Consider the following 72,089-nt stretch of genomic DNA (forward strand, 5'->3'; position numbering starts at 1 on the left):
CATTAATTACATGTAGTAAAAGAGAAATATTTTGAGGGGGAAGGAAAGGGAGGGCTGTTCGCTTATGAAAAGGGTCAAAATGTGGGTTCTTTAAAAAGCAGGAAGGAAGCCATTTTCTCAGTCCTAGGGATTTGAAATAAATTTGTGACAGATCATTCCATGAGGGACAAAAGTTCACAAGAAAAATATTGGTAAATGTTAATGTTTTTTAAAGAATAGGGAAAAACAAAGAGACGTGGAAAAAATTGGAAAAAAAAATTAAGCTTGCTGAAAGTAATGTGGAAATTTTCTCAGATTTGATTCATACCAATCCATGCATGTATGTTTAGTAGCAATTTTCATGAAGGATTGTTTTCCTCCTCTTTTTCCTAAAAGAGAAACATTTAAGCAACTATATAGTTTACAAAACATTGATGATGAATGCTATTTAGTTACATGATAGTAGTTTTTAAATTAAAATGACTATTTAGTTCAATCTTTCATTTGCTGAAGGAAATTGGTCGCTTTATCCATATAAAGACCCTTTATAAAACCTTTTCAACATATATTCGATAAATATAAAACTTTCTATTCGACCTCTTCTTTACTTGCCTAATATATAGGTAGGTAACTGTTGATACCTAAAAGCCTTATTTATTTTTCTTTAAATAGAGTGTTCCATAAAGGTTTTTTTTTCAAAGTTGTCTTTTTCAAAAGCCATCACATTTTTCACAGCCTGTTCTCACCATTTGTTTTGTGGTAGCAGCTTGGTAATTCTACCACCTTCTTCCAAGGCAGTATCTACAGCAGCGGTTCTCAACCTATGGGTTGCGACCCCATTTGGGGTCGATCGACCATTTCATGGGGGTCGCCAAGCAAGGCTGTCCACCATTTTTTCCCCTTTTCCGGGGGGTGTCTTACCTCCCTTGGGCTGGGCCAGCTGGTGGTCGGCCTGCTCCATCTCTGCCGCTTGCCAGCTACGCTTCGGCCGGTGCAGGGGGCGGAACCACGCATGCGCGGCGCTCCCGGGCAGGGAAAGTCCTCGACTTACAACCGGTTGGGTAGTCCTCAACTTACAACCGGTTTAGTCCTCAACTTACGACCGGTTTAGTCCTCGACTTACGACCGGTTGGGGGTCGCGGCATTAAAAAGGTTGAGAACCACTGATCTACAGGATATAGTCCCTCCCTTTGGGGGGAAGAAAGAGAGCAAGATGAATAAATGATAAAATGTAAAATGCAAACATGTGTTGTACATTACAGAACTTATCATATCATGGGCTACAATGATTACAAGTGAATTAAACAAGGATTATTATTGCTAATTATAAGAAAATTCTATCAAAAATTGTAAGCTAGAAAAGGGTGTTAATATTTTAGTGAATGGAGAAAAGATTTAAAAAAATTCTAAGCTTGAATAGTGGGGCTGAAATGACACCAATGGCAATTAAGAAGAAATACAAGGTGAATGTTTCTTCCTATATTTATCCAAACCTTAATCAGAGACTATGGGGAATTATGATAGCCCTATGCTTCTCCAGCCTCAATTCATGGACTTCAACAGAGTTGTGGCTCTATTTTATAATTACCAAAACTTTTTGATAATCAACGAAGGAAAAATGTGGGGTATCTTTATGTGATCCAGAGGATGTTTCCCTTATGGGGATAAATGTCTGTCATGAGAAGCTATCAGGTATAAAAGAGTATTGAGCTAACCTTAAAGAAGGAAGATGATATTTGTTTCATGAGCACCACTTTCATCCAGAAAAAAGGAAGCAGTGAGAAAGAAACACAAAACTGTTCCATCTTAATATTGGAGGGAGGGAAGGAAGGAAGGAAGAAAGGAAAGAAAGAAACAAAGAAAGAAGAAAGAAAGAAAGAGAGAGAGAGAGAGACACACAGAGAGAGAGACAGAGAAAGACAGAAAGACAGAAAGACAGAAAGAAAGAAAGAAAGAAAAAAAGAAAGAAAGAAAGAAAGAAAGAAAGAAAGAAAGAAAGAAAGAAAGAAAGAAAGAAAGAAAGAAAGATCCTTTGTCAGGTTTTCAAGAAGTCTGTTTCCTGACATGGCCTTATCTTCAAAAGCTGCATTCATAACAGGATGATTCATTTAGTTTCCTATCCCTTAGTACTGTAGTTCTACATGCCCCACATTTTTCAAAAAAAGTATTTCAAACCTCTATGTAGGTTTTTGAGAGGAGGTGCAGGAAATTGACAAAGAAAAGAAAAGGATGTGAACACTTTTCTGCTTGACCTCCATTAGATATAACCCCATATTTTCAGCCAAACCAGCCAAACCAACATGTCATTTTTGCATCCTCAATCTGCCAACCCATTTTGATTCTTTTCCCAATTATAATGAATGTGTTGCTGTGCAGTAGATTTGTGCTTGAAGTATATGTCTGAACTCTATAAGTTATCTATTAGATCAAAATACACTAGCTTTGTTTAAGCTAAATCAAGTGGATAAAGCTATTAGCAGAAATGTAGGTTATAAATAACACATTAAACAAATACACAAGTGAAATTATGGGAAGTCTGGCAGGGAAAGTCTGTGTAATAATGCCATGTCATACAGATTATATGTGGCTTATGGTGATTTTTTAGACAGTCTAAATGCACTTCTAGGGAAGTGCATTTTTATGAGTTTTATAGCAGAAAGAATTACTTGATAGTTTTCTGAAATACCTTTGCTTTTGGTTGGTTTGTTAATTAGCAGCACATTGTATATGTGCTAGTTGGCTTTCTGATTGAAACCATCTCATATGCATCAACTTTTTTTCCATATGTTTTATGTGAACACATATACAGGTCCTGTTTGTGTCATAAGCCTAGTCAGGAGAAATAAGATCCAGCTTAATTCACAGTTGGGAAAGTTTGCGAGCATATTTGTTTTTGCGGTTTTTTAGTCATAGGACTGCTGATTATATTTATTAGTTCTAAATATTAAACAGCCAGCAGAATTCCATTGTATATAAATAAGACATTTGAGACCTGGAAGTGAGCCATTTCTGATATAACCAGCTGGTGCTTTTTAACAGTTTTATTTTAGCACAGCATTAAGAAATCTGTGTACATTTGAAGCCTTTAAAATGATGATAGAAATTCTTCTATCTTCTATGTACTTTTTAAAGATCTGGGAGTATATAGTTACAGTATGTATATTGAAAGTAATGTAACTATAGAAATAATATATTGTGCAACCGGTAGATGTAACTTTTTTTTTTTTTGCTTGCTTCTTTCAGAAAAAAAGAATGTCAGAAGCAAATATTTTGGAAAGTGAACATTTTAATTACACTGAACTGTAATTAGGTCTTTTCATATTTTGATATTAATATATTTCTCACTTATATATTGTATAGATCAGTGGATTATTTTAGACGGATGGCATCTTTCTGAAAGGAAGAAAATATTAAAGCTCTATTGCTCTGCCTTTTATGGCTTCAGTTGTTATTAAATTAATTTCATTATATAAAGCCAAAGAAATTACAATATAATTATTTCTCCCATTTTTAACATTTATACACTGTAAATTGATTGCTGTTATCTGAGTTGTACCCCAGCCTATGTATGTGAGCGTGCTTAGGACGTCTTGTGTACAAGAAAATACAGCTTCTGAAAAATCATGTTATGTCACTTATGGATTCATGGGTAGTGAATTAACTGTCTAAAAGCTAGAGAAATCCACTTTCTGACAAAGTCTAAAAATTGCTCATATAGAAGCACAATGCCGAATGTTTGATATAGGAATTATAGATTTTTGTGCTGTTAGCTCATGGAAGGCCATATAAAATTGGAATTTTGAAAGTTTGGCAAAAACATTTTGTCAGATAAAACGATATTTCTGTACTGGTGGGACAAACCCATCTGTTCTTGATCCTGGCTTGCAGGGCCCACCTGTTGCCTTCACCTCTAACCCTGACATCATGCATTCATTAAATCCTAATGCTCTGTTGTCTCTTCTGTTCACTGCAGGGTGTCTGACAATTCATCCATGAGGATTTTTTTCCTTCAGGCAGGTCATGACACAGCTTGTGGGGACACTGGGTTAAAAAATTCCATGTTTTTATTTACTGTTTCTTACACCAATTGCTAGGCAATTAAAAATACTATTATCAGTTCCTTTCTATTAGTAGAAAAAAAGTGTAGTGGAGGGCATTTGCAAAATGAATACCTTGTACTGTAGTTATGCTATTTTCTATAGACCTATTGCCTGAATATGTTTCAAAAGGCAGAAACATCAATGTGTGTACATTTATCTTCCGTATCATCTAATTTACAGACCTCTATCAAATGGACTTATTAAATGAGATCCAGGTTTCGGGCCATACATTTTTAACACAGTGTTGGTTACAGGATTATTTTGTGGGGAAATTGGAGGGAAGCATTATGTGACTAATTTAAGTATTCCACTTGAATGGAACATGGCATATAGCAATAGCAATAACACTTAGACCAGTGGTTCTCAACCTGTGGGTCGGGACTCCATTTGGGGTCGATCGACCATTTCACGGGGGTCGCCAAGCAAGGCTGTCCGCCATTTTTTTTGCCCGCCTTTTTTTTGTCCGCCATTTTTTCCCCTTTTCCGGTGGGTGCCTTACCTCCCTTGGGCTGGGCCAGCTGGTGGTCGGCCTGCTCCGTCTCTGCCGCTTGCCAGCTACACCTCGGCCGGCGCAGGGGGCGGAACCATGCATGCGTGGCACTCCTGGGCAGGGAAAGTCCTCGACTTACGACCAGTTGGGTAGTACTCGACTTACGACCGGTTTAGTCCTCGATTTATGACCGGTTTAGCCCTCGACTTACGACCGGTTGGGGTCGCGGCATTAAAAAGGTTGAGAACCACTGACTTAGACATTTATACCACTTCACAGTGCTTTACAGCCCTCTCTAAGCAGTTTACAGAGTTACCATATTGCCCCCAACAATCCTCATTTTTTCAATTTTGGAAGGATAGAAAGCTGAGTCAATCTTGAGCTGGTGAGAAATGCTGGCAGTCGGCAGAGTTAGCCTGGAATACTGCATTCTAATCACTGTGTCATCAGAGCTCAATATAAATTAACAAATATATAAATAATAATCTGTCTGTTAGCAAATCTTGTCCACTGTTGTAGGAAGCCATGAAGATGACCTTGAAGAAACTATTAATGATGGTTACAATGTCATGTACAAAACGTGCCTTGAAACTATGAAAAAGGAAAAGCACTTAAAAGAGACTCAAGTGGGCTCGTCCCTGATTCCCTGGGGTATAAGACAGCATGAAGGGAAAATGTAGCTAAGCTTTTACAAGATTTTGCACCATAGCCAAACTCAATGAAGTATAGTTTTAGTAATCTTGTAGAGTCTGTTTCCTGATCTGGTGAATCTCAAAGAGCTGACAGTTATGATAGTTCTGTTGCATGAATGAGTTCAGAAGGTGATGTTAAGTAATTCCAGTGACAGTAATCATGCTATGCAATTTTGCCTATTTGGAATAAAAAAAATGATACATTTATTTCCAGCAGAATATCTGGAACTTGTTAGCACATATAGCAATCTTCATATTTTATTAGTATCTTAGTATCTCATTGTTATTTACTTTTCTTAGTTATTCCCAAGTCCATACAATATTGCTATTAATTTTTTAGGAATGCAATAGTTGTTGCAAAGTTCAGCCTGATTTGTTGCCCACTACTTTCCAAATATAATAACTGATATAATATAAAATTGGAGCAGTCATAATGCCAAATAGCAACAAATATGCAGTCAATTTGTTTATATAGTGTAGCTGTTAAATAGACTAAGTCTTGTGGATTATATTTTCCAGTTTTATGTTGCATGATTGTAATAGTAATGAAATCCCTGATTCAAATTATGCTATACAACTGGGCCATATTTTCTGATGAATAAATTTATGTAGAACTTCAGAATAATATTTATGATGCAGAGTTCTATAGCACTATATTAATTAATACCTTTCATATTTTCTGAATGTCTGTATATCTTTGTGACTGAATATTACTAAAGCTTTGTGGGGATCTTACTAATATATAAAGGGAATCTGAGTGAACAGAACCATTGAAGTTATGTATTTCATATACAAACTCATCCAAAATGCAGGATGCTAGAAAAAAAAACATATATCATTCAATTTCAAGTAATTCAGTACAATGAATAAGTAATTGCAAGCCAGTTGAGTGATTATGTAATCAGACCTGAATAGGGCTCAACATAGCCCTGTATAAATCTAAAAAAACCTAAACAAAACTTTACTTTCATCACAGTGAAATTATCGTGTACAGTATGCCTTGGTCAAAAGAAATTTCTGAAGATCTCAGTTAAAAAGTGACTAATGCTGCTCGGTCTAGGAAAGGTTACAAAAACAGCAAAGCTCTGTCAATAAATATATAGCCTTGAAAAGGGCAAGATCTAAGACAGTAGCAAATTTCCCCAAAACTGGTAGTGCATTGCTGTTTGAAAAATTTGAAAAGAGAAAATCATACAGGTACATTCTAGTGTTTACATCCTTGGCATCAGAACCAAACTGAACATTTCCCATGTTCCTCTACTTGAATTTTCATGTCATCTCCTGTCCCAAGAAAGAGATCAAAAAGACTGGTCTGTGGCAGCAAAAACCTATTTTCTCACTTTTACTAAATATTGCATCTTCCAGATTCCTCTGCTAAAAATGATGTTTTACAAAGACCTAAAAATTGTCTTTTTTCTATGGTTAGGCAAAGCAGTGGGTGAAATGAAGCAGTGAAATCCAGCTGAGTCCAATCCTTTATTTTCTCACAGAATCTAGCTAAAGCTACAGTTTTGTAAGCTAGTTATATCCTAAGCCAGTGATGGCGAACCTTTTAGAGACTGAGTGCCCAAACTGCAACCCAAAACCCACTTATGCATCGTCGAGTGCCGGGTGGGTGTGGCCCATTGGCTGGGTGTGGCCAATTGTGTGGGCATGGCCCATTGGGTGGGCGTGGCTGCGGTGGTAACGGCAGACTGGGTGGGACTAAAAAGTTCAATCAATCAATTCCAACTTTGCAAGATCTTTTTTTCCCGTGAGAAGTTGAAATTGACTGATTGAACCTTTTTTTTTTTTTTGCACATGGTGGCGGAGGCCTAAAGCGAAAAGGTTTTATAAAACCCAGCTGAAGGCCTAGGACTGGGGTGATGGTGCATGTGCCCACAGAGAGGGCTCTGAGTGCCACCTCTGGCACCCGTGCCATAGGTTCACCACCACTGTCCTAAGAGTTTCTAGGATGTGGTTACCATAAACCTCATACCCCCATCCTTAGGACTGCACAGACTCCTGATCCTGGTTTCTTCCTGGGAAACCTCTGAGTTGAAATAAATCCTCCCACAATGCTTCTGCAATGCACATTCCATCACAAACTTATATTCAGGCCACTGCAATACATCTCTTTCTAGAAGATCATTCTGGAGCCATCATGAGAAGTCAAGGACTAGGCTCAGATAAATAAATGATGTTTATATACTGAGTAACAAGAAAAGATCAGGTTCTGTAGAGTAGGATAAGCTCTTCATACGGATAAGTATTTGCATGAAGGTTAAAATCTTAAGTTCATTTGTCTCACTTCTTCATTCTAATGGACTGCTTGTCAGTCTTTTCTCGGGCTGGTGCTAAGTGCACTACTTTTACATAATTGTCTTGCCTCTTTTGGGCTATTTACTTTCCACCTTGCTGGTTCCAGCTCTCTCCCCTATGACATGATTTGATACAAGGGTTTGATGGAAGAATGATAAGGATTCCAATAACTGTAACCTATATAAATCCACAGCTATAGATTCCATGGTATTGAAAAAAGACAAGCCTTTATGCCATTACATCAGTAATAAGGGGAGAAGAATCCAAAGTAACTGTTTTGATGTACAGATACATTTTGCTTCTAAGGGAAAAAGTTCACCTGCTGTCACATTCTTACTTTAATCTTAATAAGCTTGCTAATGACGACTCTGAGATTCTTCCTTGAAAAAAGTTTTACTTTTGGTTCATGCAGCTGCCAGCAGCCTAACATTTTCCTTTCAACATATTCTTTTCGCTTTGTTTATTTTTACCACTAACTGCTTCAGTTTTGTGCCCTGGATTCCATAGAATTGCTTTTGAAGAAATTATTTGTAAAGAGCAATAGAAAATATCTTCTTGCCGCTTCTCCCCAAATAATGGCCAATTTTAGAATCATCTCTTTGCGAGATATATCCTTGTAGCAAATGTTCTCGTTTCTTTATATACTATTTGTAGAAAAGAAGCATTTGGCTGACTTTGTCTGAGTTTGGAGTGAGTAATGTGCCTGATTAGAACTTGGAGGGCAAACTGAGAGAATACCAGGCATCTAAAGTGCTATGAGAAATTAAGGAAACATTCCAGAAGGAAGCAATAGCAGAGGACAAATGCACTATTACCATGAAAATTATATAGCTGTAGCTCTAGAATCATTATGAGCTGAGTTCAGTTTGAAGGATACTTTATTTATTTAACATGACTCTTGATGGCTTACATCGAAATATACAGCATTAAAAAGGCCCTTATAAAATTAAACAGGAGATATTTCATGTAACAGAATTTTGATGATAAAATGTGGTAGGACCTAACAAATTAAAACTGTGTGAAAATCTCTTTTGATACACAAATAACAACTACCAATAAAAGAGAATGTGTGTGTGTGTGTGTGTGTGTGTGTATTCAAAAACTAAAACACAGATCTGTGTTTGTCTTTGTGATGCCAAGCATTTGGCTAAAGACCGTGTTACCAGTCTATAAGAACGTGATTTTCAATCCTGGCTAAAACTCTGACGATGTCAGCAGACGCTGACAAAAGCTAAGTTTTTAAACAAATTTTTAGTCTCAGTGATCTGTGTTTTAATTTTTGAATATGAATATACCTGAGACTCGTATCTTCAAAACCATACAAGGTTTTAAAACTGCTATTATGTTTATTTATTTATTTATTTATGATTGTCAAGTTTGAACTGTTAGGTCCTTGGTGTTCTCTGAGTTTGGTTGTTTTTTTGCAGATGTTTCTTATGCAGTTAGGTAACATAATCAGTGCTAGAAACAAATGAGGATTGCTTTCTATTTATATTCAAGTGGCTTGCCCTGTCAGTGTTGTTAGAATTATTCTTAGTAGTTCCTTGATTAGATTGTTGCTTACTGTTTATTTGTCTGAGTTGGTAGTTCCTTGTTTGGATATTGTTTGCTACTTGATTGTTGGTCTAATATAAATTTTGGTTTTAATATCTGCTTATCTGGATATTGATTGCTGGCAAGAAATTGCTTTAGTCTAGGGTGTGAACAACTAATTCACATACTTACAAGGTTGAAAAATGCTGATTGCAATTATTATACAATCTTTGTGATTATCCTTCCTTTAACAATATCTAAGTTGCTCAGGATTTATTTGCTTATTTAAGGAACTTATATAGCCACCAAATTCATATAGCAATCTATTCTGCACAAGATATAAAACTGCTAATATAAGATAACAATAATGAGAAACAGCTTTTTGTTTTAACTACTTTATGCTCCAATTACCTTTTTGGAAAGCTTACATTGTGGGCAAAAATTGTTCTCAGGAAGTAGCACCAAATTTTGCTACTTTTTTTTCTCCTTTTGAGTATGTATAAATTGCCTGTGACAATTTAGCATGTGATATGATCACATGCTAAATACATTACCAGGTATTCTAGTAGAAAAAAAATACTCTGTCATTTTTACTTATTCAGGCTTATCACTACTTTACCTCCTGGGAATCCATTTCCTCATTATGTTATTAGGTAAAAGTTTAGTGATTCCATTCATTTTAGTCATGGCTATACAAAAGAATTTCTTGTTAGACTGCCTCTTCCAACACACTGACACATTCAATTATCTTTTCTCCATACTTCAATCAAATGTGTCTTTCTTTTACTAAAGCAACTGTATGCCCTTGGTTAAAAAGCTATTTCTGTCTTCATATGTATAACATTACTTCCAATCAGTTGAATGCTGAGCTAACCACTTATACTTCCTTGCTCTTTAAATATAAACATACTGGAGGATGAATAAAGTTGTGGCATATATACGCATATATATATTCCATTAAATGTAAAGTATCAGTTATGAGTAGCATAAGAACCTGTAACTCAAAGCAAAGTGATGATCAACATCATATAACAACATCAAACAAAGCTTAAAATTATTTTCATTAGTTTTATCCCATATATTAAATTTAGCTTTCATTTTTATAGATAAGCTGTTTTTGAGTCTTCTTTCATCATATATAAATTGAGCAGTTGTACACAAAATAGCTGTTGATAAAATAGCTGATCTTTATTCCCCTTCCCCCTTATTCAGATAATTTTATAATTTTATGTAATTTCTATAATTTATAAAATAGATTTTGAAGTGATAAATGGACATTGCTACCATTTTAGATTTGTTTAGTTTATTTCTACAGTTTTATGCCCATTAAAATGTGCAAATATAAAATTCTGCAGAAAAGCAAAAAGAGAAATATTGACAAGTTGCAGGTAAAAACACCATATAAAAGAACATTGGATTCAGCAAGAAGTATGTAGATTAATTTGCAATATGGCATCTTATCAATAAATATAAATACATATCAGAAAAAACACTTCATAAAAATAATAATTTAATCTAGAACTAAGGAGAAACTTCCTGACAGTGAGAACAATTAACCAGTGGAACAACCTGCCTCCAGAAGCGGTGAATGCTCCAACACTGGAAGTTTTTAAGAAGAGACTGGACAGCCATTTGTCCGAAATAGTATAGGGTTTCCTGCCTGAGCAGGGGGTTGGACTAGATGACCTTCAAGGTCCCTTCCAACTTTACTATTATTATTATTATTACTATTATTATTATTATTATTATTATTATTATTATTATTATTATTATTATTATTAATCAAATAAGATTGTTGTGTGGTTTATTTTATCAAAGAACATTGTGCACTAGTCTTAGGAAGTGGGTAATAGTTATGAGTTAATAAAAAGTTCTGATAAAGAATTCCTACATAAGAAGCTATGATAATGGAATACAATCCACTTTCTTGTAAACTTTCAGAGCAGAGAAATATACAAATGATGTCATGTAACATTTTGTCATGCCATCTCCACTGTTGAAGTGGTGGGGGCTGTAAAATTTTTAGTTAGTATATGTGAGATTTTTTTTCACTTAATGCATTACCAGGGAGTTACCACATGATTGATTTTATCCTTGTTAGAGTCATCAGACATAGATAGCCAGATAATATTCTATGTAGTTTAAATTTTCTACTGGAAGTTCCACAAACATGTTTCTATATATCCAGGTATTGGCACTCAATGGTTTTCAGGAAGGGAAATATAGAAACTATTAGAACAGTATATACAGTCTATCATCCTTTAAGCTCTCAAACCAAGAGGTAGAGAGACATGACTGACATCTGAAAACACAATACCCAAACATTGACTATGCCTTACATAACATAGAATCTCAAAATTAGTTCCAAATTTTAGAGCTCACTTTTAATCATTTGAAATCCATTTATCCAGGAATACTTGAGGAATAGTTTGAAATTCTTTAAGATATCTCTAGGAAATCAAGTGTCCCTAGTCAAGCAATGATTAAAAAATAGTTGAATAGAGAGACATTTAAACATTATTTTATTTCAAGTACATCAGCCCAATTGATAAAATATTATTCATTTTGTACCAGGAGGCAATGGGATTGAAAATGCCACTGGGATATGAAGTTTCATAAAAAGCCTATTATTAATGAATCAACGTTTCCATATAACAAGAAGCTGTAATGTAGAAGGTTGTAAGTCACACTGCTAGAGAGAAGTTCCCTGAGGGTGGCTCCAGCACGGGTCCGAAAGCTTGGAGGGCTAAGTCTCTGGTCCTGGTGACTCACCCAGATTGGATCTTAAGTCAACGTTAGCCTTAGAATTACAAGCTCATTAATAGTTATAAAACTGAGTAAAGATTGCTTAAATTTTGCAAATATTTGTAAACTGTGTCAACTTATGAAACCAATATAAATCTCAATCTTGCATCACAGACAAAATCAATATTGGGAGATTTATTAGGAAAAGAATACTATTGATCGTTACATTGTTTATTTTGCTACTTTTTCAAAGGTTAAAATAAAAAAACTTGAACAGTGTATAATGAATAAATAAATCAGAAATTTTAATTTGATTAGTCCAATTATGAATTGTGGTATAACATATATACATTGTACAATGTCCAAATGATTTTTAGATCAATAGATACTAACCAAGAATAATTAAACTAAAAAAATATTAAACCTTTCAAGAAAGATGAAAATGGTTAGTAAATAGTTACCACTTGCCTGAGAATGTTTTAATTTTTTCTCAGTAAATCATTTTCACAATAGGAACGTATGGATAGATTTATCTTGTAGCTTTTATGCTAAAAATCCTGTAGTATGTCTTATGCAATTTAAAATGGATACAACTCTATGCTAAATCAATATTAGTCAAAAGCATAAATTGGCTTCGGAAATAAAATGCAAGATGCTGTCAGTCAAACTTGTTGCAGCATATAAAATCATTTTTCTGACTTTAGACCTATTGGACAAGCAACAAGTCAAAATTGCCTGTCCATGCATCTTAAACAAAATCTTCCTGGTTATTTTGCCTTTCTTTAGCTGCACTTTGTAAACTTAAAAAAAAAAAAAAAAACAGGGACATTGTGAGGTCCAAAAGAATTGGCATTTACTTGATGACGCCTAATTAAAGAATCAAATGTTTGTGTTTTTTTACCCACCTTTCTGAAAGTAAAACTAGAAATCAAGAGAGCTAACGTTGGATTAGATAAAACTGGCATTCTTTTCTAAGATTATTGTGAAAGTCACAATCTATAATTGGACTAATCAAATTAAAATTTCTGAGATCAATTTATTCAGTATACACTGGTAAAGTTTTTCATAAGTTTAAAGTTTTATAAATAGATAATTATGTTATATCATTTTGCTAATCACTTATGTGTCTCCCAAGATATCTATATGCAGGGCTTTTTTTGTCATAGAACGCCCAGAACGGAGTTCCGACACCTTTTTTGGATGGAACCTTGTAGGGTAGGCAAGGCGGATTGTATGACATGTGTGAGTTCCGGCACCTTTTTTTTTTTTTTTTACAAAAAAAAGCACTGTCTATATGATAAGATAGTTGACTATTTCATTCTGTAATTGTTTATATAATATGTTTTCTGTAAGTGTTTAGAATATACTTTAATTTTTTATTTGAATAGCAGGCAGCATATTATTTTACTAAATGTTGGAAACTGAACATTACGTACATTATGATCAAAAGTGCAATTCACTTGTGAGTAAACTTACTAGGAATAATGGATATTTTTGATTATGATTAAAGTTTAAGAATGTTTGAGGAATGCTGAATTATATTCTTTTAATTACAATAGTAAAAATAATAATCCTTCACATGTCGAAGCTTTCCAAATTTAAAAATGGAAATTTGCATTATAAACATATTTTAGAATTAATTGGCATGGTTCAGAATTACCAAAGGAGCCACAAGTAAAGATTAAGTGTTTTTTGTTTCTTTTTCCTGCCTAATAAAACCAACTTTCAAGGTTAATCATTTCTTGGGTCCCAGAAAATGGCAAAGTCCTAGAAAATGGTGCTCTAAAGGTGGGGCTTTGTTTTTCCTCCATGCCAACAAGGAGCTGTTTTTGCTGCCAAAGCTGGTTCTTTGGCAGCTTGCTCCCCAGATTTGAACTAGAGTAACTAGGAATGACCCATGATAACCTTTGGAGAACCACAGACTTGACTGGGGAGATAAATCTGGATGGTTCCAATTCTTGGTAAGAACAGCTGGAGTGGCTGGGTCACCATCTTTTTTCACAGCTGCTTGTATTTTTAGGTGGTGCCTTCTGTTTTTAACATCACTTTTAAAAGTCTAATTGTTAATAGCCTGGCTGAATGCTGACTTGCTTTATGCCCCTTTGCTTGCTTACAATCGTAAACTTTTATTTGTTTTATTTCAGTGGTTTAAAATATTTTCTCTTTCGTCACAAGAAAGCCAGAGATGTGAGGCTTCTTTTTCTTTTCTTTTTTCTTTTTTGCAGTCAAAGTGACTCAATCTGATCTATGGTGGATTGTTATTTTTAAGATTTTGCATTTTATTAGTTTTCCTAAAAGAACTCTGTTTTTTTGCTTTGTTTTTTTTTCTTTTCCATCCACTCTGTTGTGAAAATTTTTAGTTCAGCTTTATTATGCCTCCTTTGTTGTGGTATATCCATTTTCTTTGACATTGGAAGGGAGGTGTTTACACTTTTCTGTAAAAACTGGACAAGAGCAAAGCAACAATAAATTAAGGACTTTGAATATTGTATACTTTATATATATTACAATGCCCTCAAAATAGAGACATAAAAGAGAGTTGGGCCTCCGATGATTTTAATATTAAAGTCTTCTTGGAAAATTTGATTATTTTTTTTGCCAATGGGTAAAAGGTTTATGAATTTGTAACAAATACATTGTTACACAATGTCATTGTGCTTCTGAAATTATAAGATTTTTCTTTGGTGATAAACTTTCAAGAAATGACCATTTTGTGATTTGTCTGATTATTAGTGACTACATACACTTTTTTGTTTAGCTAATTTATTTTTATGCTTCTTTTCAGTGGGAAGAAATAAGTGGTGTTGATGAGAACTATACTCCAATCAGAACTTACCAAGTCTGCAACGTCATGGACCACAGTCAAAACAATTGGTTAAGGACAAATTGGATACCACGAAATTCAGCTCAGAAAATTTATGTGGAACTCAAATTTACTCTGAGGGATTGTAACAGTATCCCTTTGGTTCTGGGCACCTGTAAGGAAACTTTTAATTTGTATTATATGGAATCTGATGATGACCATTCTGTCAAGTTCAGAGAACATCAGTTTACAAAGATTGATACCATTGCTGCCGATGAGAGTTTCACTCAGATGGATCTTGGGGATCGGATTCTTAAGCTCAATACAGAAGTTCGTGAAGTAGGACCTGTGAGCAGGAAAGGATTTTATTTGGCTTTTCAAGATGTGGGTGCATGTGTGGCCTTAGTATCAGTGCGAGTGTACTTCAAAAAATGCCCTTTTACTATAAAGAACCTGGCCATGTTTCCAGATACAGTACCTATGGATTCCCAGTCACTGGTGGAAGTGCGAGGCTCTTGTGTTAATCATTCCAAAGAGGAAGACCCACCCAAGATGTACTGCAGTACCGAAGGAGAATGGCTAGTACCCATAGGGAAGTGCTTGTGTAATGCCGGCTATGAAGAAAGAGGCTACGCCTGCCAAGGTAATGGTAACATGATGATTTAAACTTTTTTTCAACAGGAACACTACCACTTCAGGCGGTAAGGGAAGCAATGATCCAGAAATAGGCTGGGCCATCATGAGCAAAATATTTCTCTCTAGTATGCCTTTAAAAAGAGAGCAAAAGCATTGCTTGTTATATTTGCTATACTTGAGAAGTAGTATAGTGGGGATTGAGTTTCAGATAACCATTGAATGAAGAGAGATTTGGACCGGTCTATGCTTTGGGACCTTTAATTTCAACCCTGAAATTAAGGCACTAAAATTTTTCAGTGAGTGTTACTTGAGCTCCTTGGTTTTAAAAGCAGGTGAAAAGACCTTCCGCCGCGCCCTCAAGACATGGCTTTTTCAACAAGCGGGCCTGACCTAGGGTGAGTTTTAAATAGGGATAATTTTTAATGATTTTAAAGTTTCAGGGGATTTTTAAGGGTAATTTTAATTGATCGGCCTGTTTAAATATTTCTTTTTAATTCGGCTTTTAATTATGGTATTTGTATTGTAGTTTTTATGAGGCTGTTAGCCGCCCTGAGTCCCATGAGGAGAAGGGCGGGGTATAAATTAAATTATAAATAAATTATAAATAAATAAACTTTTGCTGTAGTATTTAGGCACCAGGCTAGAAACCAGTAAACCAGGCATTCTAATCCCACCTAATACACAAAGCCACTTAGTAACCTTTGGTCAGTCTCTCTTTCTCACAGCCGGAGGAATGAGGCAATAGTAAATCACTTCTGAAAAACTGTGCCAAGAAAACTACAAGCACTTATCCAGTTAGTTGCCAGGAGTCAAAAATGTATTCAAAATCATGTATAAATAAACAAACAAATAAATAAATATTATCCTATCCTAGAATAAAATTCCTACCTCTGTTTCTGGAACATACTTTCCCCATTTTATGTACTTTTCTTTTAGACCTATTTAGAAAGTATTTTTTTTCTTTTCTACTTTTTTCTTTAAAGTATTTATCTGTTTCCTGTTTGAGGCATTAAATCCAACTACATCAGTCATTTCCCCTTTTCTTAAGGATGCTCATCTCCAAAAAATATTTCCTGGGACTCTAATTCCCTGTGGTGCAGATCATTTTCTGCTAATGGACCAATTTATAGATACTGAACAATGCAGCTTATTTAATATTGTGATTATGCTTGTCTTTGTTCTGTTTCTGCAAAAACATAGATGAAGAAGCTTATTATTTTGTTAATCTTCAGTGAAACGCAGTAAAAATTTTAAATAGAATCATTTAAACCTTAAAATTAATGTAAAAAGAAACAATTTATATTTGATATATAGATATGCAGTATATTTATTTATATATAAACTTATATTTTAGCACAGATCTTATATTTTATATAAAATATATTGCTGTTTGTGTCTGTGTTCTTAAAATGAAGTTGGGTGATTTCAGTTTGCTTTTAATCTAGATTATGTATGGATAGGCATGAAAGGAGTTTTTAACTAGTGCTAAGGACACTAGAAATTCTCCAACATTTTTGGTGTCAATTCTCATTTGTAAAATAAAAATATTTCAAAAATTATTTGAAAGGATAATAGAGTTTGTGGGAAGTTTTTAAGAGAAGACCTGAGTTTTCTTGCACTTGTTTATATTATTTTTTTCCATAAAATTTTTTATTGATTTTTCAATTGAAAACAATAACATAAATATGATGCCTTTAAATACAATATCAACCAAAAAATTAACACATTCAATACATTCACGGAAGTGTCCGGTGTCCCCCCCTGCACCCTCCTCCTTCACTTACCACACCTTCCTCCTCCCAGTCCTACAACCTCTCCTCCTTCCTCCCTCTCTCCTACCTCCCTTCCTCTCTCAACCATCCCGTCTGGTGCAGTTGGGGTACCCACCGGACATCTTCTTATAAAAACACATATAAATCTACAATACATCATTTTATATACCTATCTATTCCCTTTCCCCCCTCCCCCCCCAGGACTTCCCAGAGCTGATCCAGGAAATAAACAAACACAATAATCCAATTCTATCCAAAACTACTCATTATTACTACACACTAGTATAAACTTACTTTGACTCTAAAATAACATTAAGATACATACAAATTTTATAAATATATCAACATTTGTTGTATATATTTGTATATATATAAAATTTTTAATCAAAAGCTACATGATAATTATTCAGTTCATATTTTCTCTGAATGTAATCTATCCATCTTCTCCACATTGAAATAAAGTTCTCCTGAGAGTGATCCTTCAGGTACGCGAATATTTTTGCCATCTCTGCAAAATACGATACCTTCTGTCTCCAATCATCCATAGTTGGTAACGTCTTTTTTTTCCAGTTTTGAGCAACTAATGTCCTTGCTGCTGTTATACAGTACAACATCAATTTCATTTCTTTTTGATCCAAATTATCCATAATACCCAATAAAAATAACTGCGGTGTAAATTTTATCTTTTTCTTAAAAATCTGTTGAATATTCCACCAAATCTTAATCCAAAAGGCTTTAACATCCCTACAAGTCCACCAGATATGATAATAAGTTGTGTCCATATTATCACATCTCCAGCATTTTGGTTGCAAGTTCGGATACATGCAAGACAATTTTTTGGGATCCAAATGCCATCTATAAAACATTTTATAAAAATTTTTCCTTAGATTCTGTGCTTGGGTGAACTTGACATTTCTTACCCAAATTACTTCCCAAGTTTCTAACATTATTGGTTCTTGAATATTTTGAGCCCATTTGATCATACAATCTTTAACTAATTCTGTTTCCGAATCAGATTCTATCAAAATACTATATATTCTCCTAATATGGGCTCTACTTTGATCTTTAATCTGTTTTATCAAGTTCACATCTTCTAGAGTTAAACCCAATTTTTGGTCTATATGCCATCTCTCAACCAACTGACAATATAAGAACCAGGACTGGAGTACATTATCCTGTCTTAACTCATCCAATTATTTAATTTGCCAGTCCTGTCCTCTTAACATAAGTAGATCTTTATAGACAATTCCTTCTAATTTTACACCTCTTATAATTCCTTGTATTGCATGTTCCAGAATAGCCCACATTGGGATTTTTAAAGTTACCTTATAAGAATACTTTTTCCAAACTCTCTTAAAATATGAGATTTAAAAACACGATCAATTTTGTTATCAAAAAATAGGTAAGCATGCCATCCATAATATAAATCCCAGCCTTCAAGTACCAAAATATCTGTTAGTTAAATTAATCCAATCACTAATCCAAGTTAGAACCACTGCATCATAATATAATTTTAAATTAGGGGCTTTAAGTCCCCCTCTTTCCCGTGCATCACACTTGTTTATATTATTAAAGAGTAGATATCTTTTCTTTAAATCAAATCTCCAGCAGGCTGAAGCTTCCCACATTTCCCAAGAGAAAAGATCATAAAAATATCTTCCATTGGTTTTTTTCTCTAGTGGAATCGTGCTTTTAAGTCATTACTGAAGAAAGAAAGTAATTATATCAAAATTTAAAGAATGCTTTTATCCAGTGCATATATTCAAATGCTCAACTTCTAGCCATTTGCTATTTGTCCATCCAAGAATGAGACTCTTTCAAAAGAAAAACTGATAAAATTCGTACTTCCATATGAGCAGTCCAATACGCATCAGATTCCCATGCCTTAAATTTACATTTAAGAAATTATTCTATTTATACAAATGGTAGTTCATTCCAGTTAGATTTTAAAATGAAATCTGAAGATTAGGAATAAGAAAAGCTGCAGAACTTGCTTGAATAAGTATTACATATATTTTTAAATTTTTCAGTTTCAGGATCCAAAGGTAGATGAAGACACATGATTTCAAACCTTTTGAATTTTTTTCTCACTGGGATTTATATTAAAATCTCTTGCCATCAAAAAAGACTAATTGTAAGGAAAAAGTAAAGTTTTGATAAGGCAGTCCCACTGAAAGTAACTACTTTGTTCAAGCATTAATTTATTTAAAATGTCAGCACAAATTAAGACAGATAGATATTGTCTTATATGTTTATATTACTGGAAGAATCCTATTTTCAGACACTGTATGTACGTGTCATGTTTGCAGATGTGAGTCAGGAAGATTATGCATTTTTTAAAATTGATTTTTATTAAGAAAATGTATATGGCCATCATCTCAATCTTGGTGATTCCAAGCAGCTTGCAAGAAAAAAAAACCCAGTACAGAAACAAATAACCCTGACTCCATTAAAGATAAAGACAAAACCAGATTCTGATCCTGCGGTCATTTTTTGCATCTAGTTACATTCTCTTGTTTGCTTTGATTACCATCCCATTTTTTCATCAAGGAGAGTAATGTAGTAGTATAATAGTAGCAAAAGTGACAAGATATTCAATATGCTTTTATTTATGCTTTTATTTATACTACTACTACTACTACTACTACTACTACTACTACTGCTACTGCTACTGCTACTGCTACTGCTACCGCTACCACTACCACTACCACCACTACTACTACTACTACTACTACTACTACTACTACTACTAATAATAATAATAATAATAATAATAATAATAATAATAATAAAGTTGGAAGGGACCTTGAAGGTCATCTCCCTGTTCAGGCAGGAAACCCTATACCATTTCAGACAAATGGCTGTCCAGTCTCTTCTTTAAAACGTCCAGTGTTGGAGCATTCACAACTTCTGGAGGCAGGTTGTTCCACTGGTTAATTGTTCTAACTGTCAGGAAGTTTCTCCTTAGTTCTAGGTTGCTTCTCTCCTTTATTAGTTTCCATCCATTGTTTCTTGGCCTGCCTTCAGGAAGCAATGGATGGAAACTAATCAAAGAGAGAAGCAACTAGAATTTTATCTACAATATCCTGCTGTCCTGACAGCTTTTGTCAAAGCCCAAATTTGTCAAATATTTCCACCAAAGTGTAATTTAAGTGTCTCTTTAAAAGCTATTAGTAATCCAATACCCACACTGTTATTGATATCAGTAATCCAGCAGGAAATGAAAGTTTAAAAATCTGTTCACATTTTCTTTCTTTCTTTCTTTCTTTCTTTCTTTCTTTCTTTCGTTCTCTCTCTCCCTCCCTCCCTCCCTCCCTCCCTCCCGTCTTTCTTTCTTTCTTTCTTTCTTTCTTTCTTTCTTTCTTTCTTTCTTTCTTTCTTTCTTTCTTTCTTTCTTTCTTTCTTTCTTTCTTTCTTTTTCCTTCCTTCCTTTCTTCCTTCCTTCCTTTCTTTCTTTAGAATTTTGTGAATTAAATTTGAATTTCTGGATGCAGATCAGGAATCGGTGGATACACAATCATCTCACTAATGTATGAAAATTATCACAAGACAGTACTATTATGTATTTAGGAAAAATGAAAAAAAAACTGAAAAAATTGACATTAAATCTTACATACACTGTTCATGTTTCCTTGATAGAGAACAGAATTTGTAAAATTTGAATTTCTATTAATAGTTTTAATAATGTTTATGTAATTTCAAATGAGTTACTAAAAAGTCTGAACACTATGAAAAAATGTGGAAAAAAAGAAATATAAGATTCAAATTACACTATAACGTCTTTGTGGCTTAATGAAACCAGCGTTTCAGATCCCTTTTGAGAATTGTGTTTAATCCAAATTGAAGACCTAGGGTAAACATAAAACTTATTCTGAAATTTGTGTAACACAAATTTAGAATATTACATTTTTTATATCCTGCTTATTTTTCAAGACCATTTAATTTGGATTTATAACAGTCTGCTCAATCAACATCATTGGCATGTTATGTTTAAAAATAAACTCTGGGGATTTGTTCCTGGTTTTACAGATGACAACCTAATTTGTACAGATATCAAAGATCTGAGATAAATATATGCCTTTTGGGACAAGCTATTATTAATTGGTTCAGTCTTCATTCAGTTCCAACCCAGTCTGGAAATGTAATATACAGTATCTGTATTATAAAATGTTTTTTTTTATAATATGTAGCCTGTGTATTCGCTTTTTAGAATAAAGAGAACTGCTAGATTCATTTTGCTTGTAAAAATCTTCCAAGAATTTGGAGTTTGTTAGCAGTTCACAGAGAAACAGCTTTGCTATAGACGATTTAAAACATATACGATTACAACATTGAAGTAACATATTGAATGATGGTTTCCAGAACAACTATTTAAAAGTCTATCTAGCTGTCTGATGTTAAAGACAAAGCAAGTAATGGGAATTTATCTATATTACTGAATCAACGGAGATAGTTTTATAATTGTTTATTTTAGGGGAAATGGAAAATTATATAAGACATTCCTGTAGATTCAAGATAGCATCATTTCCAAAAGAAGGCATATGTTTTCTGAAAGACACATATTTTGAATAAACATGTCAAAAGAATTTAAAGAAATACGTGGATTATCTTAAAAATCAGTTTAATCAATCATGGTATTCAACTATACAATGTAGTTTAAGAAAATAGCAATAGCACTTAGATTTTACATCACTCTAAGCCAGGGGTGTCAAACTGCCGGCCCACAGGCCGGACGCATCACCAGGAAACCACGCCCACCCTACTGCCGGCAATGGAGAAAAAGCTCTGATACGTTGCCTGTCATCACGTGATGTCGCGAGTTTGACATGTCTGCTCTAAGCGGTTTACAGAGTTAGCATATTGCCCCCAACAATCTGGATTCTCATTTTACCATCCTTGAAAGGATGGAAGGCTGAGTCAACCTTGAGCCGGTTTAGTTAATATTCCTACTGGACAATTAGCAAAATTCTCTTCAGAGTGCTAAATGATCATTTGTTTATTATTTATTTATTTGTATCCCACTTTTATCTTTTTACAAATAACTCAAGGTGGAGAACATATTCAACATACCTTCCTCCTCCTATTTTGCTCACAACAACCCTGTGAAGTGGGTTGTCCTGAGAGAGAGAGTGACTGACCTAAGTCACCTAGCGGGCTTTCATGGCCACGTCTGTACTTGAACTATACATTTAATTAATATATTACATTATATTATATCACATTATATGCAATGGTGTTTTCAAAGCTAAATAAGCTGAAACATTGGTAAAGATAAAATAAAAGTTTTGAAATAATCTTACCTTATTAGGATTTTGATTATTATTTCTATATCTGGTTTCTACTTATATTTGATAATAAGGAAAATTAACTCTTTATAAAAATATCTCTATTGCAGCTAGGAATAAAAAGAAATTGTGTTACTAATTTTAATAGTGTTAGTTTTTATCATGCTTATTTTAATGTGTATATATCCCCAAACAATACATGAATGAGTAGTAGGTATGAATTGTAATATTGTTTTTCAAGGGAAGACATTTATCTAGATTTATGATTGGCTTTCATAGATGGTTTGATCTCATTGTGAATTATTGGAATACTTTTTACAAAACCAGATGCAGTATCAGTAAATGCCTTCTCATTTATACAGCAGAAACATCCATAAAGGCATGAAAACCAAGTGAATTTTTATTCCTATCCCCCATTTAAATTGTTCATTTATAGAAACTATTCTCATTTGTTTATTTAAAATATATACATTATGCCTGTGATATAGTACCTGCATAACTATAGTTTGATTCTATGACTGGTTGTTTCTTCTATTATATTTATGCTTAGAGCTAATAGGTGGCTTATTAGTTGAAGGATGAAATATATACAGTAATAGCTGTTAACAGATTTTGATAAAGAACTATTTTATAAATGGGTATGTTCTGATGATCAATGAATATGCAGTAAAATTATGAGTTATTTCATTTTGAAGTGAAGTGCTTTATATGCTCATTTACGTAGCTATAGCCTGAAACAGCTTTTAAAGATACTGTGTCAATTGCAGAAAAATGTGGTTTCTTTATTAATTGGAAGAGCATGTGTTGCTCATGTTCTCATGCATTGGAAAACACAACTTTTTAAAGTGCTTTCCATACTCCTCATCATTATTATATCTATGTTTTAATAATAATTGGGGCCTAAGAATATAGAGATGATTTTTTTTGCATTTGTGGAGCCCTTCTTCAGTTATGATTGCAACAAATCGGTAATACTGTTTTATAACCGTTTTGAGATTTTAAAATAATTCAGAGTGAGTTTCAAAAATAAAGAATAATAATGATGGTTGTGGTGATGATGATGATGGTTATAATGCTCACCTAAAATTCTCAATGTTAGCATCATGGTCCTATGCATTTTGCATCATCACCTTCCTTTTTCCATAGGTTTGTGTGCTTCCCAATAAAAATATTGTCTATTGCAGAGGTCTCCAACATTTCCAGGCTTGTGGACTGGAGGGAAGGAGAACAGCTTCAAAATTGGTGTGTGTGTACATGCGTGCACACACAGGGCCACGCACGCTGGCGTCGCACTAGCAGTCCTATTCACATGTGCGGCATGCGCTGGTGCCGTGTGTATGCCTGAATGGCCGTACCCCACCCACAGCGACTAGCGACCCTGTTCATGCATGCGCAAATGGATTGTGGACACCCACCCTGCACTAGTAGCCCTGTTTGCGTCCATGCACATGCACAAATGGGGGCGCGAGCGCTAGCGCGAGTGGGGGAAATGCACACCCACATGTGCTCACACTGGCCAACCATTTCCATGGCCTGCTGGCCAAGAGCCCGGGGCCTGCTCTCGGGCCGCAGCCCATAGGTTGGGGACCCCTGGTCTATTCTGTTATAAATAAAACACTTTGTCATTAATGAAATGAACTTAAATGAATCTGTCTGATAATTCATTTATCAGATTTTTTGATAAAAGAATTTATAGTCAGTATACCCATAAATATCTCAAACATCTGATGTTTTGCAAAGCTGTCAATTTGAACATGATACTGTTACCAATTATTGCCAAGTAGTTTTTGAAACATTTCTTCAAAACTTTTTCTTTTTCTTTGTTTTATATATTGTTTACCTTGTAGTTCTATATTTGTCTACAAGTAGAAATTACAAGTTTAAAAAGAAAAGACTGATATGAATACAGAGCTAGTACCTATGAAAGCTATGAGTTATGAGCCATGGAAGTAAGATCATAAAACCATGTTGTTTCTGGTTGATTAGAAACAAGTCAACATGTATACAAACAGATTTAAGAAGAGGGGGGTCATATTAGTTTTTCAGACTTGGCATAAGGAATAATCACAATCTTTCATTTGAAAATTAAATATAAATTTGTGGAATTGTTGGTGCTCCCTGAGTTTGATTGCTTGCAGATGTTTCATTACCCAACAAGATATTATTGCTGGAGACTGGGACTATGGTTGCTCTATGGTTATATATAGTAGCTTGCACTGCCAGTGTTGGTGAGGGTGTACGTGGTACTTCCTTTAGGTTTTTTTAAAAAATTGTTAATTCCAACTTAGCTGAGTGTTGGCTGATGAAAAGACACAATATAAACCTGTCCACAGGGTTCTCTTTGTATTTTGGAATTCAATTTGTACTGTAAATTTTTTAAACTAGCATGGAATTGTATTTTCCTGATTATTTATTGTATATTCTTTCACATATATTTTCAAAAGTTTTTTTTTCATATTTTTATATATGATACAGATCAAAAAACCCATTTATAAAATGAAAGTTTTCAAAATACATTTCTTGGAGGGATGTCAATGTTTTTTTTTTAAAAAAAATCTCACAAAAGTAAATATAATTAATGCTAGTGAGAGAAAATAAGTGTTTTTCTTACACTAGATCTCATCAACATTAATATTCTAACTTAATTTCAATACAATTTAGATTGATTTAAATTAGAAAGTTTTAAAACTTGGCAACTGTAGTAATCAAAGTTACCAAAAGTCAGCTGGACCTAAGACTAGCTGAAGCTTGGATGTGATAAATCAGTGGGGTGGGACTCAGAATGTATTTTTTGGAGATCTCATTGCCATCAGCATATTAGAAATTAAAGTAGAGCAAGATTCAATTAAGATGCACCTTTGCCTGGACTAAATTTGAGTATAGCCAGATGTAGTTCTTGTGTGCCTATCATTTCAGTAGTTCTTTTCCAAGTCTGCCTGTTTGTTTTGGCTAGCAAAGAAAATTGTCAACACATTTTTGTGTTTGGTTGAACAATGCCTTTTAGTTCAAGAAATATTTTTTGACTAAAAAGATTGCCTCTTTTATTTTTCCTAGTAAGTGCCTTTTGAGTTAGCCTGCAATACTGAACATAGACGTTCCACATAGAACTTACCTGGAAATTACTTCGGGGTATTCAGTTCAGAGATACACTGTTTATGAGCCTCAAGTTCATCAAAACAGAATTAGAATTGAGGGTGGAAATGTATTAAGTGTGGAAAAAGTAGAATTGCTGTATTCAAAAACAAACTGAAACTATATTCATCACTTCTTTGTAATGAGATGTAACATCGATTTATACAATAATCATTTCTAAAAGGTCAGTACAACTGTTTGGCTTGCTGTCTTAATACCAGACATGTCTATTCTCCAAATTCTTTCATAATTAGGGATTACTGTGTAGCATATCAGTTATTTAACACCCAGGAAGCGTACCATCAGATTTAAGACATCACTGCAAGAAAGACATTATTACATCCTGATAGTAAGAGATTTAATAAAAATAGATTGAAATAAAATAATTTATCTTTGACAAGATATTACATGCTGTAAGACAATAATATATGGTACAATCCAAATTAAAATTATGCTAAAATTCCTTAAAGGCATTTCCTCTCCTAATTGATGAAAGAAATACATTTTACTTTTAATCTAGCTACTATCTGTGGATTCATGAATGAGAAGACTTTTCCCATGGCATCCAAGCATGTAAATATGTATTACCTCAAACTATTTGTAAAATACTATTTGTCAGATAACTGGAATATATTGATGTGAAACAATGAGAAACATTGCTTAGTTTCTTCTTAATTTAAAGCTGCTTCCTAATTGAATTAATTGAAAAGAGAGTTCTTTCTCCCACTTCTTGTTATTTATACCAATTGCATCAAGGGTGAATGACCAACTTATGGAAGACAATGTCCATTACTATACTTAAACACCTGCATTGATACACATAGTGTGATACATGTATTGTTGATATTTACTGGATAAAAGTTTTGTTGAAATTTATCAGTGGTATTGCTAATATACCGTAAGCAGGCATACAATGTAGCCTTCATTAGAAGTTGAAGGATTGATATACTGTATAATGTTGTTCAAGTTGAGAAAATGTTCATAGCGCCAATATACCTGACAAAAGCCTGCTTATCTCTTTGTCACATTTATAATTTTTAAAATTCCTTTTATTTGAGAAATTCAATAACTGACATATAACAATATAAAGTACATCATGTAACGCTTTCATGTACAAGAATATCTCAGTTGCTTTGATTGGATCTGATTCCAGCTGCTCATACAAAAGATAAAGATAAGTTAGTGTAGTAAGGAATAGCCTAAAATATTTCACTTATGTACTATAGATACTTCCTATTAGGAGATTTCCTATAAAAGCAATTTGGCCAATGCCAAATTAATGTCGATTTATGACCACAACTGAACCCCAAATTTCTAAGTGAGAGAGTTAAGTGAATTTTGCACATTTTACGACCTTTCTTGTCACAGTTGTTAAGTGAATCACTGCAGTTATTAAGTTAGTAACACAATTGTTAAGTGAACCTAGTTTTCCCATTGATGTTACTTGTCAGAAGTTTGCAAAAGGTGATCACATTGCAACCATCATAAATTTGAGTCAGTTGCCAAGTGTCTGAATTTTGATCACGTGACCATGGGGATGCTGCAACAGTTGTAAGTCGGAAAAACAATCAGAAGTCACTTTTTTCAATGCTGTTGTAACTTCAAATGTCCTAAATGAACTTTTGTAAGTTGAAGACTACCTGTACTTATATTCATTTAAAGTCATTGTTACTGTGTTGGCACAAATCTTGAATTCTGTATGAAATGACGTATGTATGTTTGAATATTAAAGATAAATTATTTTAAAAGGAAAAGAAAAATAATCCAAATGGATTGTCTATAATCTTGCTGAAATTTTGTTGATTTGAATGGTTACTAAAGGCCCATTTTGGATTATGTGTTTGTGTTTTTGTTTAATGGCAGAGGGATGCTGTACTGTAGGCAGAATGATTTGTCTTGGGGGATACACATAAGATCAAAGCATTCCTTGTGTGCTTTCTTTTTGTTGACATGACTTCTCATTTCATCTTCGCCTGCTGTTCTGGACCTTTGGGCCCTATACAAACTGCTATTTTTTTTGTCAGTCACATATGACATTAAGAAAGGACACATGATGCTGATGGTGGGGAGCTTATTCTTTTATTTTTCCTCCAATAGTTGTTGCTTGCAAGGAATTTGACTTGGGATTGATATTCAAATGTTTAGGTTGGATGTTTAGTTTGGCGTAGCAGCTAGAGGCCACCACATGAATAAGATAAATGACTGTAGGTTAAAGTCCATCAGTAGGAAAAGAGCATGAACAAGGTATAGTATTCTCCTATGTATGCCTGACTTCCACTTTTCTTCTCTAAAGTGAAAGGAACTTAATTTGATTTCCAAACCTCCATCCTCATTCTCCACCCTCATTTACCCTTCCAAGGCTTCACTATTGATGCAGCCATTTGAATTAAAATGTTTCGATACATGTACATTACTCTAGCTCATGTTTTAATAATTAAATTTACTAATTAAAATAAAATCTGACAACCAGATTTTTGCACAATAAACTGTACTGCATTACTGATTTAGAAAAATGTTATTAACCCTCATGTAAGCCACAACTAATTTGGGGTGAATAATGTTGTAGATTTGGAAAGTTCTGATATATTAAATGCTTGAAATAGAATAGCAGCTGCCGGTATGTAACACAAAGGAGAAAATTGCTGTATGTAAAATATAATTTTTGCTTCTTCACTTTTTAAATAAAAATTTATCGATTGACTTCGTTTGGAGAGGGTAGAACAATGGAGTTTATCATATTAGTCAGGTTTTTATTTATACTCCAAGAAGGAAATTAACGAAACAGAGAGCAATGTGTATTTCAAAACAGCATTCATACCTTGTATTCCAAAGTATTAGTGGTCACATTTATATATATACTATGTAAAATTAAAGGACAAAGATAGCAAAAATATGGAGAATCAATTTTAAAATGAAGTATTTTTTGTATTTATGACACCAGTCAATCTTATGTTTATTTTAATAAAATTGTAAATACAATCCTTTTACTATAATATAGTAATAAATATTGCAGAGAAATCAATAAGTTTATAATTTATACTTTATAATTTAAATTGCTACAATATTGATTATTTTTATTGATGTTTAGACTTTGTATAGTTTTGCTTTTCCTCATGAATGTCTTCTTCTTAGAACAGAAAAAAAATCAATTTATATCATCTCTTAATCTCAAGAGAATTATTTTCTTCATTTTCTGTTTAGTTATAGATCTGGTTAAAATCTTGGGAGATATCGTGAATGTTCTAAGATGGCAACACTGTTGTGTAGAATAAGAATGCTAGTGGGCAACCTTGTCTCTATGGAGCAGTTGGCCATGCCTCCTGCCATTTTATAAACTCTCAAGAGTCCTCCTATATTTTTCCCTTCATAGCAAGGCTGAATTAGGAATATATTATTCCAGTATTGCTATTAGCAGTTTAAAAGGCTAACCTTGATTAAAATAATTTTAAAAACTTACTCTCCCTCAACAATTCCAATCAAGGGCATTTAGAAGAAAGATGAAATTCATCCGTCATCCCAGTATTAGAATATAGGTGGAAAGTTTCTAGTAAATTAAACAGGGCTCTATCATTTAATACCAAATTTCCACAAAAATTACAGCCTAAGAAGATTTTATACTGTTCCATAATTAATACAATTTAAGTACCCAGGGAAAATAACACACATTATTTTCTAACTGAAATTTTGGTCCTGAGCCCACCTACTACATAATAAACAAATTATGAATAGGTTTACCGAGCAATTCTGGTAGCAGATTTAGAAGTATTTGTAGCTTTCCAGTTACCTTTGACACAATAATGCCATTTGTGGTCTTAAAGAGATAGCCATTAACTATGATATATCCTACACAAAAACATGTAAAAAACACACAAAAAGTTAAAGAAATCATTGGTCCATTAGTGGGGAAAAGTGGCAAGAAGATGACAAGCAACAGGGAGAAAGCAGAACTACTTAACTCGTTTTTTGCATCTGTCCTTTACACAAAGGAAAAAAACAGTTCAACCTATCAAAAACAGTACCATAAAAAACAGATTAGAAACACAAGTTAAGATAGGCAGGAAAATGGTAAGTGAGCACCTGTCAGCCTAGACAAGTTCAAATCACCAGGACCAGATGGAGTACACCACAAGGTTCTCAAGGAACTGGCAGATGTGATCTCAGAACCACTGAACTATATTTTTCAAAGATCCTGGAGCACTGGGGAACTACCAGAGGACTGGAAAACAGCTGATGTAGTACCCATCTTCAAAAAAGGAAAAAAATAGATCCAGGAAACTACAGACCTATCAGCCTGACCTCAATACCTGGGAATATTCTGGAAAAGATAATCAAACAACGAATCAGCGAACACTTAGAGGCAAACAAAGTCATTACTAAAAGCCAACATGGGTTTGGAACACTGCTATCATGTCCCCTCTCGTCCTTCTCTTCGTTAAACTAGACATACCCAATTCCAGCAACATGATATTCATCATGATATTTATTCTTCATTGTTGGTACTGTAGTAATAGCAATTTGTAATTAGTTATTATAAATGTATGTAATAGTCATAACCCATTTTCTATTAAAAACATAGAGCACATTATAATCCTTAAATGCTGCTCTCCTAGATGTTCAGATATAAACAAAAATAATCCATTAAACCATTAAAATTCACAGTGAATTACTCTGAATAGTTTGATGGCCCTGCTGATTCACACAGCAACAAAATATGAAGAGTTCAATTAATCCATGTTTGAAAAACATCGAATTATAAATTGTGAGGATGTACAGAGATCAGATGGCAGTGAAAATACTTTCTGGCATAAATTTAAAATATATGATAAAATATTTTCTTTTATATTCTCCAGATCCTTTCTATTTTTGTTTCCAGCAGTTTTGCATCTGCTGGATATGCTTTAATGATGTGGCATTCTCACTGAATGCCAGAATAACCCACTGCATTAACCTGCACATTACAAACTCTACATATCTTATATTTTATATCATATATGAAACAAGTCAATTATACATAAAATTGAACATAGGGAATGGTAAATTCTAAAGCCAAAGTCCTATTTCATATCAAATTTATGTTGATATACGAATATTTAAACCAGGTGTCAGTTGGAATGCGAAGTTTAGCCACAATTAATAGTAATCTTCAGTTTTGACATGTTATCAATGTGTAAGAATGATTTCACTTGCAACTAAGAATAATGCTAAAATATTCTAATATGTACATAATTTAAGGAATAATTAAATTCTCATAGTTTGATTACATCTGGTTGATATGAACTCAGAAACTAGTAACAATAAGACTTGCACGTTGCACCTTATTTATGCCTTATTTCATTGAAGACTGGCACAATATTTTATTGGCACAATAAAATGTGTTCATATGTCAAATATGTTTTGAAGTCAAAAGAACTAAGCTTCCAGGGAAATTTAATTTTGGGTACTCTCTTTTCATATGCTCAAGTTATTTCATTTTTCTTCTACGTTTTCCTTTGTATGTATTTTCACCTTGTCTGAAATATTTTAATGCAAGGGTAGAAGGAAATAAATAATCTAAAGACATAGAAGAAAACTGATAGGTGTAAAACGGTATATCATTTTTAAAAAAACCAACAACAACAGTTTGACTGCTGGGATTCAGTCAAATTGGCCAGAACCTAATTTAATTTATACTGACTGAAATATAGCAAAGTTAAGTGATCATTGGTTACATAAATATATTATCATGTGGATGGCCTAAGAGCATAGAGATATTAATAGTTCTATTCCTTAATTTGTCTGAATGTACTGATCCTGTAAATATATAACAACTATTTTAAGCAAAGTTGACAATTTTTCCTTATAATGACAGGAGAGCCAAAAAAGAGACCTGTCCCAGGTTGATGTTAAAATTAATGAAAGGAAGACCTTCCGGATTATCCAAATAATATGAAGTTCAATATCTTGTCCTTTGTCTGCTTTTATCTGCTATAAAATCAGTGTTGGATTTTTGTTTCTAGAATCAGCTGTGGTTAAATAATTCTTTCCCAATAAACAACATTATTGTTAATTTTGTAAGATATTGAACTGTGTAACTATATTCTCATTAAAAAAAACCACACCATTGAACCAAAATATGTAAGTGGCTCGGAATATTTCAGATTTCCTTTTGTGTATATTTTATGGGCAAGTAATAAGTGCATATAGGGAATTGTGCATATCTTGTTGAGGCCCTAACCTGAAATGGGAAGGCAGAAGTGATTTTAAAAATTGTCAAACTTGCTCCAGAAGTTTAACTCAGTTTAAAAGGAATATAACATTGTTTTTATTAAACAGGGCATTCTTGTTACAGTACCAATGTGTTATTCCATGTCTATGCAGTAGAAACAGTAGATTGAAGAGTGTAATTGCTATATTTCCTTATCACTCTCCTCCTGTGATCAAGTACAGGGTCAGCTTGTTAAATTAGAAGTTACAGCCTCTTGTAAATTAAAGAACGTGTCTTTAATATTTTATACCATGAATGTTACCCATTTATAGTTATTGTTATGTCATGGGCTGTGATTGACACAGCAGGTGCAGGAAGCTGCAGAGAGTCCCGGGCAGACCACGAGGCTGCCCGGGCCAGACAGGCTATCTCCAGCCTATTGCGCATGCGCAAGGCGGGAAAGATACGTTGCATTGATTGGTTGATGCTGTTCCCTGCAAAGGGGTATAAAAGGGATCCGTGCCATTTTGTGTTGTTCTGTTGAAGATTAAATAAAGAAGCAACTGTTGTTACTCCTGCCTCGTCTCAATGCCTTACCAACGCACAGAACAGAACATTGGTGATGAAGGTGAGATTGTGCTGCAAGAAAACAATGGAAGAAAATAGTCTGACTCACCATGGAAGGCCCAAAGTGCTTGGAAGTTCGGTGTTCCGATTCGTGCGACTCTGCCTGCCAGTACGAAGAGGCTGGAGGAGAGCTCGGCAAGATTCGTCCTGGAACCCCTTCGTAAGCCGGAGCAGCACGAGCCGTTGATGAGGCTGCCAAGAAGTAATGATGTCAAAGATAGGCTTTCTGTCTGAGTTCGATACATCATGCCCTGAATGTTGGAGCTCATACGTGGCCTGGGTAGAAAACTACTTTTGGGTAAACCAAGTTTGGGAGGATGGGCTCAAAGCTGCAAGGTTACTGTGTGTCTGTGGCAAGAGACATTTGATATTGCCAAAAATCTGGTTGCCCCAGCACCTCTGGAATCCATCGCGTACACGGAGCTAAAGAAAATGTTAAGGGAACATTTTGAACCAAAACTATCACTGATTGCCTGGCATCACACATTCGAACAGTGAGACCAATGGCCAGGAGAGTCTGCTACAGACTTTATTTCTGCGCTGCAACAAGCTGCTAGGCCCTGTGAGTTTAAAAACCTGGAGGAAAGACTTTGAGATCATCTAGTTTGTGGCTTGAGGAGCCATGAGCTGCAGCAAAAGATCTTTGCAAAGGAAGACATTTTCTTCCAGGATGCACTAAGGGAGATCACGGCTGACGAAGCAGCGGGAGGTGCAGTCAAGGCCTTGCGGCTTTCCAAACATCCTACGAGTTCAGGCTTTGTCCATCAAGAGGTTGCTCGAGAGGTAGCTGATCCTGATTCCGAAAACGAGGTTGACTGTCTACAGCAACCGGCTGAGAGAATGCCCCAAAAGCGAGCTGACAAGGCAGTTCAATTCCCTTGGTGTTTCGGATGTGGAGGCTGCCACAAACGCTCCGATTGCCGATTCCACTCTGCCATTTGCTGGGCATGTGGCCGGCAAGGCCACATAGCTGCCGTATGTTTGGGTCGCACAAAAGACCGTCCTTCAGAAGAATTGCCTCGGAAAGGTATCAGGGTCCCCAGCCAGAATATGGTGGGTTTCTGCGCATCCCATAGGAGTGTTTTGAGAACTGGGGCCCAGTGACTATTGAAGAAAAAGCTGTGCATTGATGTCAAATTGCGGGGGGGGGGCCTTAACGATGGAGCTGGACACGGGTTCAGCTCTGTCAATCATATCCCAGGACACCCTTAAGCAAATCTGCTACAGAAGCGACCAGCAAGTTAAACTCAGGCCGTCGAATCTGGTCTTAACAGATTTTCAAAATTGCCGAGTCAGGGTAAAAGGGGAGACCACGCTCAACATGCAGCATAGGAAATTCAAAGGGTTCCTGGACATTGTTGTGATAGAGGGTGACCGCATGAGTCTAATTGGACTTGATTGGTTCGAGGCACTTGGGATTCAAGTGACTGGGCTACACAGCTTGCAAATGGCAGGCCTTGCAGAAGTTTGCAAGGAGTTTGCTGATGTGTTTAGCCCAGAACTAGGGTCGTACAAGGAGCCTCTGATTGCTTTGCAGTTAGACCCATCCATTGCCCTGATTAGAATTAAGCCTCGTCGGGTGCCTTTTGCATTGAACCAAAAGATTAATGCCGAGCTGGACAAACTGCTCCAGCAAGGTATTTTGGAACCTGTGGATAGCATTCCATGGGAAACACCCATAGTTACACCACTGAAGTCCAATGGGGAAGTCCGCATTTGTGCTGACTATAAATGCATGCTAAACAAAGCATTATAGCAGCTTGCTTATCCGGTGCCTCTAGTAAGCCAAATTTTGGCCGCGCTTAAGGAAGGCCGAGTTTTCGCCAAACTTGATTTGGCTCAGGCCTATCAACAGCTACTGGTTGATGAGGCAACGGCTGAGGCCCAGATGATCGTAACGCACCAGGAAGCTTTCAAAGTCAGAAGACTGCAGTTTGGGGTTAACGTAGCCCTTGGCATTTTCCAAAGCGTTATGGAGCAAATGCTCCGTAACATTCTGGGAGTTTGCCCATATTTCGACGATATCCTCATCGCAGGGGAATCACCTGAAAACTTGGCTGAGAGGCTTCGGTCCATTTTGCTGTGGTTCTGCGAAGCGGGACTGAAGCTTAGCAAGACAAATGCAAAATTAGAGTCACTTCCACTGAATTCCTGGGGTTTTGTATAGATGCAGAATGCATCCATCCTGCTGAATCTAAGCTCAAAGCAATTCAGCAGGCCCTAAGCCCCAAGAGCGAGCTTCAAGCCTTCCTTGGGCTTCTAAACTTCTATTACTCCTCCCTACCTCACAAGACTGCAGTGGCAGAGCTGTTACACTGGCAGAGCTGTTACACTGGCAGAGCTGTTACACTGGCTCTGCCAGGCTCCATGGAAGTGGACACAAGTCCACAAAAAGAGTTTTGCAGAGGTCAAGGCATTGTTATCTTAAAATGCTGTTCTCGCTCATTTCAATGAGCAGCTGCCAGTGTGTATAGCCTGCGATGCATTCCCTTATGGGATTGGGGCTGTCTTAAGTTACCTGAAGGCTGATGGGACACAAGTCCCTGTAGCCTACTATTCTAGGACTCTGTCATCTGCTGAGCATAATTACACACAGATAGACAGAGAAGCCTTGGCCATAGTGGCTGATATAAAAAAGTTCCATAACTTTTTGTATGGCCGCCACTTCACGGTCACTGGTGGGGTTGTTTACAACAAACAAGCAAACACATAAATTTTCCTAGAATGTTGAGGTGGTCAATTTTCCTTTCTGCATATGACTACTCATTGGTTCACAAACCTGGCAAAGAAATGGGCCATGCAGATGGCCTTAGCAGGTTGCTTCTACAGCTTGTAGAATCAGATCCTTCTCCACCTAACCACATACTAGCTATTCAGAATTTGCCTGAGTCTCCCCTCAATGCAAGGGATGTGGCTGCAGAAGCAGCCAATGATCACACACTAAGACGTGTGTTGATATGGGTGCTATCAGGATGGCCTGACACGTGTCCTGGCACTAACTTCCAGAGTTTCTGGAAAAGGAAGCATGAGCTATCCACCTTTAAGAGTTGTGTCCTATGGGGAAGTAGGGTAGTGATCCCAACCTCATTGAGGACTAGAGTCTTGCAATCTCTGCATGAGGGACATCCGGGCATAGTCCGGATGAAGGCTCTGGCGCACAGCTATCTCTGGTGGCCGGAGCTTGATAATGAGATTGAGACCCAGGTCCAGGGTTGCCCGGTTTGCCAACAGTCCAGGGCTGAAATACCACAGGCTCCTGTACACAGGTGGGAGGAAACACATGCTCCTTGGTCGAGGGTTCATATAGACTACGCTGGCCCCTTTCAGGGGCAATTCATCCTCATTGTTGTGGACAGTCACTCTAAATGGCTAGAGGCCATTCCAGTGTCCACTACGATGATTGCCAGGACCATCCAGGTTGTGAGGGGCATCTTCACCTCCCACGGGCTTCCAGATGTTCTTGTCTCCGACAACAGACCTCAATTCACTTCTTCTGAGTTTCAGGCTTTCCTACAGGGCAACATAATTTGCCATGCTACTTCGGCACCCTTCCATCCAGCTTCCAATGGCCAAGCTGAGCTCATGGTGTGCACAACCAAAGACGCCTTGAAGAGGCTCACTCACGGAAGCTGGCATCACAGGTTAGCTGACTTTCTTCTTTGCCAACGCACCACACCTTGCACAGCCACTGGGAAAAGCCCAGCTGAACTCCGCTGGAGTCATTACCAAACTGGACAGATTGCACCCAGACTGGGTGGCTTCACAGGTGTCACAGCCACGGGCACCTAGGAGACTACAGGTGGGCAATCCAGTTTGGGCAAGGAACTATGGTCCCTGACATCTCTGGGTAACAGCAGTGGTCTGCAAAGTCACTGGGCCACTGTCATACGAAGTGGCCCTGAAAGATGGTTGTGTGTTGCGTCGGCACATTGACCAGCCATGCTGGAGGCTACCCAGTCACCCTTCTGCTCCTGACTCTGCTCTTGGGGGGGAGGAGGACCACAATGACGATCGTGGATCTCAGTCTTCCTGCAGAAGCGGGGGTTTGCACTCTGCACATAGGGGTTTTGCCAACAAGGCAGCTCCTGACTCTGGCACTGGGTCCATGGAAAATTGCACACAACTGGCTGTTCAGGCCACTCCATCTGCTGGTCTTAGGCCTACGGGACATTGCTCCCAAGAGGGGTCTGTTGTGGACCTGGGGAATTCCACCCCACCAAGGAACTCTGGTCTGGGTTTACAGGACTTGGCCAGTCAGCATGATGTGGGCTTGCCTGTACCTAGTGGGCATCAAAGTCCCGGTCTGCTGAGCCTGGCAGGTGAGCTTGTAGACTGGGCACTTATAACTGCTCCAAAAAGATCAGAGCGGGCCAGAGGCCCACCAAAGTATTTGCAAGACTATGTGAAGTTCCTGTTAGTAGGTGGGCAGGGTTAAGTGTCCTTAGAAATATGAACATGCTCAAAATAATGAACATGTGTTAGATTTGTAGTATTGCAAAATAGTAAGTTCTATGTGTTTGAAATAAGAGGGGAGGGGTGTTATGTCCTGGGCTGTGATTGACACAGCAGGTGCAGGAAGCTGCAGAGAGTCCCGGGCAGACCACGAGGATGCCAGGGCCAGACAGGCTGTTTCCAGCCTATTGCCCATGCGCAAGGCGGGAAAGATATGTTGCATTGATTGGTTGATTCTGTTCCCTGCAAGGGGGTATAAAAGGGATCCACGCTATTTTGTGTTGTTCTGTTGAAGATTAAATAAAGCAACTGTTGTTACTCCTGCCTCGTCTCAATGCCTTACCAACGCATAGAACAGAACAGTTATCATGCTCTATTATTCGTTTAAAAGCAATTGTCTCTGTCAGAGCCCCAATGTTTGTTTTTACCTGATCAACATTCTACATAACACTTATATAACTTTAGGGCTTTTGCTCTTGGATTGTCTGGATACAAGAGATCAGTGACTCGTCATACTTGCTAGCTTTGGAAAATAAAACGGATGTTGGATTCTTTCTGATTGCTGGTCTTTATTGTGTGGGTTTTCCACCAGGAGATAAAGGTGTAAGGGTCGATGTTATTTGAGGCAATTTCTTATAAGCAATAAATTTAATGGAATATATTTCTGTTTGTTAAGTGGTCATTGCATCTAACTGAATGTTCAGATATAAAAAAATACTTGATTTATATGATTCACACATAGTATAGGGTTTCCTGCCTTGAGCAGGAGGTTGGACTAGAAGACCTCCAAGGTCCCTTCCAACTCTGTAATTCTGTATTCTAAGTAGAAGAGGGTTCTCTAGCACATTTGTACTATACAGCTGTATTTAAGAAAAAATTGTTAATCCTAGATTAGCATAAGAATTTTGTAAATGAAATGGAAAAAGGGAAAATGTTATTTTTGGTAATCAAAATGATATGGAACTTTTGTAAGGTATTGTAATCATATTGTTTCATTGTATGGATATAAATGTTTGTGTTTTGGTGTGTGTATTCTTCATTGATTCTGTAACCATTTCAAACAAAGGCATTGTTGATTTTAAAGATATAACGTTATCTTAAAAATAATTTGTGATTTAGTAATATGGATTGTCACCTGGAGAGGTTACATGTGTCACAGGAAATTGAGAATCAAGTAGCTGGATTTGGCTTGGTAAGTTAAATAATGTACGTATCTGAATGATGCTATTAGTTGGGTTACAAGCAGAGAGATATGTCTTTATTACTATGTAATTTGGGTTTGTAAGTAGGCCAGTCAGATTGACAAATCAAAATTCTAAGTTTATCCTTCATCTAAATGTTCATGTTTAGTGAGAAATAAGTGGGTAAATGAAGCACACCATGGGAAATGGAGAAATTCCTACAAAATATATATTCCTTTCATTTTTGATAAAGAGCTGTGATTTAGAGAAACTTTTGTAAACAGCAGAGATGGAAAAGATTTTACTGAATACTTTTTCTTCTTTGTGGAATACAATACCTCAGAAAATGGGGATCTGTTAACAAAAAACCTGCAACAGAATTGCTGTAACTATTCTTACAGATGTTATTGATGTAACCCAATAGATGTTTTCATTAAAATGTTAGCATTGCAAACATGAGGGCGACAAAGTGTCAGAACTGACACAACTATGAAATATGAATTGTTAGTAATCCTGTGGGTTTAGGGCTATCAATATTTATTGCATTTTACAATTTTCTGTATGAGACTTCACTACATCTAAAGGGATATTTCTGTATCCTGCAACTGTTAGTAATAGAAAACATAATATATTGTCTCAGAAATCTCTATTGGCATGGAGTGTTTACAAAGGATTCCACTCTTACATACATTTACAATTACACTTTCAGTGTTGCAGTACAATTGCAAGAAGATAGATTTTGTATTACAACATCACAATATATATTTCATTACTTTGGCATCATCATGCTTAGGTGGCTGATGTCAGACTAACAAGACCTGATCAAGAAACAGATGTTGCCTAGGCTAAAAACTACTTGTATTAGTTTCACTATAGTAATAGAAACCCTCTGAATGTGCTTTCCCTCCCCTCTCTTTTATCTTTTAACTTTATGAAAATACCTAGGGCATCCTCGTCATCAACTCCCAATTCACACAGGTGAATTGGGAATTGAGGAGGAAGATGCCCTATGTATTTTCATAAATCTCTATCTTGGTATGGATTTAAAACATATTTATGTGTTCATTGCTTTGGTAAAAGATTGTCCCTCTCTGTGTCAAGGCCATCCTCTTTATTTTCTGTATCTATTGATATCTTCATCAACATTTCAGCTGTAATTTAGAAGACTTTCACAGGTTATTTCACAGGCTATGTCTGCAAAACTGTCCCACATGATATGGGTCACCGGAATGGCAAAACAGTTATTCTTGCCAGGAATCCATTATCTCTTACATCTTCAAAATGTATTCAAGGCTTGGTTAATAAATGTGTGTGTGTGTGTGTGTATATATATATATATATATGTTTTCTGAGGTTTTCGCGGGTGTTTGTATGTAGGTCTTTAGTTATTCGGGTTTTCTCCCGCGTAGAATTAAAAGTACCTTGGCGACGTTTCGACGAAGTCACATTCGTCATCTTCAGGCTGGTGTCTTCAGCTTCGTGCTTCTAAGAGTGGTGTGTGATCGNGTGGAGGTGTGTTCTGATTGGTTAAGGAGCCTGGCTGTGCTCTGATTGGATGGGGGGGTTCGCTGTGCTCTGATTGGCTGGGGGAGTGTTCTGTTTGGGTGGGGGCTTTGTTGTGCTCAGGTTAGTTTGAGTAGCAGGGGGATTTGAGGTGGTGAGCTTCATTGCTGTTGTTTGGCTTCGTGTTCGTGGTCGTGCCACATCTTTATGGTGGGTGTCAGTTTGCTTCATGTATGGATTGGAGGGGTTTAAAGTGGCTGATGATGCAGCTGTGGACTGGCTTCTAGTTTGTGGTCGTGCCTCAATTAATTCTACGTGGGAGAAAACCCGAATAACTAAAGACCTACATATATATATATATATATATGTAGGTCTTTAGTTATTCGGGTTTTCTCCCGCGTAGAATTAAAAGTACCTTGGTACTTTTAATTCTACGCGGGAGAAAACCCATATATATATATATATATATATATATATATATATATATATATAAAATTCCAAATTAGAAACAAAAAAAGGATACATTAATCCTTTTGCAGAAGAGGGTATTTCAATATTTGTAACTTGTTCTGGAAAATCCTTTAAACTTATTGTAGAGGTAGGAACCTGATCCTATTGTGGAATAGGCTTTCAGTTTTATCCCAACTTTCTTTTTCAATATGCAAGGATATGTTAAACACTAAATTCCATGATTAGCTTTTCACAAATTTAAGTTTGTAAAAGGAAAAAAATGCCACTATTATATTATTTTAATTAAGTGATTGGCTTGAAATAAACTCTTATAGTATTGCTACTTTATTTTAATTGAATGAATGACATTCAGATCTAGTACTGACATTCTATTGCTAACAGTTGCAGGATGCAGAAATATCCCTCTAAGCAATATTTTTATATTTTTTTCTAAGTTCAACAGTAGTTTAAGTTCAATACAATTAGTGTAATAATTTAAAACATTCTAAACTCAACATAATTTTATGCCTGGTTTAATTATGTAATTAAGTAAGCATATTTAAAATTGAAATCTTAGAAGATGTAATTTATTGTTTATAAGCAGGACACATCCATACAGTATATTTCGGAGAAGTCCCAAGTTTGCCTTTATTATTTGGAGCTAGGTTTTAAAAATCAAAATTGTGATTCCTTTTTCTTTTTTAACGGAGACACTCCTCCTTCAGAACCAAAAGCATTTCCTACCCTTATTACTTATTATTTTGAAGAGTGTTTATATATGCCCTTAACCCATTGAAAATGTTCTTGTTTTCTTAAACACAATACACAATTCAATTATTATATTTGCTTAGTCTTTTCCAAGACAGTGTTTTAGATATGAAGCCTGGAGTTATGTATGCCTGAAGTTATGTATGCCTTGAGTTAGTTAATTCAGTTTTCAAATAGCCTTTCTGCACTATCTCTTATTTTTTGCCCTATATTCATGTTTTCCCCAGGTGTCATTGAGTTACTCCTAGTGATAAGATTTATATGTTGACAAGTGGTGAAGCAAAGCACTGGTTAAAGCAGGGATGAAATGATATTCCTGATACCAGCAGGAGTTACTGGCAATCTTGATTTTTTCCCTGCTAACTTTCCCCTTGTGAATAACTATAAATTACTTTGTGGTAAACATTTAATGGAGAATAATATTTCTGCCATTTAGACCTGCAGATTTCTGAGGTGCACAATAAAAGCTAATCAGAGAATATAGATATTTGTAGAGTCTGTGATTTGCTGAAGTCCAAGCTTATAAAAGTCTGAACTTAACAGTGTGCTATTGTGCCAAAAATTCATCATTATGGGTCATTCCTTCATTTTTTAATAGATAGGTTTATTGACCAACTTGTTATTGATCATAAATTAGTTGTTATCTAATTAAACAGCAGTGAAAACTCATATAGTGGACTAATTAAGGGGAAGTAAGAACAATCACAATTCATGTTTTATTAACATGAATTCCATATCAAAAGAAAGGAGGAAGATTTATGGAAATTATAGAATAAATATTTGCCTAAAGTGTAAGCCAGGTCTCAAAAGTGCTGAAGTTTTGAGCTGTTTTCTGTGATTTGCTAGTAATAAGAAAGAACTTTGAGGAATGAAAAACAAATTAAGCTGGAAGATAGCTAAACAATACATTTTTGTTTTTTGTTTTTACTTCATATTGATCTTGTGAAAATCCTGCAATTATTTTTTTATAATTTTACTAGCAGCTATTAAATTATATACTACAAAATATAAATGGTGTAGGGTAAATGTCCATACAATCAGCATCTAGCTATGTGTTCCAAATACACTGATAGCTTTCCAATATAAATTACAAATCTTGAATCACATCAAATTTTTCATTAGTTATTAAAAGTGTGAGAAATGTCTTTCTTTTGATTTCTCAATTTTGCTTTACAAATGAAGTTTTTTTAAGTAAATGTTTTCCTTGCTACATAGGTACGATCAGCCATGTTTTCTCTTACTTTCACAGATATCTATATATTGGTTTAGGTAATTGTTCTGACATTGAAAGTATAATATTTTAAATTGCAATTTAAACAAAATGACAAATGTTTACAAATGTATAATACATTGAATTAAGATCTTCATCTGTATTTTAGAAATCATGAGACATGGCAAATCAGATTCAAATATAAAGTGAGAACTCCATAACTACTCCAGAAAGCTCTATAACCTAACAATATGTATAGCTATTGGTATATATTTAAGTGATAACTTACTGTTTCAGGAACAGACTGTTCTCAAGGAAAAGTGTTCTAGTGAGTACTGGAATTTAATTCTCCCAATTGGAAGTGGTTGCTTGGGCAAAGCACATTTTTGGAGATGGGACTGTTTCCAGAATAGTACACACCCAACTTGAAAACTTAATTTTAAGAAAGTCACTAGCCTGGGGCCAGATGCTAACTTTTTACCCTTACGTATTGATTGAGCATAATGAAACATGCCAATGAGTTGCAGCTTCTATGAGTATGTGGTAAATTATGCCACAGTTATGCAATAACTTCAATTATGTGCGAAGAAATTACTGTTACAGTTGTTGCAGTCATATAAATGTCCGTTTCATTTGCTGAAATACACACAGACTTCATACATGCAGCCATTTAATCCTAATGTACATCTTCCTTCAGAGAACCATTACAACAAGCTAACATGCTTTTTCATTGTACTTAAATGGGTACTTTAGTTCCCAAAGGCACTAGGATATAGATTTAGGTCATGCATAAATTTGCTGGCTAGATTCCCGTGTTTTCCAGTTCAGAGGAATGGAAAGCAGTGGTACATCATATCTTATTTTATATTATCATCATTCACACAAAAGGGGAATGAGTTGGCTGCTATTCAGCACCAGAGTGCAATTGTTTGTATCTCAGATTATTTAACCAATATTTAATTGTAGGAATTGAATCACTGAGATGTGAAATTTGATTTTTTTTCCTAATGCAAACTAAGTGTTAGCTAATTTCCTTCACCTAAATCTAGAAGAAGATAAGGAATCAGCACTGATATACATTGTGAAAAGGGTGAAGAGGTACAATTAAGCAGGAAAAAATAGTTTTATTACAGTAATAGATGCCAAACATTAAAACAGTAGATGAGTTTGTAAATATGTCAAAATGTTAACAGTGTTTCTTTTAATAAATATTATACTATTTCACTATGTGAAATATAATATTTTATATACCCCTTTACTCTGTTTTTAAGTAGCTAATTTATATATAACATACTATGTGTACTTTACAAGAATTTTTAAGCAAAATTAATTCCTGTTTGTGTTCCTTTAATTTTGTCTATCATTTGGATATATTTATGCCATGTGACCTGTTCCCCATCACCAGCCAAAAGAAAAAAATGTAACTGGGTTTTAAATCAAATCAAATCTAGCATAAAATGAGTAAAGGCCAAGCTGAATCAGGAAGAAATGTAACCTAATAACTTGCAGGTTCAGGTAAATGCTATAACAAATATTACAAGTAACTTAACCAACTGCTAACTAGTCCCTGTTAGCGTCTAACTAAATTTGAAAGATATAGGCTGAGCTATCTTCTGATATACCATCTAAAAGTTTTAATAGACATTAAACATGCATATTTGTTTTTTAGTAACATGAGAATTCACAAGCATCTCTTGTAGCTTTATTAAAAAATGCCATTGATAGACCAGTGTAAAGAAATGTTTACAAGAGATTACAATAAACATTATAGTTGCTATTATTCATTTCCTCAACATTTGTTAATAACTGAAGTTGTGATGTTTTGTATGAAAATTAATGTCTGCTACTGTATTATAACTCTTCCCTGGACTATTATATCATAGGAACAATTTTTGTACATTTGTTGTCCGATATATCCTCAATTAACAAATCACATGTCTGGTGAGACCTCATTCTCAGATACACTTGGAACTATTTGTAGTAAAAAAAAAAAAAAAGTACGGTGTAAATCACCCACTGACAAATTGAAGTTGATGCATTCATTCGTTTTCCTAAGTTTAATCTTAAAGTATTAGTGTGCATATAAATTCAAACATACAGGAGCCAAAGCAGTACAAGAGTTGTATAGCATCACTTTTAGCTCTTGGATGTTGTTTGAAAAAAGACATAATGAAAATGTTTGATTAAGTGAGAGAGAGAGTCTAAGTTTTACAAAGCTTTCTACATTGCACATCAGGATTTACGACACTATGTTGAATGGCTCTCTCAGGAAGCCAAGTTTCCCACCGAATTCAGGAAATGATGCATTTTTCTTTCACACTAAAAAGCATATTATGTATTTAAGGAGGGTATCAAAAGTCCTGGCTTTTTTTGAGATAATGCAGCTGCAGTGTTAAATAAAATAGATGTCAATGACTCTGGAATGAGATGGGATCTTGTTCAAGAGATGCTGAAAATAGGAGTTTAAAATAAAATATATTCAGTTTAGGTAAACTGATTGCTTTGATTTCTTTCTTTCTTTCTTTCTTTCTTTCTTTCTTTCTTTCTTTCTTTCTTTCTTTCTTTCTTTCTTTCTTTCTTAACTATAAAATTCAAAATGCATAGTAATATTTGTTAGTATCTTGCAACATGCTGTTACAATCCATGAACAATATCTGAAAAATGTTAAATTACATGCTTGTTTTTAGCATGCTTTGTGCTTTATTCTTTCCATTTTGAGAGTTTGAAATGAACATGTACTCTACAATTGAGGGTTAAGTATGCCTTACTTCTTAAAAAAACAATAATTTACACACTTGGAAGAATTTTTACTTCTTTAAAAAATCTTAATTTTATAATTAAAACTCTTACTTGTAATCACAATCAAAACCTGTCCTTTTGTCTTTGTGTGTGATGTAATGACTGGCTGACCAGTCTCTTCTTAAAAACTTCCAGTGTTGGAGCATTCACCACTTCTGGAGGCAGGTTGTTCCACTGGTGAATTGTTCTAACTGTCAGGAAGTTTCTCCTTAATTGTTCTAACTGTCAGGAAGTTTCTCCTTATTGCAAGTCCATGTTTTATATGCTATATGCTAAACAAATAAAGTGGCAGCTTTTACAGATTTTACAATTTAATAATATTGGAATGCATCAAAGATACAAGGGTTGGGTGTGGCAAGGGAAGAGAAAGAAAAAGAAAATAGAGGAAAAATCTACACATGGGGAACATTTTTAAAAGTTAAGCATAGATTATTTATTTAGGCATTGTCTGATTCTAAGATGCCTTTGAGCTGCTCAGAATTTAAAGTAAGCTACAGTACAAAATATACAGTATGTTAAATGATATAAAACAGCATTTGTTAATACAAGATACTCTAATAATAACAACAAGAAGAAATCTAACAAGAATATCACCTCCACCCCACTCTTTGAGAAAACAGAAACCTGTTCAAATCACTTTGGAAGGCCATCATAGTGGGAAATCTCTCATGAACATCTGAGGGGAATCTCTTTCTAGAGGTAGGCACCAAGACAGAGAGGGAACACATCCTGGATTTTGGAAATTAACATTGTGAGACTCAAAGCTCACCAATTCTGCTACTCTAACTGAATGGACAGAAACTATGAGAGAAAGACAGCTCCTCAAACAACCTGACCCAAAGCTTTATAGCAGGAGTGTCAAACTCAATTTCATTGAGGGCCGCATCAGCATTGCGGTTGCCCTTGGGAGGCCCGGGTGGGTGCGGCCTACTGGGTGGGCATGGATGGAGTGGGTATGGCCTACTGGATGGGCATGGCCAGCTGTACATCGTTTGCGTCAAGGGTGCCTGTGGGGGCCTGGGCAGGAGTGGGACAGATCTGAGGGTCTCTGGCAGAAGGGAGTGGGACCGGGGGAAGCACCAAGGCATGGTCCATTTTTCATTCCTCACAAAGGGTGACACCTCCCCAGCATGCACCCAGGGGACGGGGCTGACACAGCAGGAGCTGGTTCCTCGCTGTTTCTAGACGGCCTTGTGGAGCTAAGACTGAATGTGTTTCAGTATAGATGGCCACCACAAAATTGTACATTGGCTCCCAGCTGGCCTGGGCCAAGGCCAAGGCAGCGGGGGCCATTCCCTCACTGTTTCCAGGATGGCTTCACGGGCCACATGAAACCACTTCATGGGCTGCATCCGGCCCCCGGGCCTTGTGTTTGACATGTCTGCTTTATAGTGATAACCAGTACCATGAAGTACATTCAGAAGCACTTTGGTAATCAGTATAATTCACAAAGCAATATAAACTTAAGGGCATTCTCTTCAATGATCAAGCCACATTTGGTATGCTCTTATTTTTGTAGATCTTAAAAAAATAACAAATTTCTTGAAAATGGGGAGTGAAGGATGTTTCACCTGGCTCTGTTTTTTATTTAACTTTTTATATTGAAGGGATTTAATCAAAACATAGATTTCTTTCAATGCCTGAAATTTCAAAAAATATTGTGCTTATGGTTCATTTTAATAAAATGTAATATTATAACCAAATGTCTGACTGCAGCTGTTTTTATGACAAAAGTTCATGAGCTTTCCCTTAATCATATTTCAGTTTTTCTTTGACAATGTTCTTTCTTTTTACAGGCTACATGATGACTTCATACAAATTTCTGTACTTTCTACAAATTGCTTATGAAAAAGCATAGTTAATACTATCCCCAGGAAGCCATTTAAAGATAGATTTGAAATGTTTCTTTCTGCTAAATTAATCTAAAAGCATTAAAGCACAGTGGTGTGATAGAACATTATAAATGTTCAGGCTCACATTTTTGAATATTATATAGTGCAATTCTGTATGTATCTGCTTAGAAGTAACTGAATTTCATGTAGTGGTATTCAGGATCATAGTCTTCAATATACAAAACTAGTGATTAAATTAGTAAGCTTGTTTCCTCAGTTGACTCTCATTCTAATATTCTAATAGTAAGTTGGTTATGTGATGATAATGTTTCCCTCAAAAAGTCAAGAGCCAATATGGGATTTAATTTAATCTCAATTTAATTTTCTCTTAATTTAAAAGAATAAAAAATATTGTAATTGCATTTCTACTGTATAATATGTAGAGCAGCATCTTAGGTATCTCAATGAGGATGTTGCACATATGTAAATAATCCACCAAATATTTTTGGTATTCAGGTCCTACCTGTCCCACTGCTGATAACTGCTAAATTTGTATATACTGTAGATGTACATTGATTGAAAAATATTTTCAGTTTAACTTACAAAACTAAGATAAAAATATAAGATTGCTGCTGATTAAAGACTAATTAAACCCTAACCCTAAAGTCATAATTTGCTTTCTTAGCCTTGCTTGTTTCCTTCTCCTTGTTCTTGCTTTTGAGTTTGCTTTGGTCTGTTTTTTAGTCTTGACGCATGAAGCACCTTTAGTGGTCTCTGAGCTTGGTTGTTTTCTTGCAGACGTTTCATTATCCAAATTAGGTAACATCATCAGTGCTAGTAAGGAGTGGGATTTGCTCTCAGTTTATATTCTAATGGTTTGCCCTGCCAGTACTAATGGGGATGATCTTAGAGATTCTTTAGTTCGGCTGTTACTCTTGCCTTTTTTGGCTTGATTGGGATATTGTTTACTTAATTGTTGGTCTGATTTTAATAATGGAGTCAATCTATGCTCATCTGGGTGCTGATTGCTGGTGGGGAAGTGCTTTTTGTTCCCTTTTTGGATTGTTGATTATCTCTTCGCATAGTATATATTGTTTGTTTGTATGTGGCCAATTTAACAGAGTGCCAGGCTTCTAGAAATTTCCTAGAGTTTTTAGATTTGGCTTGGTCTAGGATAGTCACAGTTAAGTCTGTTCATATGTGTGAAATTAAAGAGTTTTCATTATGTCTTCTGACTGCTAGTTGGTGTTCATGGATGTTTTCTGCCTGTTTATCCTGATTAGTGGTTGTTGCAATCATTACATACAATACATTGTAGATGATCTCTGTTTTTTCTTAGCTGTAGTTCTCTGCTTTTTAGTCACAATATTATGCTATATTACTATTTGTTGTGTTGTCTTGTGAGTTAGGTATCTTTAGGTTGTTGATGACCTTGACTTGCCTGGGAAAGAATTTATAAAAATTTCCCAAAAGATGTTAGGGTGAACTTACAAGATTGAAACCTACTTCAGAACTAGGAAGCGTGCATATCATTGGTTCATGTTATGGTGATACTGGGACTATTGCCATATTTTAGGAGTAAAATGGTCAGTAGTCAAACAACCAGACAACTGGATCTGTATGCAAATTTCTGTTAGGTTTGATATATTGTAACCATTACAAGATATGATCTTCAGTTTGAATTGGATGCGAATCTAGTAATTTTGAATAGAACCACAGAAATTAATGGGAGTTATATTAACATTTACATCCTACCTTAGTTGTGACTTTTGTCTTTTTCTGATCTATCCTTCCACCAGTGTAAACTTCACAAAGTATATGTGGCTTTTTAATTGTTTAAAAAAACTTTATATCTAATGCTTTTTTAAAATGTACATGAGTAATTTGTTTCTTAAACTAGTCTATTGAAGTTAGCAATTTCTGAAGAAATTATCTATATATTGGTGTCTATGTCTATATCTGTCTCCTCATATGTTTGATATATGGGAATATATTTCAGAAATCATTAAAAATTGTGATTTTTAAGGACAATTTTATGAACTATAAAGTTATATTGTGCAAGTTACGGACCTTCCTTATCTAGGTTTTTTTTTTTAAAAAAAAGGCATGACTGTCTAAAAATGTACAGTCTTGCAGAAAGAGATGAAGCCAATGAATGTGGAAAGATAATATTATAATTAATAGACAAATGATACATTTAAATAATTTAGACTTTTTAGTGCCAAATAGGATGTTTACCCATTCAGATTTTAGCATGTGTTGACTCTGCAGAATTCCAAATGCCTGATACAGCCATTCATAATAAAATCCAAAAAGAATATGTTAACTGAACTGTATGTCTAGGCAGTTTTTTTTACAGAATTGAAACCATTATTTTTGCAGTATCCTTATCTTGAGAAAAAAAGCTCCACTGATTTTTTTTTCATATCTGTGAATGACATTGGCAGGTACATGTAATCCAATTTCACCAACCTTTCTAAAAATTCATTTCAACTTCTAAAAGCATATAAAGAGGGTGACAGAACAAGATTTTATATGTCGCCTTGATGGGCATTACAACCTTAAAAAGAGTGATCCGTCATTTTACATTCATGCACCGCTCTTGAAAATCCTCTTCAAATAAGGGCTATATCTGGAAAAATTAGTAGCTATAATTTTATATTTACTGTTGAAATTCTGCATAAGGATTCATCTATAAGAGTCTTTTTAAACTATCTACAATTGATTAATGCCATTCTTACTTTTTATTTATCACTGTCTAGTGATAATTGCTTAAGGACTTTAAAGATTTGTTTAATACATGCCTAAGGTAAATGGGGCTGAAAATTTAGAGAAATGGCTCAATTTGCTTAGTATTCAATGATGTAAGCTGGTATATCATGCATTCATACACAGAAGCTTCTCAGTTAATTGATTACAAGTGACATCCTACTGTTTCTTAAATGGGGCAATTCATCTGCCAGAAGTATCTCTTAATATGTGTTAGGCCCAGCAGCAGCATAAGGCTGTGAGTAATTGTGCATTGTCTCTTCTGCTTTTAATATTCAACCAGTAGCAATTGTTCCATAATATGCAATGACAGCAAAAATAATACATTTAAGAAATCTTGGAATAATTACAATACCAAATTGGAAAGCAAATGCATCCGAATCCATTTGTAGTGTGTTCTACAGGAAGATTTCATTTGCTAGCATAATCTGCAAATTGCTTCATCAGAGATAATCAATAATATTATTGTTCTTACAACATTAGCTGTGTTACAGGATGTAAATTGCAAGTAACCTATTCCATTTTCAGTTCTTGTATTGAGAATATGAAATTAATGAAAATGTGTTCCTTAATCCCCTGAAAGCTATGAGAAATAGATGTGATGATTCAAAATCCAGGAAAAAAGGCAGAGATATTAAAATGTTTACAGTACCATTAAAGACATTGCTAAGTGAATTTCCATGCCAAGAAATTAAAAAGTGATTTTTTCCCCATAAAACCGCATGAATACTAAATGCTAAAAATCATAGATCAAGGGAGAAAACAAGAGTATATTTTTACAGATGGAGACAAGTGTTAAGATAAAAGTTTGTCTTTGTTCAATGGCAAAGTGAGAAAACTTCCTATATTTAACGCTAAATGTTTAGATAGGCAGCTAAAGAACAACAGAGAGCATCAACAGCATATTGTCATTTTTACTTAGCCATTATTGTACTGATCTTACAAATCAAAGTGTTTATCATTAATAAGTAATGTTTTAGGATACCTTTTCTAGAAAGTATTGCACATTGTCTTCTGTTTTTTCTTTGCACAAAACTTTTACAAAAAGCAAGCTTTTTGAATTTGAATTTGAACTAAGTTACAAAGAAAAGGGTTGGATCCTAAAGTTGTCACACTTATATTAATATATGGAAATATTTTGGAAGAAGTGTAAAAAATTAGAAATACTAAAAATTGAAATCATCAATGTATGTAAATTATTAAATTTCTGCAGTCATAAATTTTCCCATCAACTTCCTTTCTTTACAGACACCCCTTTCAGGCATTATGAATGCCATACAGTAGTTATAACCAGAAGAGTAGATAGCAGAAGAAAATACTTTTCATATACAGAATAGATTTTTTTGCTACAATTACAAATTATCTTCTCAATTTCGTGATGTAGTGGGGGAATTGGGCTATGTTATATTTGTATTTCTAAGATTATTTCAAATCTTAGAAATACCAAAAATTGAAATCATCAAAGTATCTATGAAATGTATGTAAATTATTAAATTTCTGCATTTCTGAAAAATGATTGAAGATCTTGTTAAAAATTCACAGAAGTAGAATATTAAACATGCTAAAACTGACTTAAATAGAAATTATAACATAATCAATGGGAAAATGTTGATTAAATTAAGAGATAAAGTTAAGTGTCTACTGCAATTTTAAACAGATGTTTATGAACCAAAAAATTATTTTTTTCTGATAAAAGAACACTTTGCAACTTAACATTAAAATTATACAATGGATTCCACTAAGTAGTCAGCACTATCATAGATTCATGAAGGCAATAATTGCTTCAGTGAAAAGGCACAGACCTCAAGGATTTAAAAGAGAGGATTCTAGGATGGAATGAAGAGACTGAAGGACTCTTCCAGACCTTCCTCCAGACCTATCTGGAGATTGCTGACAATCTCTTAACACAGCTTGGATGCAGCTCGACATAAGAAGTGGGAACAATACATAGAATCATTAAATTTCAGCAAATCCAGTAGGAAAGCTTGGAGCCTGTTGAAACTGGGTGGACCTAGAGTAGACAATCCACATGACAAACAACCTGAAACATGGTAACACACCGAGATTCAAATACATTCATCCAGAATTCCTGATAAAGCATACACAGAATTGAATTGATAAATTCTTCTCAGACATAGTTTTCAATTGCTGCCTTCCATCAGAATTCAAAAAAGCTAAAATAATATCATTTCTAAAATCTGGCAAAGTACAAGACAGAGTTGAAAGCTACTGCTGAATTGCCCTTTGAAAAAACATCGTGATACATCACAATACATCATGTGACACGATTGAGTTTGACACCTGTGTCTTAATGTTCTATAATATACAATACCTATGGGCTTGCCTAACTCCATTTTAACTCTTGAAAAGGAACAATAGAAATTCCAAGCTTCACATTTGTCCTGCAGAGAATGTAAGGTTTTTTAATAAGACTTCTCTATAGTAGGAATGCATAGCAACCTTTCTTTCTAGAACAAGTATGAGACACGTCCACAATCATTTTATATTTTTTCAAGTTTTATTTATTTATTTGGGCTGTGGTCCTATTTTCATTATTGAAATATGTGCTATTCAAGTGATTCTTGAATATTCTTACTGCCCAAGAGTCTTCTTTTCCATTGTATTTTCTAATGTGAGGATGAGGGTGATTATAATAACAGTAAAATAATCATTATTTGTTTTATTTTAAAACCACAATAATTTGGGATTTTATTAGTTCCATCCCTATATTTTGTACCCTGTTGGGTATTCCTATTTTGTGAGGTGCCAAAGATCCTGTGATTGTGGAAAGATGTAAGTTTTATTAATAAATAAATAATAATATTATGAATTATTGTGCTCCATGTTGATTAAGTTGGAAACATGTCAGAATTAATCACATATGCATAGCAGAGGTTGTTTTTGGATGGTAGTGAAAAATAAATGGACAGATTAATAGACTAGGAATTTTCATAAAAACAACTGTTTTTGATTGGTACTTTTTTCTCAGTCTTCTGGAATTGAAATACATTAGAGGCTGCTGAAGACTGAGGCATGTAATGACATCTGTCACAGTACATTTATTTTTGAGCAAACAATCTGTTCACAAAAATAAGCAGAATCTCCTCAAAATGTATTTTCCATAAACTGGTTTGCATCCAATATATTCTCTTGATATCCTTAGGGAAAAGAAGTAAACTGTATTGTACACATGAGACAACTCTGTAACTGTCCCAATGTTAGTATTACAATTCTTGTCAAAAAAAAGTTGAGATATGATAAAATTGGCTAGCTTGTCTGTCTCTTTATTATTTATTTATAGATGGATGGAAATATCCAGAATAATTGAATTGTAAGGGTCATTTAGGCTGAAATTCTATTCACTACAGAAACTCAAAGCATCTTCAACATATTGTATGAATGTAACTTTACAGTATTCTTCTTTCATTTATGCCTAAAATGAATATTATCTAGAATTTTTTGTTATAATAATATACTGTAGCACAGGAATGTCAAACTGCCGGCCCATGGACTGGTTTCATCATACCAAAGCCACGCCCACCCCATTGCCGGCAATGCAAAAAGAGTCGCGATACGTCATGACATGGCACGTGGCGAGTTTGACACCCGTGTTGTAGCATAACTTTCTGGGAGGTTTTTTTTTTTAACATGTAGTATTTCTAAATTACCATATTTGGAAGCTGTAATACATTTTTTATTTTACCTGTAATGTGGGTTTTTCTAAATTTATTTCCTAGTGAGCATCCCAAACAACTGGGGTTATAAATTATATGGTGAATCCCTCCTAATAGGAGAAGTTAATTCATGCTGTCAGTTTCCTTTTACATGTAAAGGCGATATAAGACATCAGCTAAGTAAACTTTTAAATTTTTGTAGAAACTACATGTAGTGCTGCCAATTTATTGAATTTCTATAATTATCTGGAGCTGACTTACCTCATTTTGCTACTGCTTCCCAAGTGGTAAGTTGAGAAGGACTTTTTTTTCCTTTTAAAGGAGTATGGATTATTCAGTGACTCAGGAAGGAAGGAAGTAGCTTGTGAGATAGCTCTGAGTTTAAATAATTGTGTATATGTAGCCTAAATGTAGCTTAAATATATTTCAGTAAAAACGATTGTATATATTTCACAATAAAATAATTGGGGACTTAAAAACAGCATTTAGATAATACACATTTAAAATGCACACTTGGTGAAAAATGCATTTGAAGATAATGTACATTTTCATAATTCAGTTAGAATTGATTAATATTCCCATCATATTTATTTAATATTTTATTTATTAAACAATTTGGAATGGAACGGAACGGAACAGAACAGAACAGAACAGAACAGAATTCTTTATTGGCCAAGTATGATTGGACACACAAGGAATTTGTTTCTGGCGAATAAGCTCTCAGTGTACATATAAGCAACAAGTCATAAATCATGTTTATAATCATAAAATGTAATCATAAATAATAAGATATAATACTCAGTGATAGTGATAGGATGCTAAATAAACAATCAACATAAATCATACAAGGATACTAAATAAAAATAATCAATATAAATCATAGGACTGTTGTGATGGATTCCCTGGATGCCAGCTCAGATGATGAGAAAGAACTGGCTCCAGGGACTTTTGAGGGGGATGCAGAGGAGAGTCGGGAAGTTGCTGAGGGCTCTGAGCCAGGACTGGAGAGGCCAGGCACAATGGAGATGTCACTGGAGAGTTGACCAGATAAAGATTGTAGGTTGTAAGATCTACATGTATGATAGGAGAAAAATTATATTAGGGTTCATACATAAAGGCATTCTAAACTAACTTGTCTATACCAGAGAGCCAGTTCTACGTTGGACCATCATTTCAGAGATATTTCCTTACCTAAACAGAGAAGCAGAATGACTACAGGCAAAAAAGCCCTGATAATAGGAGCAACGTCTGGCTTCCTGCTAGTTTCCCTATTGAATTTCATTGTGGGAATCTGGTAGGGAGTATTGGAAATCTCCCTCTTCTTCCCTTCCCTTCCCTTCCCAGCAGGCAGGTAAATGGCTGCTGCTGGGTGGGAAAGAAAGTGAAATATTGTGAGACTACCTGGGAAACTCTAATGGAAATTTGAAAATGAATATCACATGACATCAGCAGCAGCCCAACACCTCAGCAGCAGCCTTGAAACAGTTACAACTTTCCCAAGCTTCATTCCACAAGGAATCCTGGGTCCTGGATTTTGGATGCATTATGTATGCTAGCCAGTGGTGGGATTCAAATATGTGAACAGCCAGTTCTCTGTGTGGATGCCACTTCCGGAAGTCCATTTTGGGCCTGGGCAATAACAAATTAACTACCAGTCTGCCAAAGTGGTGCAAACTGGCTGAATCCCACCACTGATGCTAGCCCATTTGAGATCTCTCGGTTCAAAATTCTTTGCCCAGTAATGCATCATTTTGCCCAGATAAAAGTCTTGACAACCAGAGGTTTAGTAGTATAGAAAGGAAAGCTGATTCCAAATATTACTATAACCATGTAAATTTCACTTTTTGAGAAATCATTGTCAGAAGTTATTGGTAATTGGTAATGGAAAAATTACTATAGCAATATACTATAGACATTGTTAATAATATGTACTATAACAATTATACCAAGCATTTTGCTAAACATTTTCTATTCTAACATCTAAATGATGTATGTATGCATGCATGCATGCATGTATGTATGTATGTATGTATGTATGTATGTGTATATATACACATACACACACACACAAATACACCATTTAACCTATATTTTGGGAAACATATGTAAATGTGCTTCAGCTGATTAATTCCTTTATCATATTAAGGTCAAATAAAAACCTCTAATTGATTTTACTATTAAATTGTATTTTCATGCCTCTAGGCAAAATGTTGATCTACAAACATTTAAGTTATAAGATTAAAAACCCAAAGGTGTTATTTAAATTGTACTATATTTTTTTCATTTCTTTTTATGAGCCTGTTTCATTGAGTGTTAAATCTTTAGTTAATTAATCTCTCATATTATGTAAGATCAAATAAATATAATTTCTTCTTAACATATAGCCTGTGACTTGCCAGAATATAGATAGACAATCTTACGGACCCTGCTCAAGCAATGTTTATGTGCTACGTCCTGGATGGAAGGGAAGGAACTGGCAATGATCTTTTCAGCCATCTTCATCACTCTGTGCACTGCCTTCCTGTCTGAAGCAGTGATGCTTCCAAACCAGACTGTATGTGATGCTGTATGACAGGATGCTCTTGATCGTCCCTCTGTAGAAAGTGGTAAGGATAGGGGAAGGAAGATGTGCTTTTCTCATGTGACACAGAAAATGCAGGCACTGCTGTGCTCCCTTCACCAGTGTCTATGTTGAGCAACCAAGTCAGCCTACTTGTTAATATTACCATTTTATTTAAATTTCAACAAAATAATACCTGAATAAGGACTAAAAATAATACAACATAACATTATTATAAATCCCTTACTATAAATTTATATAATTTCTGTGAAATCATTATTTTAGGCAACGCACATGCCTGTCTGGTATGATATATGAAAATATCTCTTTTGTTAATGAACTGATTCATGTTCCAGATGAGGCTTGATGTATTTTGGGCAGGTTTACACTGTGTGCCTTACAACAGTTTTAGTACACAGTCAGTAGAGATAAGTGGGAGGTGGCTGGAAGTCAACCTCTAACAAATTGCCGACATCCAAGCTGAGCCACAAGCATTCCATGTGATTGATTTGGTCGTCTCTTGTGAATGGAAAAACTTGCTGTCACCGGAACTCTACTGCCCTGTCAAGTTCCAGCAATGAATTCTGTTATTTTAATTTACCCTCACAATAAAGGGCAGCTTATTCAAAAATAGTTCCTTTTCATACTACACATCTTTTATGAATGCTATTCACTCTCCCTTAAGACATAATTTATAACAGCTCAATTAATATACAGCTCAATTAATATACCAGTACTTAGAGAATAAGTGTCAAACTGTTCGTTCCTAAGAGGACACTTCATACAACACAACTAGATTGCTGTGACAATAGAAATGTGCGAAACTCTTCCCTTCATTTATGATGAATGACCTGTTTCTACATTCTACAGATATTCTTTAAAAATCAAATGTTCAGTTTTTAAAATCAGCAAGATTTAAAATGTTTCCAACTGATGATTTATGAATATAAGCATTATTGGGTTTTTTTTTCATATTTGTAACTGGCATAATTATTCAGCAGCACCACCTTTTCCACAACAGTCCTATCACATCTCCCTTTGCCACTTACAATCCTAATGTTAATGCCTGCCCTTTCGTGTAATTCATGTGATTTCTGCAATATATTTCCTTATAGATTACATATTTATCCTCTGAAAATGTATATCCTAACTGGAATGATTAAAAAAACCCAATTCTATATTCACCTGCATTGATAAATAAGTCAGCTGGAACCAAATACACTATTTCTACAAAAATGTGACGTGTCACGACGTATCATGACTTTTTTTCCATTGCTGGCAATGGGGTGGGTGCGGTTTCAGCATAACACATTTGGTCTGTGGGCTGGCAGTTTGACACACCTGCTCTAGAGGTTTTTAGGATTACACTCCAGTCAATATAATATTTTGTGCCTTTGAGTCAGTTTTTGATCCTTGGTGAGTGCTTGGACATGTCCCTGCAGTTTTCTCAGAAAGATTTTGGAAGAGGTTTGCCATTGCCTGCTTCCTAGGGCTAACAGAGAGTAAGTGGCCCATTTGGCTTTGTTCCAGAACTAAAACTCATGGTCTCTGGATTTCAATATGCTACAATGCAAAGGATGAAAAAACCCAGTACAGAGACACTATTTTAAGTAGATAATTTCACAGGTTAGAATTATTTCAGGGTGCACCACTATCTGTCATAAACGTTATATAACTATAGTTTTAAGGAAAAGTGCTAAACCATCCAGTTTGTGCCTTTTTGCCCATATTGCAAAAATTAAATAAATAAATAAAATAAATAAAATAAATAAAATAAATTGCTGACTGTGCTTTCTTTAGGTAATTGAAGATTTCAGCAGGAAAAGAGCCAAATTTGATTAAGTGTTCAAGTCATTACAGAATGGTAATCAATGAAAGCTCATTATGTCACATTTTTAATGGCACCAGGTGGGCATAAGAGTTCTTAATCAGTTGCTTTGGCACAAGTGTGTTTGTCCAGTGCCAGATCTATGGAAACTGCCTTGATTTGACAGTGCGATGTCAGTAGAATAAATTATAGTCAGCGACATGCTATCAGAGACACATCATTTCACATTAGGTATGATTTAATATGTTATTCTACTAATACATTATGACTGTGTCTAATAATAAAAACAACCTTCACTTGCCAATTGAAATAGTATTTTGCAGTTCACTTTGTGTTTATTCTATTATCATGTAGTATAAACATTCTAAATTTAAAAATTTCAGTTTTCAAGTCCACATTGTTACTATACTTATGGAGTGATTGAATTATCAGAAATATATTTTTATGAAAGCAATGTAATTAGTACTATAGGAACATTTAATGAGGGAAGGATTTATATGTGTTTTTAAATACTGAAACATCTACCTTATTTTAGGCAAAATGATACACTCAAAAACTAGTATTTCCTTTATCCACCTAACATGAATGGATAAATTGTTTCTCAAAAGTTCTACAAATAAAAACAATTATTCTTCAATATGCTTGACAAGCTTTAAAAGTTCAGCATAAGTAATGGTTTCGAATTCTAAAGATGGTAAATCTTTAAAAGATTGTTCTTGAGAAACATTGAGTTACTGATGACTAATGAAACATATGCAATTTTACTGGAGAATATTTGTATGCGGTTTGCCACCTTCTTCAGTCTGTGTTGTTGTTGTTTCAAATTCTCAGTCTAGCCCAGTGATGGCGAACCTTTTAGAGACTGAGTGCCCAAACTGCAACCCAAAACCCACTTATGCATCATCGAGTGCCGGGTGGGCGTGGCCCATTGGGTGGGCGTGGCTACAGTGGTAACACAACTGGATGGGACTAAAAAGTTTAATCAATCAATTCCAACTTTGCAAGGTCTTTTTTTTCTGCGAGAAGTTGAAATTGACTGATTGAACTTTTTTTTTTTTTTGCACATGGCGGCGGAGGCCTAAAGCGAAAAGGTTTTATAAAACCCAACTGAAGGCCTAGGACTGGGGCGACGGCGCGCGTGCCCACAGAGAGGGCTCTGAGTGCCGCCTCTGGCACCCGTGCCATAGGTTCGCCATCACTGGTCTAGCCTAAGAGACACTATTTCCTGATAATCTCTCAGAAGTCCTACCCAGGCCTAACTGTGTTTAGCTTCTGAGGTAAGACAGATGCTTCTAATTTTTGGGCACAAAAATAGATAGTATGATAAAGATACACATAGAATGAGAAGTGGTCTCTGGAAATGATTAGATTGTTCTCCTAGTACTAGGGAGAACATTTAGCTTGAAGTCATTGGATGACTTGATCTTGCATGATAACCTACTTTACGGGTTTGATATCAAGATAATACTGGAATTGGGGAGTATAATGCTGGTTGCCTTAAACTTTTACAGGAAAACATTGTATTATGCAAAGCTAATAATGGAGACAATCAAACATCAATGTATTCTTTTAACTTCCACTTTTTATATCAACTAAGTGCAAGTTTTCAGGGAGACTTCTGAATATATTGGCATCATGGTTTGTATTTCTAGCAGATATAATACAACAGAAATTTGTATTTTATATTTTTGCTTTTACTTGTTTTATTTGTTGTTGTTCACTGCCCAGAGTTGCCTCCAGGGAGATGAGTGTCTATGTACATTTGGTGAATAAATAAATTATAAATAGTGAATCATGTTAACACTGACCAAACTTATAAAGTTGTGCAAATATAGCTTCTAGGTCTTTAGCAGCTAATTAATCTATTTTGTGAAAACACAAGTACCAAGGACACCCAAATTCATCCATCCATCCATCCATCCATCCATCCATCCATCCATCCATCCATCTATCTATCTATCTATCTATCTATCTATCTATCTATCTATCTATCTATCTATCTATCTATCTATCTACAACATTTAACCTAATTGATCAATAACCCAGCCATAGCTCCATACTATTGAACTTGGCAGCAGATATTCACACTAACCAGGTCAAACGCTGCCATTTTAAGAGATACATCATCTCTACTCGTTTAGGGCAATCTGCCCAATATCCCATTAATATTACACCAGAAGAGCAGCAGGGAGAGTTTATTAGATCAGTGTCCTTTTCCCATTGCCAGCCAAGCAATGATGGACAAGTTTTACAGGCAATCAAAATTTTGAAAGTATATTTTATGACTGATGTAATTACTCTTTTGTGACAGAGCACTTTGTAATTGCTTGCTCCCTCTGCCTTTTTTTCCCTTTAGAGAATTGCTTAGGAAGGACACTGACACTACTCCATTGTTGACTGAATGTATCAGGTTCATATGACTGCTGAGAGAGAATAATGTGACCAACAGTTTGGATTAAAGCTGGTCCTTTCCTTCCCCTCACTGACTGCTTTATTAACAGGGTTTTATTAACCTGATTAAGTCAAACCCATTATACTCTATACCTGCACTGCCTTAAAAGTCATTTAATTTTTCTCATTAAGTTGAATGAAACTGATGTTTAATCAACTGAATCTGCTTCTCACAAAACTCTTTTTTTTAGTTTAGCCAATTTATAACAGACCTGGATTGTTGAAATGTTAAGTATTTTTAAGAGCAGTCTTAAACATGCTATTGACCAGCTGCATTAAATTAAGAATATTACTTTTATAGCTAATAAAAATGTCCCTTATTCAAATAAATGTGTTACACTTTGCTGATGGTTAAGTGGTGACACAGAATTCCTGCTAATTTCCTACTTTTGACGCATTTTAGTATTACCCGATATACAGTTTTCACAGCACAAAGTAACCTGACCCTTTCAGATCCAATGTCTTTTTATTCAAACATTAGTACATAAAGTAACCTACTTACAAAAATGCTACCAATTTTGGTAGCTCTAGCATAAGTTCTACATCTTGCAATGAATATTCTGTCTTTGGCAAAACAAAAGTAAGCACTTTCCAATTTTTCCCAGAGAAAATATTTTGCATTTGAATTTCCATCAAAAATTATTACTTGTGATTTTTATTCTTTATTAATTAAACATTCAGTCAGGATAATACAGGAAAAATGGAGTAGACAAATGAAAAAGAAGAACATTGATTGAAGGATTGGAATTCATGATTTGTCAATGTTACATTCCAACATTCCACAAATAACAGAACTTTGGAGAATAAGAGCCAGAACTTAAAGGAACTTCTACCATTGTTTTTATTCAAAATACAGAATGCAAATACCCCCTCCCCCAAGAATAATTATTTTTGAATATTGGGAGTAATTGGAAGTGTGTTTGTATTTACAATAATGAGGAAATACAGAATGAGGAAGCAGCATATTCCATTACTTAAATGAGCAGCGTACATTCTTTAGAATTTAGTCTCTGGCCTACAGCAGCAAAATTCAAAATAATTAACCCATGGAGCAATCATTTTACTTCCTCAGCACCATGGAAAATGTCAGTATCACTGGCTGATAACTCTATAGCTGTAGAGGATATTGGTACGTTTGCAAAGTTGCTGGTGATAGTGCCTTCCTCAATCTTGGTTTATAAAGGCTAGAAGGTGTCTTACCTTATTTGCAAAGCAGCTTTTGGCTGCCTTTTGAATTTGATGTTGCAATCCACTGAGTGATCAAGTTCAAATACTTTGTCTGCCAAAAGATTCCCCAGCTGTAGGATCTCAGAGGACATTTTAAACAATTGGAACATTTCTTGAAAGGAACAACCTGTCTAATATAAATAAGGACAGATCACCAGGTTTGAATCATCTGCAGAAGGTAAAAAAAAAACCCTTACTCAATGTCAGATCAGGCAGGAACAATTCTTCTGCTTCATTTTTTATATCACCTATGTTCCTCACAAAATAAACTATTAAATAACTTATCACACAAATCTGAATTTGACATTTCCTTGCTATTTCTTCTTTCTAAAACCTTGAAACCTGACAATTTGCACTGCCATTCATCCCTCCTCCCCCAGAAGCCACATTCCAGAGATGCTAGAGATGAGGCAAGCAATGGATCTATTGGATCAGTTTTACTACAACAACAAGGTCCATGTGTCAGGACTCTTAACTGATGAACTCCAGCGAACCCCAGAAATCGATTCTTTTCCTTTCATTGTGATTGAAGAACCATTGTTTCATTTAATGTATATATATTACAACCTTTCTATGACATAACATAATGTATATGTTTCATTTAATAATATATATTACAACCTTTCTATGACATAACAATACAGGACATGGCAATTCTGGGGGCCAACTATAAGAACACTTATCAAAGATGATGTATCATCTTGTTATCCCTGTTTTTGGGCCAAAGCTTTCACCAATAAACCAATTTTTCTGGTTTATTGTCTTTGTCTGAATCTTCCAAGTGTGACTGGTCCATTGAACTTGGCAATGATGGAGTTGATGTACTGGATGTTGGTTTAGTTTAAAAAGAGGAAGAAGAATGCATTTGAATCCTGGGAGGGTAGAAAGTATAGGAAGGAAACTGAAACAACTTTGCCTTGATTGAGTTAAGTTGTAGCAGAAACAGGCTTTGATGGGCTTTCAAGACCCAGTTCCAATACCTTAACCACATTAAAATAGATTTCTAGAAACTGCTATTTCTTTCTTATCTTGAATAGCTAATAATACCTGACATAACTTTCTGAAGCTTGGAATAATCATTTAAATAGAATATAGAACTGTGTACTACAATAAATGACTGAATTGAAACATTCAATGAAACCAATTGTTTTGTGAAAAATATAAGAAAATTAATGTTATATCTTTATGCAGTAATATTTCTACCACTTATACGGTTGAGCCACTTCAATCCTAAACCTGCTTGATAGGATGTCTTATTTTATTTTAGTTTATTGTTTATTGCTAAAGCCACTTTCAAAAAAACTATATGGTATAGTAATGCAATTACATTAAAATTACAAAAGCCTACATAACTAGAATATGAAACTACTATACAGAACAAAACTATTTTGTTATTCCCATAGGGTGATGTTATATTTTATGTACACATAATTAATATTTCTGTGGGTAAAACTTATTAAAAAATTAAGTCTGCTTCTGTTGAATAACTTGACCTGGACTATACTTAACATAAAAAAAAACCTGCTTGATTAAAATGTTAATGTCATAGAATAGTATAAAATATAACGTATGCAAAGTAAATGGCAGAAATTCTCTCATGGTTGAGATATAAAACAAATTTTCTTCTCCACAAAGGTATCATATATAAAAAGATAATTTTATTTTGATTAATGATCTGCTTAAAGCAAGATATGCCAAAATGTAGCTATGCAGATATAAAATGCTTAGGTACCAATAAAATAGCGCAGCATTTTTGTCTATTAACAGTAAGTCTGTGAACTAAAATGTATACTTAAAATTAGATAAGAGAAAGATTAACTATAAGCCATTATATGTGACTTATAAAACTATATTCTCCATTTATAGTGCAGTAAATTCATAGGAAAAGATAAATCATACTATAGAATCAAAGTATCTACAATATTGAAAGTAAACTGCAATTAATAATTTATTGATGCATAACAATCTTTACATACATAGACCAGAGGCCAGTTATTTCCAGCTGTGGGAATTTTTCTAAATGTCTTATACATTCCATGCACTCCTATGCTGCTTGGTAAATAAAGTCTGTCAACATCATTGCATGGATGAAGGCCATGACTCATTGTCACTCTTTTCTAGCTTTCCTATCAGGGGCTATTGTTCTGTCTTGAGTCTTGTCCACTATCCTATCTGTGTATCTAATGACTGGAATTACCCAAGTGTTAATTGTCTTGATGGTGTTTCTTCCATTGAGTTTGAATTTTAAATTTTTCTTCACTCTCATGAAGAATTCACTTCTAACCTTCTTCTTGACTATTGTGTGCTTGATGCTGCCAAGTTATAGATGTCCAAGTATTGGTAGTAATCGTCTTCATTAAGATTCTTGATGTTATCTCCATAGGGCATCTTAATTCCTTTAGTTTTCACTTTGTTTGTTGCCTTGTTGATGGGGAAGATGGTAGATTTGTCCAGTCCAAACTCTATTGCAATATCTTGACTGCATATACCGAAAATGTTGAGCAAGTCTGGAACATTGTGTGAGGTGGAGGTGGGGTTGGGAAAGCTGCATGCAGTGTGTGTGTGTGTGTGTGTGTGTGTGTGTGCAACAGATCCCATGAAGGTATAGGAAGGTACGTGAGGGGTGGGTGAGTCAGGAAGAGTGCATGAGGGTGCCTAAGAGGGTCAGGTAAAAGGTCACAGTGGAGCTGCATGAGTTAGGAAAAGTGCATTGAGGTGAAAAAAAATGTTGTGTAAGTCAGGGGAGGTCAGTAGGTGGCTGGCATAGGGTATAATGTGGTGGGCAAGAAACATTACATGGCTTAGGGAAGGCATGCAGGAAGCAAGTAAATAGGGAGGGAATGTGTAGGAATGGCATTGGCCAGGAAAAGTATGCTGAATTCCTTTCTCCTTGTTCTTCCCTGCCTCATTCCTCCCTTCCCTCCCCTCCTCTTCCCTTCAGCCCAGTGTCTGAGAAACTGTCAGTAAACATTGAAAATGAAGATAACATGCCCAAATCAACATAATAGCAGCAGCCACAATTTCTCCAAATTTCATTTCCTTGGGAATCATCAGTCCTGAATTTTGGACTCATTCTGAAAGTTGAGATTCCCTGTTTAAAAAAACTGTTGTCCTGCACTATTTTACCCAGTTAAAGGTTATTCTGAGAGTTTTATCAGTATATAGCTCTCTGGGTTGTTTAAAATTTTGGGAAAAGAAATGCACACTTTTTATTTCACTTAACACTTGTGGAAAGCCCCCGTGCAATCTTAGATTGTTCAACTTTAAGGGAGTGGGACATCTGAAGAGTAGTGAGAAATGATTGGTGTACAGGCAGTGCAGTTGTTGCATACTGCATAAGATTCTCCTATCACAGTGATGGCGAACCTTTTAGAGACCGAGTGCCCAAACTGCAACCCAAAACCCACTTATGCATCGTCGAGTGCCGGGTGGGTGTGGCCAATTGGATGGGTGTGGCCCATTGGCTGGGTGTGGCTGCGGTGGTAACGGCAGACTGGGTGGGACTAAAAAGTTCAATCAATTCCAACTTTGCAAGATCTTTTTTTTCCCCGCGAAATTGACTGATTGAACCTTTTTTTTTTTTTGCACATGGTGGCGGAGGGCTAAAGTGAAAAGGTTTTATAAAACCCAGCTGAAGGCCTAGGACTGGGGCAACGGCGCGGGTGCCCACAGAGACGGCTCTGAGTGCCACCTCTGGCACCCGTGCCATAGGTTCGCCACCACTGTCCTATCAGCTCTAGAACTTAGGAAGCACATGGATTTTTTAAACGAATATATAACTTAGCTCTGAGAAAGTAGACACATTAGACACATTTCTACAAAAACTTGTAATAGTGAATGTATTTTATATATGGATATAAAGTGGTAGACAGGTTAAGCTGCTGCTTTGATCAAATCACATTCTTGGGAACAGAAGTCCTCCTTAAACACTATCTTTCTACACTCAGCTGAACATTCCAGCAGTAGAAAGCACCGTCCATTTGTAAAGCTGTGTTGTGATGTATGTAAATAGCAGCTGTCACTGAGTAAAGTGCAGATGTCTGCAACAGGAAACCTTTGTGTGCTTCACTAATGAGAGTTCGAGGTCTTTTGGAAGCCTGCATGTACAGTATATATGAAAGCTCTATGTTGCAGACTGTGTCTATAAGCAGCAAGATGTTCACTAACAATGCAGTTTGATTTTACAGAAGATAATGGCTGCTGAGTAGTTATTTTCAGTAATACTTGGTACCTCCCAGGAAGATTGCTGATTCAGAGTCTGTGGAAAAGGTTTACTGTTTCTCAGTTTTATGTGTTGGCTATGTCTTTATCTCCACCTATCCTGTTCAGTTTTCATATTTCCTCTTCCAATCATTCCATCCTTCTGTCCTTCTTTTCCTTGCTGGAAAATTGAGCCCAATTTTTATTTTACCAAGTCCCATAGATCAGTGGTTCTCAACCTTTTTAATGCCGCGACCCCAACCGGTCATAAGTCGAGGACTAAACTGGTTGTAAGTCAAGGACTAAACCGGTTGTAAGTCGAGGACTACCCAACCGGTCGTAAGTCGAGGACTTTCCCTGCCCGGGAGTGCCACGCATGCGTGGTTCCGCCCCCTGTGCCGGCCGAGGCATAGCTGGCAAGTGGCAGAGACGGAGCAGGCCGACCACCAGCTGGCCCAGCCCAAGGGAGGTAAGGCACCCGCCGGAAAAGGGGAAAAAATGGCGGACAAAAAAAATGGCGGACAAAAAAAATGGTGGACAGCCTTGCTTGGCGACCCCCGTGAAATGGTTGATCGACCCCAAATGGGGTCCCGACCCACAGGTTGAGAACCACTGCCATAGATGGAGAGTATATAGTAAGAATATCATGCTAATGTATGATACCAGTCACAACTTAATCCTTGGTCAAACGCTGTGTATTATGCGTGGAAAATCACTGTTTTACATATTATTTGTATTCCAAAATTATAAAACGTGGTATATTTCTGAAGGGTTTTATACAAATAAATCCATTTCATAACTTTCTTTAATGTATCCTAATATCTATCATGCTTCTGAAATGCACCTTTCATAAATAGTAGCCTTTTAGTTTTTAGTGCTTTATACACTAACCAATATGAAATAGTGCAAGATAAATAAAATAACTTCCTGAATTAACTATACTGCATTAACTTATTTGTGCAAGGTCAATGTAGCTGTTTATTTATCAAATGAAGCATGCGGTATGATCTAACAGGAACTCCATTCTTAAAGTTCTGAGTAGAAATACAAAACTTACAGCAAAGTTTACAGCAATTCAATGTGCAGGGATTGAATGTTTTCAGATATTAACTTAGTAAACAATAGATATCATGGTCAAAATAATCCTATATTTCCTTCTATTGTTTCCTTATTATATATACTTAAGGAGAGATGGGGGGGAGGGGAAAGCAGCAGCTACAGTAATTGGAATTGTAACTGTAGTAAATAGAAAACAAGAGAAATTATTGCCAGGAAGACAAAGTATGTCAGTGTTCTTATCTCAATTAGATGATGATACATTTAATATTTTGCACACAACTGTAATTTGTTTGTATATTCCTTGATTCTGACAAAATAGTATAAGATGGACAATTAGGTACTTACTAAGATTCTACAAAGGATAGAGAAACAAAGCTGCAATCCAGGATAAAAGATATGTGACAAAATGAAAACATTTTAGGAATGTTAGAAGTTTAGCAATAGGTATAACACATTTTATAATTCTGCTGCTTAGTCGCCTAATTTGGCTTAAAAATTTATATCTACAGGTAATCTACTAATGACAACTGCATTTGACACACGACTTTGCTGTTTCTAATGTGATGTCCCATGATTGCATAAATTAGTAATGGCAGTCCCAATTGTTCCAGTAACCCAAGATGTGTGGTTCATTAAGTGGGAAGCTGAGTCCTAACTAAGGGGCATGTGGGTTCCATTGGGAGAGACTCTAGGAGGCCTGGCACAGGCTGCACAGGAAAGATGGAACTTTGTGTGGCATGAGCTCAAAAAGGTTATGTAATAGGTGCGCAGCTGCACATGATCACAGGGAAGTGAGGAAAAGAGGATGTGGGATACATGTAATTGAGGGAAGCCATGGCAAAAGGGAGGACATGCATTGTGTCTCTGATTGAAGGGAGGCTGAGACTGAGGAAGGAGGGAATAGGAAGCATGCATTTGTGTATGCAAGCACAGCGAGGCTAGGAAAATAAGATGTGGAAGGTTGTGTATAAAGGGGTAAAGGAGGGCACAATGCATGTGCATGAAGAAAAGCTAGGATGGAAGAACATACCCTACCAACTTGTGACCTTCCTTGCTGGTTTCTTTTGATTTTGCTTGGGGGAAGTTGGCAGAGAAGAGTACAAGTGGCAATCACATGACCACAAGTTGCTGCAACTAGTTGTAAATATGAGTTGGTTATTAGGTACCTGAATTTTGTTCATGTGACCATGAAGTACTTCAACAGCTGTAGCTTTGAAGACAAATCATACGTTCCTTGGTTCAACACTGTCTTATTTTCAAACAGTTGAGTCATAACTCAAGGACTATCTATAGAAACAAATGAAAACTATATTTCAGTTCTTTTTTTAAAAAAATAATAAAAATGAATATACATACATCTTAGTCTTTTTCTTTCAAAACTAAACCTAAAATATACTTTATATGCAGAAAGATAATATGGGTCTGTAAGCAGAGATAATAAATACATCCATTATCCCTTGAGAAGAAATATGTTTCACATCCTTCCTTCCCTCATTCTTCATGATGTTCAGAAAAGAGAATCACCTTTTCACGCCATTCACTTTCCAGGATTTAATTTACAATGTAATTAATGGCTTTTTTCCCCCTCCTGAGAATTGTAGCACCGAATGATCTTATTTTAACTTGATATACAAAGACAGAAGACTTGTAAGACAGACAGGATGGGGAGAAGGGATACAAATCAGATTCTTCCACTAAGGCTTACTGGGACAGCAGGTTTCTAACTAGCTCATTTGCTTCATAATTGCTATCTTTATAGCACTGTAACTTAGCCATGCAGAAAACACAAAGAGATTGCAAAGTTTTTGCCTCTAGAGACAATGAGAAGACTAATCTGGCTTTGTAGTGATGTTTCTTATTATGTATTGCTCTTGTCTTCATTAACCTCAATCTTTTGGCTTCCTGGTTCTTGCATTGTGTTTCTGTCCATAATTTTTTTAGGTGGGCATTCATAAATATACAATTATTATTATGACCTTTCAATCCTCAGAATAGTTCTCAGGAGCTTGTAAGATTATACAATATAAATTCTCCTCATGTTTGAGGAGAAAGCAATCTCAACCCTGTGGAAATATTAACACAGACCAGTATAAACCAAATAGAGACCATCTTACTTAAAATGCTAACATTTAAGGCTGATAAAATAAAAAGGAGGATAAAAAGGATTTTGTGCCCACTAAATTCACAAATCGGGCTAAACCTAAAGATGGTGGGAGTTACAATCTGAGTAGGCAGAGTTGAAAAGGCCATGACTTACTTCTGCTAATGGTGGAGAAAGCTTTGGGATAATGAAGGTTTAAGCCTGTAGTACTTAAGATTAGCATTAAAGTGGGAGATCCTTCTTTCTGGAAATATTAATATTTTAATATTTTTTAGTCTCAGACTAATCAGACACTAAAGGGAGCGTGTATATATATTTCTGTGTATGTCTAAATATATAGATCAGAAAAACAGTTTTGATGGGAAAATTCTTTTTTTTATGTTGAAGAATTAGTATGAGAGGCACACTGAAACTGAAGCCATAAAATTAGCTGTTATCTCAGGATATGTAATTCAGTTAATAAATAAAAAAGTGTTTATGGTCATTTGAGAAGAGGTAATGGCTGACGTCCAGCCACTGTGGCTGTATGCCCATCCCCAGGATTTACCCATTATAAATACTGTATTCTAATGAAGTGTAGTGGCATGCAGTTACTTGCAGATTATGTCATTCTCACTTTTCACATTGTATTAACATGATGTGAGGTGGTTTTGACTCAGTCTGGGCAATGAGAAAGACTAAAGGAACATGCCAATGTTAATGAAACACCACCTCCTGGAGTTTGTCACTAACAGATTATACAAGCTAAGACACTATCCGCAGCTGTATCTGTAAGTACAAGAATCATATTCTGAGAGATAATTTAATTTTGACCAGAAAAAGCTCATTGTGCTTTTGCTTATTTTCAGAATTATATGAACATTTCATTATTCACATTTTGTTATGGTTACCATGGCTTGCTTACATATACTGAGATCAAAGTAAACTGGATCATCTGCAAACTTTAAATTTTGCTAGAGAGTTGAATTCATGATCGAGGACCACTACAGAACATAAAAATCAAAGCAATTCTGAAAATATAGAATTTATTTTTTCCCTTCAATTGGACACATTCTTTAGTAATGGTGCAATTATTATAAGTATCATATTCCCTAGTTAAAAATTATATCTTTTTCTGCCCACATATCTTTTTCTCATTTGGCTTTTGTTTCTCATTGTTTTAACTTTCCCAGCACAGAAATGGAGGATGAGTGAGTGTTCCCAAATGTCAATATTCAACAAATGAAAATGTTATTTTTCAGTTTAAACCCCTATGTATGTCGATACTGTATGTGTTTGTTTGCTTTATTTATTTAATTTGGATGCTGACCAGCAACAAGCTATTCTGCTTTATTCAAATGGTTGACTAGCTATACTTAGTAAGTTTGAAAGATTGCAAGCTAGGAAACATTTGTGTTTTTAGGTTTCTGGGATAGCATTACAAATATAATCCATATGTTATTTGGAAGTCATAATTTTCCCTATAAAATAAAATAGGCTGCGATAATGTTTAGTGACATAATAACTTTAATTATTTATAAATAGAACAAGGATCAAAATAATGATAGTGATAGATATGCAGATATGCTAAGTGAGGCTGAGAATATATGAGGCTTTTCTGTTTCTTTTAAAGCTATGATAATTTTATATGTCTCTGGCTCAAAATGAAAGAAAACCAAAAGACAATAATGCAGTTGGAAAAGAAACTTCCTCAAAAAAGTGGAGTTCTGTAGTTTCATGTTATTATATCCTAGAAAAATAAGGTGATATTGCTGAATAAGTAATAAGATGTATTCTTGAAAGTAATTCCTGCCATATCTGTTTCTTGACCAAGCCCACTTTAATGAGTTGGCACTTCATGGATGCAGAGACCTGATAGAGGTTTCTTATATCAGGGGTCCCCAACCCTCAGTCCGTGGACCGGCACCAATCCGTGGCATGCTAGAAACCTGTCCGTGCAAACAAGCAAAACCCAATCCACAGGATGCAGGCAGCACATGAAACCACGTTCCCTCCAGTCCATGGGAAAACCTCTCTCCACAGAACATGCCCAAATATTTGGGGGCCACTCTCCTAGATAATCTGCCATTTCTTAGCCTGGACAGCCTACTGAGCAAGACATAGTTTTAACTTGCATATTTTAGACCCATTATATTTCTAACATAAATACCTGTTTTATGAAAAGTTAGACCATTGGTTCTTCTAAGTAAATATTGTAGCTACATTGGCTATATTGGTTTTGACAATAATTCACAGCCCTCTTGGAAAATGGCAGATGAGATTGAAAATGTCCAAGATAAGACCATGATTTCTTTTGCATGCAAGATGTGTGCAACGGAAATGAAATCTGAAACTCTAACATTGATTAAGAAAAAAAGAGAAAGGAATAAAGGAAGGCTTAAATTTAGACCCTGATTTTTGGCAATTCTACAGAATATAGTTTAGAATTAATATACTTTGCTTAGAGTTAGGCAAAGTCATAAAGTGAATATACTTTGCTGTACTAAGACCAAGGCAAACTATCATTTTTTCATGTATGCCATTTCAATATTGACTTTTAGTTTTCAGATGGAATACCTTTTCTCTCTCTGGCAAAGAATAACAAAACTTTAATACGAAAAATTGTAAGCAATTACTGTTCTTTTACAGCTTGCCGACCAGGTTTTTATAAAGCCTTTGCTGGTAATGTTAAATGCGCTAAATGCCCACCTCATAGTTCAACAAATGTGGAAGGTTCTACAAACTGCAAGTGTGAGAAGAACTATTTTCGATCTGAAGGAGATGTTCCATCAATGGCTTGCACAAGTGAGTAACCTCATTATGATGAAACTGAAATCTGTCCTTACATGTTGTTGGTCATCTAGGCATGCATTTTAGAGTATTTCTATGTCATTAGTGTTTTCATACTAATCATGATTAGACATTGTTATGGTTGCTGGTTTGGAAAAAGAGGTGAAGAATAATTTTTAAATACAAAAATGCAAACTCCAGAAAACAAACTTTGCATCCTACAGTATAATGAAGAAAGAGAGAGGGAGGTAGAGAAACTAAAGGTTTAAACTCTGGAACCAGGAGGTAGGATGAAGCAAAAGTTCCTACCAATTAGAAAACAGATCTCCAAGCAGGTATTCAGCTAAAAAAGTAAAAAGTAAGATACCAGACTTGTGCCAATTTCCAATAAACAGAAGCATGATTAGAAGCAGTAAATCCAGAGCCTCAAAACAGTAGTGTAGGATCAGTTAGGTCCAGAGACAATTTCTCTGTGATATAAAACAATAATATGGACATGCCTTTAGTCTGTATTTCTACTTTAGTTTTTTATAGTTAAAAAAATTGAAAAAGGCACAATTTTATTATAACATCGTACATTTCAATATACTGTATTTGTATGGTCCACCACCACTATTATCATTTTTATTGCATCATCATTATTATTCACAGTAGCATTATAATATTAATTTTAGTACAATAAGTTATATTAGAATTACTTCCCATCATATAAATGATTAATTATTCCTACTTTTGGGTGTGACAATTCTCATTCACTCATTGTGGAAATTTAGGCTACAGTTGTCCTTTGTGAAAGACTAACTTGGAGCCTAGAGCTGTGTATTAAAAAATCAAGCACCTAGACTTAAGGTCTGCTTTTTATTAAGACTGTACAAAGCTTTGATGGATAATAGGACTCACATCGTTTGACAGATTCCACCATTGAATCAGATCAGTGAAAAAAGCAAACTTTTTTATTACTGAATTGAAGCAGTGAT

The 72,089-nt window shown here is 35.3% G+C and overlaps 1 protein-coding gene and 1 pseudogene across 1 annotated transcript in view; both read left to right on the plus strand.

The window, feature by feature from the left end:
• The first annotated feature begins 14,598 nt into the window (after window positions 1-14,598).
• Window positions 14,599-53,960, plus strand: LOC114922828 (annotated as a pseudogene).
• A 6,879-nt stretch (window positions 53,961-60,839) lies between these two features.
• EPHA3 (EPH receptor A3) overlaps window positions 60,840-72,089 on the plus strand; it is a 68,623-nt gene continuing 57,373 nt past the window's right edge. The window contains exons 1-2 of the mRNA XM_015819961.2: window positions 60,840-60,885; window positions 70,972-71,127. Of these exons, the coding sequence (XP_015675447.2) occupies window positions 60,840-60,885; window positions 70,972-71,127 (202 nt within the window). The remainder of the gene's footprint in view (window positions 60,886-70,971; window positions 71,128-72,089) is intronic.

Source organism: Protobothrops mucrosquamatus, unplaced genomic scaffold (assembly GCF_001527695.2).
Source record: "Protobothrops mucrosquamatus isolate PMUCROS unplaced genomic scaffold, P.Mucros_1.0 scaffold1028, whole genome shotgun sequence".
Taxonomy (NCBI): domain Eukaryota; kingdom Metazoa; phylum Chordata; class Lepidosauria; order Squamata; family Viperidae; genus Protobothrops; species Protobothrops mucrosquamatus.